Here is a 72,089-nt window from a genome sequence, read left to right on the forward strand (position 1 = left end):
TCAGTTTTGTCTTTATCAAGTGAAATGCATGCTCAATCGGATTCAGGTCAGGGGATTGACTTGGCCATTGCATAACATTCCACTTTTTAGCCTTAAAAAACTTTTTGGTTGCTTTTGCAGTATGCTTCGGGTCATTGTCATGTGCACTGTGAAGCGCCGTCCAATGAGTTCTGAAGCATTTGACTGAATATGAGCATATAATATTGACCGAAACACTTCAGAATTCATTCTGCTGCTTTTGTCAGCAGTCACATAATCAATAAATACAAGGGAACCAGTTCCATTGGCAGCCATACATGCCCACGCCATGACACTACCACCACCATGCTTCACTGATGAGGTGGTATGTTTTGGATCATGAGCAGTTCCTTTCCTTCTCCATACTCTTCTCTTTCCATCACTCTGGTAGAAGTTGATCTTTGTCTCATCTGTCCATAGGATGTTGTTCCAGAACTGTAATGGCCTTTTTAGATGTTGTTTGGCAAACTCTAATCTGGTCTTCCTGTTTTTGAGGCTCACCAATGGTTTACATCTTGTGGTGAACCCTCTATATTCACTCTTGTGAAGTCTTCTTTTGATTGTTGACTTTGACACATATACACCTACCTCCTGGAGAGTGTTCTTGATTTGGCCAACTGTTGTGAAGGAGTTTTTCTTCACCAGGGAAATAATTCTTCTGTCATCCACCACAGTTGTTTTCCGTGATCTTCCGGGTCTTCTGGTGTTGCTGAGCTCTCCGATGCGTTCTTTCTTTTTAAGAATGTTATAAAGAGTTGATTTGGCCACACCTAATGTTTTTGCTATCTCTCTGATGGGTTTGTTTTGATTTTTCAGCCTAATGATGGCTTGCTTCACTGATAGTGACAGCTCTTTGGATCTCATATTGAGAGTCGACAGCAACTGATTCCAAATGCAAATGTCACACCTAGAATCAACTCCAGACCTTTTACCTGCTTAATTGATAATGAAATAACGAAGGAATAGCCCACACCTGTCCATGAAATAGCTTTTGAGTTGATAGTCCCATTACTTTTGGCTCCTTAAAAAGTGGGAGGCACATATAGAAACCATTGTAATTCCTACACCGTTCACCTGATATGGATGTAATTACCCTCAAATTAAATCTGAAAGTCTGCAGTTAAATCACATCTTGTTTGTTTCATTTCACAGCCATTGTGGTGGTGAATAGAGGCCAAAATATTCTGTCAATGTCCCAATATTTATGCACCTAACTGCACATTGGCCTCCGCAGGAATAAACACATACATTGGCACCAGAAAAATAAAACACACAAACATTGGCCTCCGCAGGAATAAAACACACATACATTGGCCCCCGCAGGCATAAAACACATACATTGGCACCAGAAAAATAAAATGCACATACATTGGCCCCCACAGAAACAAAAAACAAAACAAAACAAAACACATTGCTCCCCACTAACACATAAAACATGGCTGGTCCCCACTAAGAAAAAAAATATATGGCTGGTCCCCATTAAGAAAAGAAAACATGACTGGCCCCCACAGACAGAAACAAAAAAACACATTGCTCCCTACCTTGTCACTCACACACTGCAGCAGGCGAGCGAGCGCGCGGGCTTCCAGGCAGGCGGCCGGGCAGGAGGTAAGAGAAAGAGAGAACGCGGACTGGCTGATTGGCGCAGCGCGCTGGCTGGATGAGCGTGCAGGAAGGCAGCAGCCAACGCAGCGCTCGTGACCTGTGATGTCACGCCGCCGCGTCTTTTGCAGGTCACTGCCCGGGCGCGACTGAGTCTCCCAGAGGAGCTCAGCGGCCCGGGCTGCTGCAGTACTGTAAAATGTGCCCGGCGGCTCTGACCGCTGAGGCACACATCACAACCGGCCGTGGCACAGCGGTTGAAAACTGCTGTTCTAGAAGGTGCTAGATAAAGTTTAAGTTTAATCTGATTGGTTGCTATGGGCAACATCTCAACTTCTAAAAACCTGCACCTTAGTAAATATACCCCGTCCACCCAAGGAAGCTGCCATTTTGTTATTCATGTGCATCTATTTTATATTTATAATCTAATTATATTATTTATTGCACTGTGGGCCTGATTCAGACCCGGATGCTCTGAACGAGCGCCCGCTCTGAATCAGGGCGTTTTTTTTTTTTGCGGCCTCTTGGACGCTCGCATAGCTGTGGGTTACCACCCACAGCTTATGCGAGCGTCCATGATGATGGTCTTGAGCCTGCGACGAGACCTTTGCGGTAGGGTCTCGTGGCCGCAATCCCTGGAGTTCTTTTGGCTCTATCAGAGCCAAAAGCACTCCCACTGACATCACTAGCGATGTCAGTGGGGCCGGCCCCAGACGGTAGGCGTTCCCATGGGAACGCCTCCGTCTGGGCAGCCACGCCCCCGGCACACCCACCAAAGGGGGCGTGCTGTCACTCACCATCGACAGCACGCCCCCTTTGGTGCGAGACCAATAACAACGGCTTGGCCGTCGTTATTCGGGTCTCGCGCATGCGCACTTGGGCAACATCGACCCGCTTGCGAGCGCTCAGTGCTCGCGAGCGGGTCTGAATTAGGCCCTCAATTCCAACTCTGCAAAAACGGAACCCGGGGAATTCGAAACCAGCGAAGAGTACTGTCAGATTTGGGGAACTTAGCCTGACACCCCCCAAAAGATGCACCGCCATTGGGGATCACTATAGATACCCCCGAATAGTCCTGCTGAAGGTATTTGGGGTACTTAAATGCTCTCAATAGCTGCTAATTAGCGTCTTTGCATAAGTGGTGAAGAATAACATTTAGCAGGATTTTTTTTGCAGAAAATAACTAGTCCCAGCAAATTTGGGGTACATGAAAATGGGGGGTAGCATATTTGAAGTTGCTAAAGTGAAGTTTTTTTTAAATTACAAAAATCCACCTGCCGCAAGCATCTGCAATCTTAAAAACACCTGGGGCACACTTGGGGACCCCCCTGGAGTCTATTTCACTAGTTTTTAAGTTTGTCACCCAACTTTGTTTTTGTTTTTTTGCCCCCAAAATGAAAGTACTTTTTTGGGGTGTCCTAAAGTATTTTTTTTACCTTTTTTTGACACAGTTTACCTTTGGGGGCCTCCCCAAGTGTGCAGGGTGGTTCCCGCAAGTTTGCACCCCAAAACCCCAATTCTGCACTTTTTTTCCACAGCTTTCACAGGCGAAATCTTTTTCGCTGATTCCAATCCATTAACTTTCTGCACCGGCGAACAGTCTTTGGAATTGAATACGAGGATAAGTTTTCACCTGGCGAATGACGTCACCGGTGAAAACTTTTCGCCAAAAACGGCTTATCGCGGCTAATTGATTATGCCCTTTAATGTTATAATTGTAAGAAGGGAAAATGCTGCTAAGCAATTTCTAATGGAACACTATTTCTTCAAAGTGTGATACATGTATGTTAAATGTGTTGCGTGTAGATGATATGTGAGTATGCCTCATCATAATACAATGGGCCTGATTTAGACCCACTCGCGAGCGGCTGTCCGCTCGCAAGTGGATTGATGGTCTGCACTGAGCATGCGCACGACGGAGGGAGCTCCGTCGTGCGCATGCCCCAGACGCAACGAGCGAAGGACTTTCCTTCGCTCGTTGTGTCTGATCAAAGGGGGTGTGCTGTCGATGTTGATTGACAGCACGCCCCCTTTGGTGGGCGTGCCGGGGGCGTGCCTCCCTGACGGGGGCATTCCCAAGGGAACGCCTACCGTCAGAAGCCGGCCCACTGACATCACTAGTGATGTCAGTGGGAGTGATTTTGGCTCTGATAGAGCCAAAATCACTCCGGGCCTTGCGGTTGAAAACCTCAACCGCAGGCTCCGGCTCGCAGTGGCGATGGTCGCGATGGTCACGACCATCGCGGCCATCAAACTGCACGCTCGTATAGGCTGTGGGTGGTGACCCACAGCTATACGAGCGTCCAGGAGGACGCTCCATAATTATGGAGGGCGGCCCTCATTCAGAGCGTGCGCTCTGCTCAGAGCGTACGGCTCTGAATGAGGGCCTATGTCTCCCCCCTCGCATGATCTCTCCTTTTAGTTTCTTTTCACCTCTTCTGCCTAATTATACCTGTCACTATTGGATATATTATGAAAATGTAGATTTTGTACAAACGCTTGAAGCCGTTTTACTACTTGACCTGTTTCACTTTGTGGCTATAAACCATTATCCTATAATAAAAGCAGCAAAATGTCATATACAGAAGGGAGGGGCCAAACTATGGTATTACTGATTATCACATTTTCCGTGTTACATGTAATAATACACGCACGAATCGCCCCCATCGTCTGTTATTTACCCCTTTAAAGAATCAAATGGGTCTTTGGGCCTGATTCAGACCCAGTCGCAAGCGCTGAGTGCTCGCAACCGGGTCGATGGTGGCCCAGAGCGCATGTGCACGATGGAGCCGGGTCCGTTGTGTGCATGCGCGAGACCCGGATAGCGACGGGCAAACCGTCGCTCCGGGTCTCGTACCAAAGGGGGCGTGCTGTCGATGTTGAGTCACAGCACGCCCCCTTTGGTGGGCGGGCCGGGGGAGTGGCTGCCCAAACGGAGGCGTTCCCATGTGAACGCTTCCGTTTGGGGGGGGCCCCACTGACATCACGAGTGATGTCAGTGGAAGAGATTTCGGCTCTGTTAGAGCCGAAATCTCTCTGGGGCTTGCGGCCACGAGACCCTACCACAAGGGTCTTGTCGCAAGCCCGATGGTCAAGACCATCGCGACCATCTTCCTGGACGCTCGCTATAGCTGTCGGTGGTCACCCACAGCTATGCGAGCGGCCAGGAGGCCATTCTAAAAGGAAAAAAAAAGACCGGCCCTGATTCAGAGCGAGCGCTCTGTCAGAGCATCCGGCTCTGAATCAGGGCCTTTATTCCTGTAGAAGTCATAATGGAAATAACGATTATCGTCCTGATGTATGCCAATGCCATCGCAGCTATGATTCCGCACGGACCGCAACTGCGCAAATATGCTAATGTCTCCAAAAGCTTAACCGAGCATAGAGACGCCTGCTGCTGCCTTCTGATATCCATCCGATGTTACGCACCAGCATAAACATCGCTAACATCGACGCAGATCGGGATGCCATGCAACGTATGTGGTAAGTCTGACCAGCTGCCTCCACTGCGTCTCTCCTGACACGCGGAGAGCTCTCGTGATGCGAAGGATACCGCAGAGGCTAATTTATGCACGCCCATGAAACTGTGTTTTAACGGTCAGACACGCCTGCGTATGCCTAGAGATTCATTTGCGAACTATGGTGATTAAAATAATTAAAAGGAAAGAGTATCCCTGTGTAAGTCTCATTGATAAGGGTCATTTCCAGAGAATCTCACGCACAGCAAGAGCGCCTGGCACCAGCAGGCCGCACACAGCAAGAGCGCCTGGCACCAGCAGGCCGCTCACAGCAGGAGCGCCTGGCACCAGCAGGCCGCTCACAGCAGGAGCGCCTGGCACCAGCAGGCCGCACACAGCAAGAGCGCCTGGCACCAGCAGGCCGCTCACAGCAGGAGCGCCTGGCACCAGCAGGCCGCTCACAGCAGGAGCGCCTGGCACCAGCAGGCCGCACACAGCAAGAGCGCCTGGCACCAGCAGGCCGCACACAGCAAGAGCGCCTGGCACCAGCAGGCCGCACACAGCAAGAGCGCCTGGCACCAGCAGGCCGCTCACAGCAGGAGCGCCTGGCACCAGCAGGCCGCACACAGCAGGAGCGCCTGGCACCAGCAGGCCTCACACAGCAAGAGCGCCTGGCACCAGCAGGCCGCACACAGCAAGAGCGCCTGGCACCAGCAGGCCGCTCACAGCAGGAGCGCCTGGCACCAGCAGGCCGCACACAGCAAGAGCGCCTGGCACCAGCAGGCCGCTCACAGCAGGAGCGCCTGGCACCAGCAGGCCGCTCACAGCAGGAGCGCCTGGCACCAGCAGGCCGCACACAGCAAGAGCGCCTGGCACCAGCAGGCCGCACACAGCAAGAGCGCCTGGCACCAGCAGGCCGCACACAGCAAGAGCGCCTGGCACCAGCAGGCCGCTCACAGCAGGAGCGCCTGGCACCAGCAGGCCGCACACAGCAGGAGCGCCTGGCACCAGCAGGCCTCACACAGCAAGAGCGCCTGGCACCAGCAGGCCGCACACAGCAAGAGCGCCTGGCACCAGCAGGCCGCTCACAGCAGGAGCGCCTGGCACCAGCAGGCCGCACACAGCAAGAGCGCCTGGCACCAGCAGGCCGCTCACAGCAGGAGCGCCTGGCACCAGCAGGCCGCACACAGCAAGAGCGCCTGGCACCAGCAGGCCACACACAGCAGAAGCACATGGAAAAAGCAGACTGCACACAGCAGGAGCACCTGGCACCAGCAAGCCACACACAGCAGAAGTGCCTGGCACCAGCAGGCTGCACACAACAGGAGCGCCTGGCACCAGCAGGCCACACACAGCAGAAGCACATGGAAAAAGCAGGCTGCACACAGCAGAAGCACCTAGCACAGGCATGCTGCACATAGCAGAAGCACCTGGCACCAGCAGGCCGCACACAGCAGGAGTGCCTGGCACCAGCAGGTCGCACACAGCAGGAGCACCTTGCACCAACTGGCCAAACACCACTGTAGTAAAATGCACCAGCAGGCCGCACACAGCAGGAGTACTTGGCAGACGATGGGAGTACCTGGGATAACAGGACAGCACATTATTTTATGTCACCTAATAATGTGATGAAAGAGGAACCATTGCCTCTAAATCAGGGGTAAGCAAGTCCGGCACAGCTGAGGAACTACACATCTCAGCATGCCCTGTCATAGTTTTAGCAATCTCTAACAGCAAACTGTGGCAGTGCATGCTGGGATGTGTTAGTCCGCAACAGCTGGAGTGTCGCGCGTTGTCTACCCTTGCTCTAAATTAAATAAGTGTGGAGTTTGTATGTTCTCCCAGTGCCTGCGTGGATTCCCTCCCACACTCCAAAAATGTTATATGATTTGGCCTCTGACAAATAAAAATAAAATAACCCTTATACAGTGGTTCCCAAACCGGGTGCTGTGTGGCACTGGCAGGAGTGCCACGGGTTGCTGGCACTGCCCATGTGCAGCGATCGCATTGCGATTACGGACGCACAGAGGAATCCATGGCAAAGTGAGTGACAGGTTGTCAGCGTTTGGGGGTGGTCAGAAAGACGCAGGTGTCTGTACATTGGAACGCCGTTTCATGGGCGTGCATAAATTAGCCACTGCCATTGTATTAGCGTCCATCTCTGAATAAGGCCCTATGAATGTGCACTCACAATAATAATAATAATAATTTGCAGTTAGATAAGTGTGAAAGCAATGTATGGTCTCAGTAGTGGTGATATAGGACTGGCTAACAGAATATATCCTTGCTCTGCCCCTGACAATAGGGGGGAAATTATAAAATGCCCCTGCAGCAGGGGCTACACGTGCCTGCCAGATGTGTCCCCTCCCCTGTGTGCCCCTTCACAGGACAGACCATTGCTGAAGGAGAACTACACTTCCCGGCGTGCCCCGTGGCTCAGAGACTAGTTGACTTCCGCTTCCTCCCCGCTGGCCGCTCACAGACTACACCTCCCGGCGTGCCCCGCGGCGGGCAGCGCGCCGCCATCTTACTTGTAGTCCCGCGCACTTCCGCCTCCCGCGGTAACAGGCGGCATCGCGCCGCGCTGTGGACTACACGTCCCGGCGGCCTTCGCGGCCCCAGGGGCGGCCGCTCTCGCCTTTCCCACAGGTCGGCCATGTTGAGTGTGGTATTGTTATGTGTGTGAGTGTGGATGTGAGGGGAAGGAAGCCAGGCACAGGGGGCAGCTGATCTGGGGACCGACTCTGGAGCCCCGGGGCCAGCCACAGGCTCGCTACATGCCGTGTGTGAGAGAGGGGAGCCCGCAGGAGCCCAGGCACCCCGGGAGCCCGGGCTCAGAGGCCAGGCGGCCGCAGGAGTGTTCAGGGAGATGAGGGAGCAGGTGGGGGAGCCATAGAGGAAGCGGCTCCTGAGCCCCCCTGCCCATCTCAGGGGGCTGTGCCCTGCTTATAGCTCTGCATTGGGGCTCACACCCTCCCTGGGGGCAGGTCAGGGGAGGGGGGGTGGGTCACCATTCTGGGGGGGGTCCTAGGACTGGCTACCACAGAGGATACCCAACTACTGACCATGGTATCTCAGAGCCCCCGCCAGATCCGGCCATCAGCGGAGAGCAGGTCAGTACCCGCTGGGGGGTGGGGAGGTGGGGGTACATGAAATAATGGGGTACCGGGAGGTATGCCAGGACCCCGCTGCCCTCTCGCCTCCTTCTTGTCTCACCTCTCTGTCCCCATTTTCCCAGGAGCGGGCACAGCTGAGGCATTGCTCGGCCCAGTGGGAGATGTCGGGAAAGGGCCTGGGGGCTGCGCGGCGCAGGAGGACCCGCTGTCGGAGGTGTGAGGCCTGTGTGCGCAGTGAGTGCGGAGAGTGCCACTTCTGCAAGGACATGAAGAAGTTCGGGGGCCCGGGGCGCATGAAGCAGTCCTGTCTGAAGAGGCAGTGTACGGCGGTAAGCACGGTGCTGGATCGTACAGCGCAGCAGCGGGAAAGGGCGGGTAACGCAACTATGAAAGCAGCATTCCCATGATAGACCAGCTGTGTACAATTAACAATCACTGTGGCCGGCTGTAAGCAGGAGCTAGGTGATGGCCATCTCTCCTTGGTTTGTTTCTTGAGGCTGCTACTAATTTATAATTCTGTGTTGTACCATTATGCCTCATGGCAACCACAGTTGCATGACACGTGTGCAGAGATGCCTTGAAATGCCCTTCTGAGCTCATTGTCATCCCACCATCACGCTGCAAGCGTATTGCTGTCATATTTTGTAACCTTCAGAGAGATTTGGCCAAGGAAGATCATTGATATTGTAGGAGGCTGAAAAAATAATATTTTTAATTGGTACAGTAAAACAAAATAAACTTGTGTGGGGCTGCTACTTTCCATGGGGGTAAATGGAGGTGTGTAAGGGATCAGTGGGATAATGTGGCATACAATGTCATTGGGGGGGGGAACGTTCACGTGCAGAGACAAATTATGGTAACGGGAAGCCGGATAGAGATAGTGATAACGAGAGCGTTTGTCGTCTGTTACATGTGTAATGAAGTCTCTCTCTTCCGCAGCCGGTTCTTCCGCATACAGCTGTCTGCCTCCTCTGTGGAGACGCAGGGAAGGAGGACACCGCTCAGAATGAGGACCAGAAGTTTAACCTGTCTCTCATGGAATGTACGATTTGCAATGAGATTGTGCATCCTGGCTGCATCAAGGTACGTACCCGCCTGCCTACATCCAGCTGCACAAGCCGTAGTTACTTTGCCACCTTCCGCTGGCACCCTGTGTGAGATTATAAATACCCCCCCTCAAAAAACAACATATTTTTTAGTTTGTCTATTGAATGATATAGTAATACAGTGTGTAGTTTATTATGACCTTTCACAGTAAAACGCTCCAGCAATAAAATAAAACCATGATAACTTATGCACAATATTTTGCCCACCCAATCGCTTTCTAAGCACGTGTAAATTGTCGTGTTTTAAACCAGGGTTGGCAGAAATAAGGTAGGATGTAGAGGCTGGACGGAGCTTATAGGAACCCAGGGAAGTTATATGTTATTGAGATTCAGGTGAGCACACTCAGTACCACTAAAAAGGGATTAGCAATGGGAATCACGGGACCAGATCCCTGCCCAGGGACTGCCCCCTGACGTTACAGGATCGCCAGGACCCTAACACTGATGGAAACGAGCCCACAGGGGCAGTAGAGGTCCAGAGATTGGCACTGCAAATGCACTCATCAGGTTTTGGAGAACACGATGAAGGATGGTCCCCTGACCAGTTTACCTTCCTCAGTAGTCCATTGCCTGTGATGTTTGTACTACTGTACATTGCCATGAGTGCTGCTTACCCTGATAGTATGATTCTGGTGCCTGCAGCCATTTGTTGGGGATTTTTCCTGCGGAGCTCCAGACCTCTCTCGCCTGAGACATCGGTACCTGTGAGACATCATGGCGCTGTGCTATCACTGAACCTTATTTTCAAATGCTCTACAGCACTCTTACTAGGCCGCGGCGGGGGTCACCTCTTGTATAGGCAACTAGGACAGTCCAGCATTTCCATACAGGGTCCTGAGCCTGCTGGGATATCGCATGCTTAATTATCACACCGGTATTTTTGCCCGTGCTCCTGTATGCTGGCTGTCCCTCATTGACCCAGGTGTTTTCACGTCTTTCCTCTGCTCCTCATAGACTTATATAATATAGAGGCTGGCCCAAACTAATCGGCGGCTGGTTTCTATGGGGATAACGTTACTTTTATGACTTTTACGCCATTATTGAAGTGGACCAGTGACATTTTTGCTTTTTAAAGAGTATAGGGGGGGTATCCACTACAAGATCTGAAAACTACATGATTACGACATTGTAATCGTTCAGTCGTTTGTCAGTTGTGTGATGAGCCTGCACTGAGCGAGCAGACGTTCAGTGCAGGGTCATCCATCATCTGGAAACATGCTGAACCTGACGATATAGTCAGGGTGACCAGCATGTAGATGTCTAAACTACCAGCAGGCACGTGCATCGCTGGTCGTTTTAGACACGCAAACGATTTACAAACGATCGTTCAACTTAATCGTCTAGTGGATACCCCCCATAAGCGTTTAGTCTGTACAGGTATTAATGTCCCGGTGGAGGGAATATTCTAAAGGTACATTACATAATACAGATCTGTTAGTGAAAGGCCCCTTACCTCTCTGTTTGTTACTACCCTGGCTCGTTTTATACTGCGTTCCCAATTGTACAGTGCAACAGAACATGCTGGCGCTATATAAATGAATGTCAATATATGTTTTGCTTGTGTGCATGTATATAAGTCTGTATTTATATACCGTCTCAGTGTACAGAGGTGTATATGGGAGTGCATGTATATATTTATGTATAATCCTTTTTACCATCTGAATAAGTGCCTGTTTATATGTAATATTTCTGTTTTTGTCACTTCCCTCTTCCCCCGTCACATCCCTGCTTTCCTCCTTCCTGTCACTGATTCTGTGACCACACCCTGTGTCTCTGCAGATGGGCAAGGCTGACGCTGTTATTAACATTGAGATTTCCAATTGCTGGGAGTGCCCGAGGTGTAGACGTGAAGGTCGGACCTGTAAGGTAACAGTGATTCCCTCTTACAAGCTGCAGTGTTCAGGGGAGGACAGAGGGGGGCGGCAGAGAGCTGTGTTCTACAGTAAACTTTTAGTCTAGAGATAAACTGGTCACTGAGCTGCTTTATGAGAATGTCGGACCCCCCACCCCCCCCCCCCTGTGTCTGTTATGTACTACTGCATATCTGTACTGTAACACCATTATGAGAACGAGATGCACACAGTATTATGGCACATACAGCGTCTGGATCATGTGTTGACAAATGGTCGCTGCACATTTATTATAGTAAATAAAATGCACTTTCACGTGTTCTCGAGACGTCGAATGGTTACAAAGCTTTTCTGTAACCTTTAGGGCAGGAGCTGCTGTGGAAGTATACATTTCAGCATACCCTGCCACCGTTTTGGTATGCCTTCATTGTAAACTGTGGCAGTGCTTGCTGGGATGTGTAGTTCCTCAGCTGCCGGTGGGGCCGCACATTGAGTACATGTTTTAGTCCAATCAGTGTCAGGCGTTGATCACCCACCAGCGTGTTGAGTAATCAGACTGCAGGGTGTGTGTCTCTTGGGTTCCGTAGAACTGATAATCGGTGTGAAGGCCGTGCAGTGATATTATGTATGGTGTCATTGGCTGGTTACTCCTAGGATTCCCTAGACGGGTCAGGGAAGCGGCGATTGGACAATGGAGATGACGCTTTGCGGTGGAAACTGACGGATGATCCAGCACCGGGCAAGAAGAAAACATCGGATGAGAATCAGGGACACAAGCGGAAGAAGGATAAGGAGCCAGTACAGGAATCGGGAGGGAAGAAAAAGGTAATAACTGCAGGTGGATGCCATCGTGGCAGCCTGGTAACACTGGGGCACAGGGGTGATGGAGGAGTCGAGGCCTCTGGCGCTCCCCATTGGTTCATTTCACGTCATTTCTTTACACGTTTTTTTTTTCAGTTTAATGTGGTTTATCTGTTTTATAGAGCAGCTGTCGCGTGTTGCCGCGTATGTGATTACATTACACGCAGGTGTATTCTGCCAGAGTCTCCCTGCTCTGATTTGTAATTTCCTACATGAGGAAAGCCGTTCCATTAGAGATGAGCTTTAGGCTCTATTACGTTCGGATATGAAAACGGTATCTTATTGGCTATCCGGCTGTCACCTGTTCTGGATAACCAATAAGTCCCTTCCAGATTTGTAATAAATTGGCAAAAACAACAAAACCAAAACGCCCATCTCTATTTAAAGTGGGGATTAGTGTCGAAAAACATGCACAATATTCATATTGAATGTGGGCAGAATAGGGATCGCTGTACAGAGGTATACCAGGTGTTTCATATTGAATGTGGGCAGAATAGGGATCGCTGTACAGAGGTATACCAGGTGTTTCATATTGAATGTGAGCAGAATAGGGATCGCTGTACAGAGGTATACCAGGTGTTTCATATTGAATGTGGGCAGAATAGGGATCGCTGTACAGAGGTATACCAGGTGTTTCATATTGAATGTGGGCAGAATAGGGATCGCTATACAGAGGTATACCAGGTGTTTCATATTGAATGTGAGCAGAATAGGGATCGCTGTACAGAGGTATACCAGGTGTTTCATATTGAATGTGGGCAGAATAGGGATCGCTGTATAGAGTTATACCTGGTGTTTCATATTGAATGTTGGCAGAATAGGGATCGCTGTATAGAGGTATACCGGGTGTTTCACATTGAATGTGGGCAGAATAGGGATCGTTGTACAGAGGTACACCAGGTGTTTCATATTGAATGTGGGAAGAATAGGGATCGCTGTACAGAGGTATACCGGGTGTTTCACATTGAATGTGGGCAGAATAGGGATCGTTGTACAGAGGTACACCAGGTGTTTCATATTGAATGTGGGAAGAATAGGGATCGCTGTACAGAGGTGTACCGGGTGTTTCATATTGAATGTGGGCAGAATAAGGATCGCTGTACAGAGGTATACACAGTGATGGCTGGGTGGTGCAGGAGGGATCAGTGTGTGCACAGTGATGGCTGGGTGGTGCAGGAGGGATCAGTGTAGGCACAGTGATGGCTGGGTGGTGCAGGAGGGATCGGTGTGTGCACAGTGATGGCTGGGTGGTGCAGGAGGGATCGGTGTATGCACAGTGACGGCTGGGTGGTGCAGTAGGGATCGGTGTATGCACAGTGACGGCTGGGTGGTGCAGGAGGGATCAGTGTATGCACAGTGACGGCTGGGTGGTGCAGGAGGGATCAGTGTATGCACAGTGACGGCTGGGTTGTGCAGGAGGGATCAGTGTATGCACAGTGACGGCTGGGTGGTGCAGGAGGGATCAGTGTATGCACAGTGACGGCTGGGTTGTGCAGGAGGGATCAGTGTATGCACAGTGACGGCTGGGTTGTGCAGGAGGGATCAGTGTATGCACAGTGATGGCTGGGTGGTGCAGGAGGGATCAGTGTAGGCACAGTGATGGCTGGGTGGTGCAGGAGGGATCAGTGTAGGCACAGTGATGGCTGGGTGGTGCAGGAGGGATCAGTGTGTGCACAGTGATGGCTGGGTGGTGCAGTAGGGATCAGTGTAGGCACAGTGACGGCTGGGTGGTGCAGGAGGGATCAGTGTATGCACAGTGACGGCTGGGTGGTGCAGGAGGGATCAGTGTATGCACAGTGACGGCTGGGTGGTGCAGGAGGGATCAGTGTATGCACAGTGACGGCTGGGTTGTGCAGGAGGGATCAGTGTATGCACAGTGACGGCTGGGTGGTGCAGGAGGGATCAGTGTATGCACAGTGACGGCTGGGTTGTGCAGGAGGGATCAGTGTATGCACAGTGATGGCTCGGTGGTGCAGGAGGGATTAGTGTAGGCACAGTGATGGCTGGGTGGTGCAGGAGGGATCAGTGTAGGCACAGTGATGGCTGGGTGGTGCAGGAGGGATCAGTGTAGGCACAGTGATGGCTGGGTGGTGCAGGAGGGATCAGTGTAGGCACAGTGACGGCTGGGTGGTGCAGGAGGGATCAGTGTAGGCACAGTGACGGCTGGGTGGTGCAGGAGGGATCAGTGTATGCTCAGTGATGGCTGGGTGGTGCAGTAGGGATCGGTGTATGCACAGTGACGGCTGGGTGGTGCAGGAGGGATCAGTGTATGCACAGTGACGGCTGGGTGGTGCAGGAGGGATCAGTGTATGCAGTGATGGCTGGGTGCAGGAGGGATCAGTGTATGCACAGTGATGGCTGGGTGGTGCAGTAGGGATCAGTGTATGCACAGTGATGGCTGGGTGGTGCAGTAGGGATCAGTGTATGCACAGTGCTCAGTGATGGTTGGTGCAGTAGGGATCAGTGTATGCACAGTGATGGCTGGGTGGTGCAGGAGGGATCAGTGTATGCACAGTGATGGCTGGGTGGTGCAGGAGGGATCAGTGTATGCACGGTGCAGTAGGGATCAGTGATTATACAGGCCCTCACTCTCTGATGACATTCTCTATTACTTCTCCTTGCAGATAAAAGCTGAGAAAGACAAGAAAGTGAAAAAGGTGAGTGATGCCCGGAGGCCTGGCACTGTTGCCCTATTCTCACCCCTAGTCCTGCGCTGGGAACGTCATACTGGAGCGGGTGATGTCCTATGTGCAGCCCATAGGAATGTGCTTATATTGTATACTCTTTCCGCCCTGGCAGGAACCGCAGGAGCTATCTGACCCTGTCCCCATATCCGACCGTTCCCACCAGCGAGAGAAGATCGAGCGATTCAGGCAGATGTGCCAGATGTTGGAGCGAGCACGCAGCAGCACGTCCAGTTCCAGCTCCGATTCTGACTCCGATTCAGACTCTAAGGACTCTCAGGGGAACAGCAGTGACACTGGCGGAGGGGGGGAGGGCCGGGAATCACGGATTAGCTTCAGCACCAGCTCGGAGGAAGATGATGACGACGAGGAGGAGGAGGAGGAGGGAGGGGGCTCGGTGGCAGACGGACAAAATGGCACCAGGAATGGCAAACAGAAACCAGCCAGAGGAAACGGCCGGGAGAAGGAGAACAGGAGAGGTGGAGGGGCTGGAGCTAGGAAAGGAGCCTGTGGCAGGAACGCAGCGCAGGCCTTGTCCAGGAGTCATATTTTAAAAAGGCCGCTGGTGCCCTCCCCACCCAAGCCTCCTCCCCTCCAACTGGAGAGACACGTGGTACGACCCCCTCCCCACAGCCCTGAACCAGACTCCTTGCCCTTGGACAGTGGGATGGACCACGTAATGCAGAGGGGAGTGTGGCTGTCTATTTTCAGGCATTTGGGTCAAAAAGAGCTGTGCGTCTGTATGCGGGTGTGCCGGACCTGGAACCGGTGGTAAGAGAGGGATAATGGCTGTACAAATGCTGGACCTGGTTTTACCCTTCTCTGTATGTAGTTATCTCATCTGCCTGTCTCTGTCACACTGCTCAGTCCTACCTCCCATTTCAGAGGTCCCCAGCTCACGTCACCCCCCCGATGTCTCCTTTACCCCGCTCGCTCCTGCTCCTTGGCCCCGCGCCTCGCTCGCTCCTGTTCCTTGGCCCCGCTCGCTCCTGCTCCTTTGGCCCCGCGCCCCGCTCGCTCCTGCTTCTTTGGCCCCGCTCGCTCCTGCTCCTTTGGCCCCGCGCCCCGCTCGCTCCTGCTCCTTTGGCCCCGCGCCCCGCTCCTTGGCTCCGCTCGCTCCTGCGCCCCGGCCCCACGCCCCGCTCGCTCCTTGGCCCCGCTCGCGCTCTCGCTTTCTTATCTTCCTCTTTTTAAAGTGCATACCATACCATATGCTGTACTTCTACACTGACCTATTGCACCATTTGCTGCCCTATGGCACTATATAGATTTCAACAGCTGCAGCTGTCGTTACCGCACTGGTTTTGACACAGCCAGGGTTTGTGCATATATATATATATATATATATATATATATATATATATATATATATATATATATATAAATTTATTTCTACATCAGGGTCCATAGGGTATCCACAGGATACCTTGGGGGTATAGGTGATGACGTCAGGCATCGGGCACCATAGAGTTAAGTTTTCAGCCTCCCAGGATGCACTAGGGTCCCCCTCCTATACCCCGCCCCCGAGACAAGGCATCTCAGTTTCATTGGTGCCCAGCTCTGAGTTGGAGCACCTGTTTAGAGGGGGGCTAAGGATAGCCCCTGAAGTTTTCTTCGCGGCAGCTGTGGCTGCACATCTGGAAGTACAGCATGGACCGTCACTACTGACGTCCATGCTGTCTCCCCTACACCCTGCCTGTACTGATCTGGGGATGCTGGTAAGCATCTGGGGTCACAGCTAGCGGTGACCTCAGATGTTTTGGACCATGGCCGGATTCAAGGGGGCAGCAGCAAGGGCACGGCTAGTTAATAAACTGGCAAAAGTCCACCCTGATCCCATCTCAGAGGATTCTGCACCTCGGAGCCTTATTGGACTCCAGACAGCAGAGGATCTTTGTGACGGGGGAAAAGATCTCTGCCTTACAGTTGAGGGTGCGCAGTTGTCTGCAGAGTCGCCGTGTGTCCCTGCACTCTGCGATGAGGTTACTGGGCTCCATGGTGTCAGTATTCGACATGGTGGAATATGCCCAGTTTCACTCCAGACCTCTACAGCAATTGATCCTGTCCAAATGGAATGGACTTCCTCAGAGTCTAAAATCCCAGACGGTGGTGCTCACTCCGGAGGTTCGCCTGTCCCTAGCCTGGTGGTTGCAGACAACCCATCTCAACAAGGGTCGTCCATTATGGGTGGCGAACTGGGTCCTGTTGACAACGGACGCCAGCCTTCGGGGCTGGGAAGCGGTCACGGGTCCACACTTGTTCCAGGGCAGATTGACTCAGGCGGAAAAGGAGCTTCCAATAAACATCTTGGAACTCTGCGCGGTTTTCAATGCTCTCCAGCAGGCACATCGGGTTCTCCAAGGTCACCCCGTGCAGGTCCAGTCGGACAACGCCACCACCGTGGCCTACTTAAATCGGCAAGGAGGAACCCGAAGTCGGGCGGCACTCGTAGAGGTGTCCCACATCCTGGACTGGGCAGAGCGCAATCTCCCGGCCATATCAGCCATATTCATCCCGGGAGTCCTCAACTGGGAGGCGGACTTTCTCAGTCGCCAGGACGTTTATCTGGGGGAATGGTCTCTGCACCAGGACGTTTTTGCAACTTATGGTGGACAGGTGGGGGCTTCCAGAGAGAGACCTCATGGCGTCACGGCACAACAACAAGTTGCCGTGTACGGGTCTCGAGCAAGAGACGAAAAGGTGTCTCTAGTGGATGCTCTGTCCGTCCAGTGGACGTTCCGGTTTGCTTATCTCTTTCCTCCGTTTTCCCTTCTTCCACGGGTAATCCAGAAATTCAAACAGGAAGGAGGGACGCTCCTGTTGATAGCTCCCGCGTGGCCCATGCGGCACTGGTTCTCTTCAGAGTCTGTCCGTGGACATTCCTCTGCGGTTGCCGCTGCGACCGGACCTACTGTCACAGGGTCCTTGTCTTCACCCGGACCTGACTTGGCTGTCTTTGACGGCGTGGCTGTTGAGACGGCCATGTTAAGGTCCAGGGGGCTTTCCAGCTCTGTAGTACGAACTATGCTAAGAGCTCGGAAACCATCTTCTGCAAGGATATACCATCGTGTGTGGCATACGTTCTTCCAGTGGTGTCGACCGAGAGATTATGCCACTCGGGAGTTCCGTCTGTCTAAAGTGTTAGCTTTCCTACAGGCGGGACTAGACCATGGACTTCGCCTTGCTTCTCTGAAGGTGCAGGTGTCTGCCCTGTCCGTCTGGTTCCATCGTAGGATTGCTACAATCCCTGATGTGCGCACCTTTATGCAAAGTGTTCTTCGAATTCAGCCGCCCTTTGTTCCATCGGTGGCTCCTTGGGATTTAGCTGTGGTCCTGAGGTCTCTCCAGGGACCGCCGTTTGAACCACTGGCCTCAGTGGACCTTAAATGGCTGACATCTAAAACAATTTTCCTTCTGGCCATCGCTTCGGCCAGACGTGTTTCTGACTTAGGGGCTCTCTCCTGTAGACCCCCTTTCATGATTTTTCATGGGAACAGGGCAGTGCTGCGTACTCGTCCTGACTTTCTTCCCCAAAGTTGTTTCACGTTTCCATATCAACAAGGAAATCGTTGTGCCGGCTTTTAACTCACCTGATCTTTCAGTGGGTGAGGCCACTTTGGACGTTGTGCGGGCCTTAAGGATTTATGTTGACCGCACTTCTTTTAGGAAGTCGGACGCCTTGTTTGTCCTCTATGGCTTCCGTAGAAAGGGTTGACCTGCTTCAAAGCAAACTTTGGCAGGTTGGATTCGTATGGCAATTTCAAAAGCTTATCTTCATGAGGTCCTTCCGGTTCCATCCTCTGTGAGGGCTCATTTCACTAGGTCTGTGGGTCCTTCGTAGGCAGCTCGATATGGTGCCTCTGCAGTAGATCTGCAAGGCTGCCACGTGGTCCTCTGTCCATACCTTTGTGAAGTATTATGCGTGTGACACCTTTGCCTCTCAGGATGCTTCCTTCGGGCGGCGGATTCTCCTTTCAGCACAGGAGCATCCCCACCCTTGAAGGATACTGCTTTGGGACATCCCCAAGGTATCCTGTGGATACCCTATGGACCCTGATGTAGAAAATATGAGATATGGTAAGAACTTACCTTTGTTATCTCTATTTCTACGAAGTCCATAGGGTTCCACAGGACTCCCGCCCTGTCGCACCTGTTCTGCAGATGGGATTTACTTTGGTCACCGGTTTTTCCGTCTCCCTCTGGTGAGAATGTGATTCTTGTGTGTGTCCAGAACTTTCTTCTCTATCTTCCTTCTCCTCCTCCGGCCTATGGCTTGGTACGTAACTGAGATGCCTTGGCTCGGGGTATAGGAGGGGGACCCTAGTGCATCCTAGGAGGCTGAAAACGTAACTCTATGGTGCCCGATGCCTGACGTCATCACCTATACCCCCAAGGTATCCTGTGTAACCATATGGACTTCGTTGAAATAGAGATAACAAAGGTAAGTTTCTCTCTCTCTCTCTCTCTCTCTTTCTTTCTTTCTTTCTTTCTTTCTTTCTTTCTTTCTTTCTTTCTTTCTTTCTTTCTTTCTTTCTTTCTTTCTTTCTTTCTTTCTTTCTTTCTTTCTTTCTTTCTTTCTTTCTTTATAAAAAATATTTTTTATAACTAATCCCCGGGTGCTGCTGTGATAAAATGACCGGCACGTGTACAGAAAGAATGCCAGCACCGGTCACACAGCCAGCGAGGGAGAGTGGAATTCGCCAGACATGTGAATTGGCATCTCTATGGTACATGCGGGCGGTGTCTGGGCCTGCTTTGCCTCGATAATGGATGAAGCAGGTCCAGACTTTACCACCTGATAGCCTCCCCCTTCATACATATCCCCCATACGCTGCACTGTACCCTGACCGATGGCACCATTGTGTGCTGACCTCTGGCACCATACGCTGCACTGTACCCTGACCCCTGGCACCATACGCTGCACTGACCCCTGGCACCATACGCTGCACTGTACCCTGACCCCTGGCACCATACGCTGCACTGTACCCTGACCCCTGGCACCATACGCTGCACTGTACCCTGACCCCTGGCACCATACGCTGCACTGTACCCTGACCCCTGGCACCATACGCTGCACTGTACCCTGACCCCTGGCACCATACGCTGCACTGTACCCTGACCCCTGGCACCATACGCTGCACTGTACCCTGACCCCTGGCACCATACGCTGCACTGTACCCTGACCCCTGGCACCATACGCTGCACTGTACCCTGACCCCTGGCACCATACGCTGCACTGACCCCTGGCACCATACGCTGCACTGACCCCTGGCACCATACGCTGCACTGTACCCTGACCCCTGGCACCATACGCTGCACTGTACCCTGACCCCTGGCACCATACGCTGCACTGTACCCTGACCCCTGGCACCATACGCTGCACTGTACCCTGACCCCTGGCACCATACGCTGCACTGTACCCTGACCCCTGGCACTATATACTGCTCCGTATGCTGACCTGTGGCGCCATACACCATATGCTGCTCCGTATGCTGACCTGTGGCGCCATACACCATATGCTGCTCCGTATGCTGACCTGTGGCGCCATACACCAAATGCTGCACCGTATGCTGACCTGTGGCGCCATACACCATATGCTGCACCGTATGCCGACCTGTGGCACCGTATGCTGACCTGTGACCCCACATGCTGCACCGTATGCCTAAGAGGACGATCTGTGATTGATTAGCCATGTGTTATTAGATTGATTAGCCGTGTCTTATTGTGTGCCACCCTCTGTGGCCTGGAAGCTCCTTGCCAGGTACAAAAGACAGATGCATGGCACTTATTGCCAGCAGTGCCCGATCTCCTTCATACCGCTGTGTGTCTCCTGTTGTGGCAGGTGCTGTGATCGCCAGCTGTGGACATCCATTGACTTGAGCCGAAGGAAATCAATTACCCCCCCTATGCTGAGTGGAATAGTCCGGCGGCAGCCAGTCAGACTAGACCTAAGCTGGACCAACATATCAGAGAAACAGCTGACCTGGCTGATCCACCGGCTGCAGGGTGAGTGGGGGGGCAGGGAGCTGCCAGCTGTGAGCAGGAGCAGAGGGAACATTGATTATATCCCCTGATATTCTCCCCAGGACTGAAGGAGCTTCTGGTGGCCGGCTGCACGTGGAGCTCCGTCTCCTCTCTCTGCACCACCTCCTTCCCCTGCATGTGCTTGCTGGACCTGAGCTGTGTGCAGGGGATGAAAACCTCACACCTCCGAGAGCTGCTTTCACCCCCGTCCTCAGACTGCAAGACAGGTGAGAAGTGTCCGGAGCACGGGCACTAATGAGGAACCTATAATCTTATTTATCATAGAGTGTAACGGGCTCTCTGCCTGCTCCCATACCTTCCCCTGCCACATGGGTGCGCTGTTTTTAAAAAACGGCAAAATGTGCCCTGAGCTTATGGTAGCGTCCTGCGGAAACGGCCGTTCCCACCCACGGGCCGCAGGGTGCCATGGGTGGGAAACGTTGCGGTGCAGCGCTCGCCGTTGGTGAATATTGCATGCGCAGGGCATATTTTGCAGTGGGGAGCTCGGGAGACAGAGTTAGGTCTGAATGAAAGTTCGCTGAAGGCCTCTGGCGTCACAGCCATGTGACTTGCGACAACGGGGAGGAGCAAGTTGAGAACATGGGACCCCCAACGTGTACCCTCACATGCTCGCTGCGCTCACCATTGTGGATAGTAAAACTGCTAGCTCACCCACCTTGCCCCTCCCGTCGCGGGTCACATGGTTATGATGTCAGAGGTCTTTTAGTCCACTTGGTTTCTAGCATCAACCTTGTGGGCAGCCCATCATGTCCGTAAGTGCTGGACACCCCCCTAAGATTGATAAAATGGGGTCTTGTCTTAAAGACGCCCCCTTTTCTAGTGGCCACACCCCTTTTGAGGCCCCGCGCTGGACCTAAAATGATCTCTGTGGGTGTATCCTCATCCTCCCAGGAGGGCCTAATAACCAATAAGCAGGAGAAAAAGAAAAGAACGTCCTCTTTGTTGGCGCACTATTAGATATGAATAAAATATAACTATTAATATTGGTATTAAAATCACACAGAAAAAAAACATCTTCAAGTGAAATATAAAGAAAATACTGAGAATGAGTTAAAAAATAAATTAAATAAAGATGACTTGTGCCTCTGTAATTGTCTTGATATTTAATACAGATTTTATATATATATATATATATATATATATATATATATATATATATATATATATATATATATATAAAATCTATAGATAGATATATAGATTTGTCATGCAACACCCGTTCAAAAAAAGGACATTAAATGAGTCCTGCGTAGCTACAGTACGTTCTTAACTAAATTAATGTGTGTAACACTGTTATCTGATAACAATATTTAAGGCTACAAATGTATCTATTTAATAGTAGCTCTGTCTGCAAAGGAACAATGTAGCAGATGAATTCATAGCAAACTAACTACATGTATTATGGTGCATACACACGGTCAGATTTTTCCTTCAGATATAAACGATAACGATTTAAAAATCGTTCAGTCGTTCATATCTGAAGGAAAATCGTTCATATCTGACATGCCTGAACGATGGACGATCAACGATGCGCGTTCCCGTTTGTCAGATAACGATATCTGACATCTGATGTGTTTGCAGTCAGACTTGGACGATTCCATTCATTTTAATGCAGTCAAAAATCGTTAAATCGTTCAAATCGTTCAAAACTTTGGTAAAATCGTTCAAATCGTTCAGTCGTTCATCTGACAAGTCTGACAAATCTGACCGTGTGTACGCTCCATAATACGTACTCCGCTAGATGTCACTACAGTCAAGGTATATGCTGGTAATTTCAGCTCACACACAGTTGGGGTACAGATATTTATATAATTGTATGTGTAAACCTCTTGATATTTAATACCCCAACTGGGTAATTACCAACATATACAAGCAGAATCCATTTATCATAAGGATTCTGAGAATGATTGGAAAGAGAACTCTTAAGATTAACAATAAAAAATTTGAGAATTTGACTATAGCTGAAAAATTAGCTTTAAAAACTCCACGTAGTAATACATCTTTGGTGATACGTAATGCCGACAAAGGGGGCGCAATAGTTCTTCAGGACTTTGCGTCTTATGATCATGAAATAAGGAGACAACTGTCTGATACTTCGACCTACCAAAGGGTAGAATATGACCCAATGGTGAGGATTAAGAAAGAAGTAGATGATTTAATTAACATCGCTTGTATGAATGGGTGGATTGATGAGGAGGTTGCGGCTTTCTTGACAGTCGAAAATCCTATTTGTCCAATTATATATACCCTACCAAAAATCCATAAGTCATTTGTGGATCCGCCCGGAAGACCCATAATTTCTGCTAGGGGTTCAATATTACAACCGGTAGCTCAATTTTTGGATTTTTATTTACAACCGATTGTGAAGAATGCCGCAACCTACCTCCGTGATACTGGTCATCTACTAACTGATTTGAGAACATTGTCCGATCTACCCCCTGAGTTTTTGTTGGCAACATTGGACGTATGCTCTTTATATACTGTAATCCCACATACACAGGGGATAGAGGCGGTTGAGAAAGCATTGTGTGAGGGGCCATATTGTGGATCCCCCCAATACAGCTCATGTTGGAACTATTACAAAAAGTGTTGGAATGTAATCATCTCCTGTATCAAGGGGAATATTATATTCAAGTGGCCGGTACGGCGATGGGGTCGAATTTGGCTCCGGCCTATTCAAATATCTTTATGTACCAATATGAAGGGGAATATATTTTGAACAAATATGCTGAAAGTATCTTTTATCATAAAAGATTTATTGACGATATTCTTTTAATTTGGTTGGGGGATGAAGAGTCTTTCAACGCCATGGTTTTGAGTCTGAACAGTTTATTAAGTCCTATTCGCCTCACTTCTACTGTAAGTGGTCAACCAATCAACTTCCTTGACGTAACGATCTTTAAAAGCATAACTGGATTGGAATATACTTTTTCGGAAACCAACTGATAGAAATACCCTTTTATGGGCAAGTGGTCGTCATCCAAACCCATTGGAATCTAACCTTCCAATTTCACAATTTCTACGTATATTAAGAAATAATTCTGATCACTCTCTGGCTGAAAAACAGATTGTGGAATCCTGTGAGAGATTTAAAGAACCTGGTTACAAGGATTCTGTAATCAAAAACTGCCTTACCAAAGCGAACAAACGTTTCCTTGCTAAGCAGTATGTGCGTAGAAAGGAGTCTGATATGGAGATACCCTCTACAATAAATACCAACCTGACGGTTGTTCAGAAATCCATAAGGAAGAATTGGTCTATACCAACTACAGACCAGTCTTTTAAGAAATTAGGGAGAGCACCACCACTGCTGAGTGTTACTAGAGGTCCAAATTTGAAGGATCTTTTACTTCGGCCAAATATGCATCCAGGGGAGAAACCTGATGATAATTGGCTGACCCAGGGGAATGGATGTTATAAATGTCTGGCTGCACCACTTGTAGATCTGTGCTGACGGGAAAAAATTTTTGTCACCCTCATAATGGAGGAAAGATCTATCTTCGTAAACACCTGACCTGCCAGTTGGACCACGTGGTCTATTTTCTTATGTGTCCATGTGGACTAATGTATGTGGGCAAAACGATCAGATCATATCGGGAAGGGATGAATCCGCACCGTTCATCAATCCGTTTGGCGTATGCCACTGGATCTTCAGACAAACCAGTGGCAGTACACTTCCTAAAAAATGGGCATCAGATTTCTACATTAAGGTGCATGATAATTGACTGGATTCCTCCACCAGCGAGGGGTGGTGATCGCGGGTTGACCCTTCTGAAGAGTGAGGCTAAGGGGGATACATTTTTTTGGATACTATAGCTCCTAAAGGACTTAATGAACTTAATTCTTTGTCTATGTTCATCTAAATTTAATATACCTCCTAAGGGCTCCTATGGTGTGTAGACTCGGCACATAAAAAGCGAGGAGGATTTATATTCGCTGAATAAGCTTATGATATGTTGATACCAACCTGTATTCTAATAGAATCCAATATTTATTGTGTTTTATGTATTGTTAATATTATTGTTGTCTGTCTATTGTGCAATATTGTTAAGAGTGTGCATAGCCACAGTATCACTATGGTTAATAATGGAGGTAACTGGTTAACAAGAGGGCTGAGTGTGCTCTATTGGGGATCAGTGTGTCCTGATTAGAATGGACGCGTTACACGGAGTAGTTTGTTATTGTTGATACTTCCGGGTATGTGTTGCTAAGCATGTTCTGACGCAATGTACCATGTACACCATGTACGCTGGCGGAATTTGAGTGGATGAGACTGCTCGCATTAATCTAAGGTGGGTACAGCTGTATTCTAACTAGTGCTCTGGATATTTCCGGAGTCAGTGTATATTGCTAATTAGTGGCTAATTATCTATGGTACATAGATGCTCTGGTTATGCACACACTTTTAGCTGCTGTTTGTTCAGTGTTGGTGGATTTCTGATTCATGTCTTGACAAAGGCTTATTGTGAGCCGAAACGTCGACTAACTTTACATGGATTAAAGACTTTTTACCGTTTGCATGAAAATGCTAAGTAGTCTGGTGAGTGCTCTCCAAACATACCAGGGATATATTTGGGTGTTCCTGTGTGATGGACTTCCCTGAGATGTGGCACCCCAGCAGCTGGTGAAATTGGAGGTCTGTGAGTGCGGTTTCCCTGCTGAATATATATATATAATTTAATACATCTATCAAGACAATTACAGAGACACAAGTCATCTTTATTTAACTTATTTTTAACTCATTCTCAATATTTTCTTTATATTTCACTTGAAGATGTTTTTTTTCTGTGTGATTTTAATACCAATATTAATAGTTATATTTTATTCAAATCTAATAGTGCGCCAACAAAGAGGACGTTCTTTTCTTTTTCTCCTGCTTATTAGTAATCTACTATTGTCCCTGGCAGCACCCCCTGTTATCGCACCATTAAATACAATTGGTGAATTATTTAATCTTGGGGTTTCATTAACATTATACTTAATTAACTGGTGCAGAAGTTAAGTTCTCTCCCATGTTCCTTTTCCCTACAATGATAGGGCCAGAAGGGGACACTAGTTATTAGGCCCCTGCTCTCAGGGTGGCACCCGCTATTTCATAACATGAACGTACCAGCATTTCCAGGTGCCAGCGTCAGGAGTCTTCGTTCTCTGTTAGAGGGGATGACAGCGGGAGGGAATACTTTACACTCTGATACACTGGAACATCCGGGTAACACCGAGCAGCATATTGTACTGTCTGGTTTTTTAGCTGAATTCTTACATTTTGTTTTTTTTTTTAAAAAGTTGATCAGTCCCCTAAACACTGAGCGTGTGTCCATTATATTTCCTTTATGCCTAAACCAGAGCACATAACATAGGGTGGCATAGCAGGAAGCAGCAGGCCAGACAGTGTATCATAATGTTATATATTGTCATGTACATAGCCGTAATTCATATATAATAACCAGTGCACATATAACGTAGGGTGATATAGCAGGAAGCAGCAGGCCAGACAGCGTATCCTAATGTTATGTATTGTTATGTACATAGCCGTAATTCATATATAATAACCAGTGCACATATAACATAGGGTGGCATAGCAGGAAGCCGCAGGCCAGACAGTGTATCGTAATGTTATGTATTATCATGTACATAGCCGTAATTCATATATAATAACCAGTGCACATATAACGTAGGGTGATATAGCAGGAAGCAGCAGGCCAGACAGCGTATCCTAATGTTATATATTGTCATGTACATAGCCGTAATTCATATATAATAACCAGTGCACATAACATAGGGTGACATAGCAGGAAGCCGCAGGCCAGACAGCGTATCGTAATGTTATGTATTATCATGTACATAGCCGTAATTCATATATAATAACCAGTGCACATATAACATAGGGTGGCATAGCAGGAAGCCGCAGGCCAGACAGTGTATCATAATGTTATGTATTATCATGTACATAGCCGTAATTCATATATAATAACCAGTGCATATAACATAGGGTGGCATAGCAGGAAGCCGCAGGCCAGACAGCGTATCATAATGTTATGTATTGTCATGTACATAGCCGTAATTCATATATAATAACCAGTGCACATATAACATAGGGTGGCATAGCAGGAAGCCGCAGGCCAGACAGTGTATCATAATGTTATGTATTATCATGTACATAGCCGTAATTCATATATAATAACCAGTGCACATATAACATAGGGTGGCATAGCAGGAAGCCGCAGGCCAGACAGTGTATCGTAATGTTATGTATTATCATGTACATAGCCGTAATTCATATATAATAACCAGTGCACATATAACGTAGGGTGATATAGCAGGAAGCAGCAGGCCAGACAGCGTATCCTAATGTTATGTATTGTTATGTACATAGCCGTAATTCATATATAATAACCAGTGCACATAACATAGGGTGGCATAGCAGGAAGCCGCAGGCCAGACAGTGTATCATAATGTTATGTATTATCATGTACATAGCCGTAATTCATATATAATAACCAGTGCATATAACATAGGGTGGCATAGCAGGAAGCCGCAGGCCAGACAGCGTATCATAATGTTATGTATTGTCATGTACATAGCCGTAATTCATATATAATAACCAGTGCACATATAACATAGGGTGGCATAGCAGGAAGCCGCAGGCCAGACAGTGTATCATAATGTTATGTATTATCATGTACATAGCCGTAATTCATATATAATAACCAGTGCACATATAACATAGGGTGGCATAGCAGGAAGCCGCAGGCCAGACAGTGTATCGTAATGTTATGTATTATCATGTACATAGCCGTAATTCATATATAATAACCAGTGCACATATAACGTAGGGTGATATAGCAGGAAGCAGCAGGCCAGACAGCGTATCCTAATGTTATGTATTGTTATGTACATAGCCGTAATTCATATATAATAACCAGTGCACATAACATAGGGTGGTATAGCAGGAAGCAGCAGACCAGACAGTGTATCATAATGTTATGTATTGTCATGTACATAGCCGTAATTCATATATAATAACCAGTGCATATAACATAGGGTGGCATAGCAGGAAGCAGCAGGCCAGACAGTGTATCATAATGTTATGTATTATCATGTACATAGCCGTAATTCATATATAATAACCAGTGCACATATAACATAGGGTGGCATAGCAGGAAGCCGCAGGCCAGACAGTGTATCGTAATGTTATGTATTATCATGTACATAGCCGTAATTCATATATAATAACCAGTGCACATATAACGTAGGGTGATATAGCAGGAAGCAGCAGGCCAGACAGCGTATCCTAATGTTATGTATTGTTATGTACATAGCCGTAATTCATATATAATAACCAGTGCACATAACATAGGGTGGCATAGCAGGAAGCCGCAGGCCAGACAGTGTATCATAATGTTATGTATTATCATGTACATAGCCGTAATTCATATATAATAACCAGTGCATATAACATAGGGTGGCATAGCAGGAAGCAGCAGGCCAGACAGCGTATCCTAATGTTATGTATTGTTATGTACATAGCCGTAATTCATATATAATAACCAGTGCACATATAACATAGGGTGGCATAGCAGGAAGCCGCAGGCCAGACAGTGTATCGTAATGTTATGTATTATCATGTACATAGCCGTAATTCATATATAATAACCAGTGCACATATAACGTAGGGTGATATAGCAGGAAGCAGCAGGCCAGACAGCGTATCCTAATGTTATGTATTGTTATGTACATAGCCGTAATTCATATATAATAACCAGTGCACATAACATAGGGTGGCATAGCAGGAAGCCGCAGGCCAGACAGTGTATCATAATGTTATGTATTATCATGTACATAGCCGTAATTCATATATAATAACCAGTGCATATAACATAGGGTGGCATAGCAGGAAGCCGCAGGCCAGACAGCGTATCATAATGTTATGTATTGTCATGTACATAGCCGTAATTCATATATAATAACCAGTGCACATATTACATAGGGTGGCATAGCAGGAAGCCGCAGGCCAGACAGTGTATCATAATGTTATGTATTATCATGTACATAGCCGTAATTCATATATAATAACCAGTGCACATATAACATAGGGTGGCATAGCAGGAAGCCGCAGGCCAGACAGTGTATCGTAATGTTATGTATTATCATGTACATAGCCGTAATTCATATATAATAACCAGTGCACATAACATAGGGTGGTATAGCAGGAAGCAGCAGACCAGACAGTGTATCATAATGTTATGTATTGTCATGTACATAGCCGTAATTCATATATAATAACCAGTGCATATAACATAGGGTGGCATAGCAGGAAGCAGCAGGCCAGACAGTGTATCATAATGTTATGTATTATCATGTACATAGCCGTAATTCATATATAATAACCAGTGCACATATAACATAGGGTGGCATAGCAGGAAGCCGCAGGCCAGACAGTGTATCATAATGTTATGTATTATCATGTACATAGCCGTAATTCATATATAATAACCAGTGCATATAACATAGGGTGGCATAGCAGGAAGCCGCAGGCCAGACAGTGTATCATAATGTTATGTATTATCATGTACATAGCCGTAATTCATATATAATAACCAGTGCACATATAACATAGGGTGGCATAGCAGGAAGCCGCAGGCCAGACAGTGTATCGTAATGTTATGTATTATCATGTACATAGCCGTAATTCATATATAATAACCAGTGCACATATAACGTAGGGTGATATAGCAGGAAGCAGCAGGCCAGACAGCGTATCCTAATGTTATGTATTGTTATGTACATAGCCGTAATTCATGTATAATAACCAGTGCACATATAACATAGGGTGATATAGCAGGAAGCTGCAGGCCAGACAGCGTATCATAATGTTATGTATTGTTATGTACATAGCCGTAATTCATATATAATAACCAGTGCACATAACATAGGGTGGTATAGCAGGAAGCAGCAGACCAGACAGTGTATCATAATGTTATGTATTGTCATGTACATAGCCGTAATTCATATATAATAACAAGTGCATATAACATAGGGTGGCATAGCAGGAAGCAGCAGGCCAGACAGTGTATCATAATGTTATGTATTATCATGTACATAGCCGTAATTCATATATAATAACCAGTGCACATATAACATAGGGTGGCATAGCAGGAAGCCGCAGGCCAGACAGTGTATCATAATGTTATGTATTATCATGTACATAGCCGTAATTCATATATAATAACCAGTGCATATAACATAGGGTGGCATAGCAGGAAGCCGCAGGCCAGACAGTGTATCATAATGTTATGTATTATCATGTACATAGCCGTAATTCATATATAATAACCAGTGCACATATAACATAGGGTGGCATAGCAGGAAGCCGCAGGCCAGACAGTGTATCGTAATGTTATGTATTATCATGTACATAGCCGTAATTCATATATAATAACCAGTGCACATATAACGTAGGGTGATATAGCAGGAAGCAGCAGGCCAGACAGTGTATCCTAATGTTATGTATTGTTATGTACATAGCCGTAATTCATATATAATAACCAGTGCACATATAACATAGGGTGGCATAGCAGGAAGCAGCAGGCCAGACAGCGTATCCTAATGTTATGTATTGTCATGTACATAGCCGTAATTCATATATAATAACCAGAGCACATAACATAGGGTGGCATAGCAGGAAGCTGCAGGCCAGACAGCGTATCGTAATGTTATGTTTCTACTTCAGGGTCCATAGGGGGTCCACAGGGTTGACCTTGGGGTTATAGCTGGAACAGGATCCATGGGCACCACACAGTTAAGCTTTTAGCTCCCAGGATGCACTTGGGTCCTCCTCTATACCCCGCCCCCGAGCCACAGGCACCTCAGTGTAAGCTGGTGCCCGGCCGGAGTCGGTCACCGCGCAGGGGGGCTGCAGGAGCAGCCCCCAGAAGCTTTTTATTTTAAGTTAAATTTTATTTTTAATTTATTTTTACTACAGACGGCAGCGAAGGGCTGTCTGTACAGACGCCCACGCTGCCGCTCTGATCCCCGACTGGCGCCGCGACGCCAGTACTGATCTGGGGATCGCGGCGGGAGGACAGAGTCCGTACTAGCCGGACTCTGTCTACCTCCCAGGACTGCTGCCGGAGTCGCCGGGGATTCAGGTAAGCCGTGCGTCGCTGGCTAGCGGCGGCGCGCGGAATGCCTTAAATGCAGTCCTTTAGCCTCCGGTCCTGGGGACAGACCGGAGGCTGCTGGCAGTGGCGGCGGGCCCCCCCATAACCCGTGGGACCACTAGACCACCAGGGATAACCGGCAAGCGGGAAGCCAGCATCCCTGGGGTTAATGGCCAGCCAGGGGAGGAAGCCTTCCCTGTCAGCGGCTCCTCCCCTCAGCTCAGCGCGCCTTTCAGCACGCAGTCTGGCGTCGCTGAGCTGCAGATTCCTCGGCCACTCCTCCTCTGAGGTCTCCAGCGGCCATTTTCCCACAGTGGCAGCGCAGATCTCAGGGAGCACGCGGACCGGTCCCCCTGTGTACCTCTCCCCTGATTAAGGACAGCATACACAGCACTATAGCCCTCCCAGACACTGAATCTGGGCAGGTTGATTGTAGTGTAAAGGTGCAGTGAGTATATCTTCCTGCATGGTATGTGACTTTTTGCTAGTGCTGCCTGTCTGTGCTTATTTTCCGCTTACTGTCAGCTTATACCTATCCCTTTACTTCTCCTACAAGCCCTGCAGGTGTGTGGGGGAGGGGCGTTTCTACTGACCTCACTTATATAGATCACCTATTTGTGAGGTCCGTCACATACAGTTGTGTGCTACTCAGTGCCATATTGTGGGCTGTTGTTCAGCACACCGGTGAGTGCGTTTCACTTCTACCCTGGTGCCAGTTATATAATATATTCTGTCATGTCAGACGAGGAGGTTGAGCGCTCAGTGGCTCCGGTGTTGGCCTCCTGCGGACGCTGTTCTGCAGGAGTAGATAGGGAGGATTTGTCACAGGATGGCCTGTGTAGTCGATGCCAGGTGGCTCCTGGCCCATCCAGACCTTCTCTGGCGCAGGAACCACCGTGGGCGATGTTTTCTCAAGTGCTGGTGTCTATTGCGGACCGTCTGTCGGTCCCGACTGTTCTCCCTACTAGGGCGGTGCCCCAGCCGACCATCCCCCATTCCCCGGGTGTCCCGCAGTTATTGCGGAGTCCTCCTGGGTCTCAATCAGTTGGTCCCTATGCGGGCTTGCCTATGTATATACAGGCTTCCCCTGTGCCGCAGCAGCCTGTGGTACCTTTTCAGGCCCCTATGGCGACGCCTCCACCATGGGTGGATGTGCTCTCCAACTCCGTGCAAAATTTGGCGGCCGCTTCCTCGGCTTTTCAGTCAATGTTGCAGACTGACATGCCTTCTAGGATTTCTAAACGCTCACTCATGACACGGGCTGCTCAGGTATCGGACTCAGAGGGTTCCTCAGATGATGGGGAGGTCCCTGATGACACTGACTCGGACGCCTCGGTCCAGGAAATGGATACCAAGTCGTCCATTAATGTGCGAGCACTAGTTAGGGCGGTGCGAGCTATTCTTCTTATAGAGGATGAGGCACCGGTTCCTAGGTCGAAGTTTCCTAGTTTCAAAAAAACTAAGGTGGCTTCTGCGGTGTTTCCCCTGTCGGATCAGTTGACGGATCATATGGCGGTAGCTTGGCAGGCGCCCAGTAAGAGATTCCTTCCTCAGAAGCGGTTGGCTTCTAATTACCCCTTCCCTGAGGCACATTGTAAAAAATGGGAAACTCCACCGGCGGTGGATTCCCATGTCACCCGTTTAACTCGGGGCGCCACCTTACCATTACCGTCGATATCCTCACTGAAGGATCCCACGGACAGGAAAGTTGAGACTTGCTTAAAGTCTATTTACTCCCTCTCCGGGGCGGTGGCCCGACCGTCCATGGCCATTTCCTGGGTGGCCAAGGCCATTGAGGGGTGGGCCAATGCATTGGAAGATACCTTCCCGGACGACGCTCCGGATGTCCAGCGGGCGTTGTTGGGACAAATGAGGGACGCCGCTTCTTACATTGGAGAAGCTTCTTTAGATGCTAGTCTGCTGACCTCGCGGGTATCGGCTGCAGCGGTGTCTGCCCGCCGATCCTTATGGTTGCGGTCCTGGAGAGCGGACTCTGATTCAAAGAAAGGTCTGGAGGCCTTACCTTTCAATGGGGAATTACTATTTGGTCCGGACTTGGACAAAATAGTGGACACCCTGGCTAAATCCAAGTCGGCCTTCCTCCCTTCGGCGGCACTGCCTGCTAAGGTTCGGAGTTCGGCTTTTCGTTCCTTTCGGGTTCAGGGTAAGGCGAAAGGTCAGTCCTTCCCGAGACAGTCTGCGAGTAAGACGGCCTCTAAACCCAAGAAGCAAGCCTGGAGTGCTCGGCGCCCTTCTTCCAAGCAGGAAGATAAACCTGCGGCCTGATGGGACGGGCCTCCCTCTGGGGGACCTCAGAGTGGGAGGCCGACTTCTTCTATTTGCCCAGTGCTGGCACAATACCACCACGGATGCCTGGGTTCGAGAAGTGGTCTCCCAGGGGTACGCCCTGTCTTTTCGGCACAGACCACCCCACCAGTTTTTCTGCACAAGTCCTTCTCAGAACAAGACCAAGGCGTTACAGGTTCAGGAGGCTATAGAGTCCTTGCTGAAAGCAGGGGTCATTGTTCCCGTTCCTCTATCACAACGAGGGACGGGGTATTATTCGTCTCTGTTTCTGGTGCAGAAACCCAATGGTTCTCATCGCCCTATCCTCAACTTGAAGTCTCTGAACAAATTCCTCAGAGTTCCCAAGTTCAGGATGGAAACGTTACGTTCCATCATTCTGGCGATGGAACCGGGGGATTACATGGTGTCCCTGGACATCCAGGACGCCTACCTCCATGTTCCGATAGCATCTTCACACCAGCGGTATCTGAGGTTCGCTATCCTTCAACACCACTATCAGTTCCGGGCGCTACCCTTTGGTCTCTCCACGGCACCGAGGGTGTTCACGAAGATTATGGCGGTCATGGCCGCACATCTTCGGAACCAGAATGTACGGCTGCTGCCGTATCTGGACGACCTCCTGTTGCTGGCGAGTTCCCCGGAGGTACTGCTTCAACATCTCCACCTGACGATCGCTTGCCTGCAAGCACACGGGTGGTTGATAAATTGGAAAAAGTCCTCCCTGATTCCGTCTCAGCGGATGGTTCATTTGGGAGCCCTGCTGGATTCGCGTCAGCAAAGGATCTTCCTGACTCCGGAGAAGGTCGCCTCCCTACAGCTGCGGATACAAAGTTGCCTGAGCCGTTGCCGCCTGTCGGTCCATTCAGCTATGAGAGTTCTGGGGTCCATGGTGTCGACATTCGACATGGTGGAATTTGCCCAGTTCCATTCCCGGCCCCTGCAGGGGCTGATTCTATCAGAATGGAACGGGTTACCTCACCGGATCCGCTCTCAGGTGCTGGTGTTGTCTCTGGACGTTCGGCAATCTTTGGCTTGGTGGCTTCAGACAGCTCATCTGGTCGAGGGGCGCCCATTTTGGATCCCGGACTGGGTCCTGCTCACGACGGATGCCAGTCTCCGGGGTTGGGGGGCAGTGACCGGCTCTTTGTCGCTTCAGGGTCGTTGGTCAGCGGAAGAAGCACTTCTCCCCATCAACATCCTGGAACTGCGGGCAGTATACAGGGCCCTGCAGTCGTCCGGCCCCGCTCTTCACGGAAGGGCGGTACAGGTGCAGTCCGACAACGCCACCACGGTGGCGTATATCAACCACCAAGGCGGAACTCGCAGTCAGGCAGTGATGTCGGAGGTGTCTCGTATCCTGACTTGGGCGGAGGGTCACATTCCGGCGATCTCGGCGGTCTTCATCCCCGGAGTCCTCAATTGGGAGGCGGACTTCCTCAGCCGTCACGACGTGCATCCCGGGGAATGGTCGCTTCACCCAGAGGTGTTTCAGCTACTCGTGGACAGGTGGGGACTGCCGGAGCTGGACTTGATGGCCTCCCGTCACAATCACAAGTTGCCCGTTTACGGGTCAAGGACAAGAGACGCAGGCGCAAGTCTGGTGGACGCGCTGTCGGTGAAATGGACGTTTCACCTGGCGTATCTGTTTCCTCCGCTATCCCTGCTTCCTCGAGTTCTGCGGAAATTCAAGCAGGACGGCGGCATGCTCGTGCTGGTAGCTCCGGCGTGGCCCAGACGTCCTTGGTACTCCGATCTCAGGAGCCTCTCCATCGACGCTCCGTACCTTCTTCCTCAGCGTCGGGACCTGTTGTCTCAGGGGCCCTGCCTTTACCCGGATCTGGGTCGGCTGTCTTTGACGGCGTGGCTCTTGAGACAGCCGTCTTGAGGTCTCGGGGCTTCTCCAGTTCGGTTATTGGTACCATGCTCCGGGCACGCAAGCCTGCTTCAGCACGGATTTATCACAGAGTGTGTTACACTTACTTTCAGTGGTGTGAGTCCAGACATTATGATCCTCAGGTGTTCCGAGTTTCTAGGATCTTGGAATTTCTTCAGTCAGGATTGGATCTCGGCTTACGCCTTGCATCTCTGAAGGTTCATGTGTCCGCCTTGTCCGTGTGGTTTCAACGGCGGATTGCAATACTACCAGACGTTCACACCTTTTTCCAGGGTGTTCTCAGGATCCAGCCTCCCTTTGTGCCTCCCCTGGCTCCTTGGGACTTGGCGGTGGTGCTACGGGTCCTGCAGGGTCCTCCGTTTGAGCCTCTTGAGGCGGTGGAGCTCAAGTGGCTGACATTTAAGAAGGTTTTTCTCCTGGCAATTGCTTCGGCCAGGAGGGTGTCTGAATTGGGGGCGCTTTCCTGTCGCCCTCCTTTCCTGATTTTTCACCAGGACAGAGCGGTGCTCCGCACTCGTCCTGAGTTTTTGCCCAAAGTGGTCTCGAAGTTCCACATTAATCAGGAACTTGTTGTGCCAGCTTTTCAGTCCCCTGATCTTTCAGCTGGTGAGACTTCCTTAGATGTGGTCCGGGCGCTTAGAATTTATGTAGACCGGACGGCTTCGGTTAGGAAGTCTGATTCCTTGTTTATCCTCTTTGGTTTTCACAAGAGGGGTTGGCCTGCCAACAAACAAACGTTAGCCCGTTGGCTTCGTTCCGTTATTTGTGAGGCTTATGCACAAGAGGGTTTACCTGTGCCAGCCTCTGTTAAGGCTCATTCCACTCGTTCTGTGGGTCCCTCTTGGGCTGCTAGACGTGGCGCTTCTGCTGTTCAGCTGTGTAAGGCGGCCACTTGGTCTTCTATTCAAACGTTTTTGAGGTTCTATGCGTTTGACACCTTCGCCTCTCAGGATGCTTCCTTTGGGCGCCGGGTGCTCCTTTCAGCACAGGAGCGTCCCCGCCCTTAGTTGAACTGCTTTGGGACATCCCCAAGGTCAACCCTGTGGACCCCCTATGGACCCTGAAGTAGAAAACAAGAGATATGGTAAGAACTTACCTTTGTTATCTCTGTTTCTACGAAGTCCATAGGGTCCACAGGGCGCCCGCCCTGACGCACCTGGCTTCAAATGGGCTGTGTGGCTGGTCACCGGTTTTCCGTCTCCTATTGCTGTGAGTATGGTTTCTTGTGTGTTCCAGTCTTCCTTCTCTCTGTTCCATATTCTCCTCCGGCCTAGGCTGCTTACCAACTGACGTGCCTGTGGCTCGGGGGCGGGGTATAGAGGAGGACCCAAGTGCATCCTGGGAGCTAAAAGCTTAACTGTGTGGTGCCCATGGATCCTGTTCCAGCTATAACCCCAAGGTCAACCCTGTGGACCCTATGGACTTCGTAGAAACAGAGATAACAAAGGTAAGTTCTTACCATATCTCTTGTTATTATGTACATAGCCGTAATTCATATATAATAACCAGTGCACATATAACATAGGGTGGCATAGCAGGAAGCCGCAGACCAGACAGCGTATCCTAATGTTATGTATTGTTATGTACATAGCCGTAATTCATATATAATAACCAGTGCACATAACATAGGGTGGCATAGCAGGAAGCAGCAGGCCAGACAGTGTATCATAATGTTATATATTGTCATGTACATAGCCGTAATTCAAATATAATAACCAGTGCACATAACATAGGGTGGCATAGCAGGAAGCAGCAGACCAGACAGCGTATCGTAATGTTATGTATTGTCATGTACATATCCGTAATTCATATATAATAACCAGTGCACATATAACATAGGGTGGCATAGCAGGAAGCCGCAGACCAGACAGCGTATCATAATGTTATGTATTATGTACATAGCCGTAATTCATATATAATAACCAGTGCACATAACATAGGGTGGCATAGCAGGAAGCAGCAGGCCAGACAGTGTATCATAATGTTATATATTGTCATGTACATAGCCGTAATTCATATATAATAACCAGTGCACATATAACGTAGGGTGATATAGCAGGAAGCAGCAGGCCAGACAGCGTATCCTAATGTTATGTATTGTTATGTACATAGCCGTAATTCATATATAATAACCAGTGCACATAACATAGGGTGGCATAGCAGGAAGCCGCAGGCCAGACAGTGTATCATAATGTTATGTATTATCATGTACATAGCCGTAATTCATATATAATAACCAGTGCACATATAACATAGGGTGGCATAGCAGGAAGCAGCAGGCCAGACAGCGTATCCTAATGTTATGTATTGTTATGTACATAGCCGTAATTCATATATAATAACCAGTGCATATAACATAGGGTGATATAGCAGGAAGCCGCAGGTCAGACAGCGTATCGTAATGTTATGTATTGTTATGTACATAGCTGTAATTCATATATAATAACCAGTGCATATAACATAGGGTGATATAGCAGGAAGCCGCAGGTCAGACAGCGTATCGTAATGTTATGTATTGTTATGTACATAGCCGTAATTCATATATAATAACCAGAGCACATAACATAGGGTGGCATAGCAGGAAGCTGCAGGCCAGACAGCGTATCGTAATGTTATGTATTATGTACATAGCCGTAATTCATATATAATAACCAGTGCACATAACATAGGGTGGCATAGCAGGAAGCAGCAGACCAGACAGCGTATCGTAATGTTATGTATTGTCATGTACATAGCCGTAATTCATATATAATAACCAGTGCACATAACATAGGGTGGCATAGCAGGAAGCAGCAGGCCAGACAGTGTATCATAATGTTATATATTGTCATGTACATAGCCGTAATTCATATATAATAACCAGTGCATATAACATAGGGTGGCATAGCAGGAAGCAGCAGACCAGACAGTGTATCATAATGTTATGTATTGTCATGTACATAGCCGTAATTCATATATAATAACCAGTGCACATATAACATAGGGTGGCATAGCAGGAAACCGCAGGCCAGACAGTGTATCATAATGTTATGTATTGTCATGTACATAGCCGTAATTCATATATAATAACCAGTGCACATATAACGTAGGGTGATATAGCAGGAAGCAGCAGGCCAGACAGCGTATCCTAATGTTATGTATTGTTATGTACATAGCCGTAATTCATATATAATAACCAGTGCATATAACATAGGGTGGCATAGCAGGAAGCCGCAGGCCAGACAGTGTATCATAATGTTATGTATTATCATGTACATAGCCGTAATTCATATATAATAACCAGTGCACATATAACGTAGGGTGATATAGCAGGAAGCAGCAGGCCAGACAGCGTATCCTAATGTTATGTATTGTTATGTACATAGCCGTAATTCATATATAATAACCAGTGCACATAACATATGGTGGCATAGCAGGAAGCAGCAGGCCAGACAGCGTATCATAATGTTATGTATTGTCATGTACATAGCCGTAATTCATATATAATAACCAGTGCACATATAACATAGGGTGGCATAGCAGGAAGCAGCAGGCCAGACAGCGTATCCTAATGTTATGTATTGTTATGTACATAGCCGTAATTCATATATAATAACCAGTGCACATATAACGTAGGGTGATATAGCAGGAAGCTGCAGACCAGACAGCGTATCATAATGTTATGTATTGTTATGTACATAGCCGTAATTCATATATAATAACCAGTGCATATAACATAGGGTGATATAGCAGGAAGCCGCAGGTCAGACAGCGTATCGTAATGTTATGTATTGTTATGTACATAGCCGTAATTCATATATAATAACCAGAGCACATAACATAGGGTGGCATAGCAGGAAGCTGCAGGCCAGACAGGGTATCGTAATGTTATGTATTATGTACATAGCCGTAATTCATATATAATAACCAGTGCACATAACATAGGGTGGCATAGCAGGAAGCCGCAGGTCAGACAGCGTATCGTAATGTTATGTATTGTTATGTACATAGCCGTAATTCAAATATAATAACCAGTGCACATAACATAGGGTGGCATAGCAGGAAGCAGCAGGCCAGACAGTGTATCATAATGTTATGTATTGTTATGTACATAGCCGTAATTCAAATATAATAACCAGTGCACATAACATAGGGTGGCATAGCAGGAAGCAGCAGACCAGACAGCGTATCGTAATGTTATGTATTGTCATGTACATAGCCGTAATTCATATATAATAACCAGTGCACATATAACATAGGGTGGCATAGCAGGAAGCCGCAGACCAGACAGCGTATCATAATGTTATGTATTATGTACATAGCCGTAATTCATATATAATAACCAGTGCACATAACATAGGGTGGCATAGCAGGAAGCAGCAGGCCAGACAGTGTATCATAATGTTATGTATTGCCATGTACATAGCCGTAATTCATATATAATAACCAGTGCACATAACATAGGGTGGGATAGCAGGAAGCAGCAGGCCAGACAGCGTATTGTAATGTTATATATTGTCATGTACATAGCTGTAATTCATATATAATAACCAGTGCACATAACATAGGGTGGCATAGCAGGAAGCAGCAGGCCAGACAGCGTATTGTAATGTTATATATTGTCATGTACATAGCCGTAATTCATATATAATAACCAGTGCACATATAACGTAGGGTGGCATAGCAGGAAGCAGCAGGCCACACAGCGTATCCTAATGTTATGTATTGTTATGTACATAGCCGTAATTCATATATAATAACCAGTGCACATAACATAGGGTGGCATAGCAGGAAGCAGCAGGCCAGACAGTGTATCGTAATGTTATATATTGTTATGTACATAGCCGTAATTCATATATAATAACCAGTGCACATAACATAGGGTGGCATAGCAGGAAGCAGCAGACCAGACAGTGTATTATAATGTTATGTATTGTCATGTACATAGCCGTAATTCATATATAATAACCAGTGCATATAACATAGGGTGGCATAGCAGGAGGCAGCAGGCCAGACAGTGTATCATAATGTTATGTATTGTCATGTACATAGCCGTAATTCATATATAATAACCAGTGCACATAACATAGGGTGGCATAGCAGGAAGCAGCAGGCCAGACAGCGTATCCTAATGTTATATATTGTCATGTACATAGCCGTAATTCATATATAATAACCAGTGCACATAACATAGGGTGGCATAGCAGGAAGCCGCAGGCCAGACAGCGTATCATAATGTTATGTATTATCATGTACATAGCCGTAATTCATATATAATAACCAGTGCACCTATAACATAGGGTGATATAGCAGGAAGCAGCAGGCCAGACAGTGTATCCTAATGTTATATATTGTCATGTACATAGCCGTAATTCATATATAATAACCAGTGCAAATAACATAGGGTGGCATAGCAGGAAGCCGCAGGCCAGACAGCGTATCATAATGTTATGTATTATCATGTACATAGCCGTAATTCATATATAATAACCAGTGCACCTATAACATAGGGTGATATAGCAGGAAGCAGCAGGCCAGACAGTGTATCCTAATGTTATATATTGTCATGTACATAGCCGTAATTCATATATAATAACCAGTGCACATAACATAGGGTGGCATAGCAGGAAGCCGCAGGCCAGACAGTGTATCATAATGTTATGTATTGTCATGTACATAGCTGTAATTCATATATAATAACCAGTGCACATAACATAGGGTGGCATAGCAGGAAGCAGCAGGCCAGACAGCGTATCATAATGTTATATATTGTCATGTACATAGCCGTAATTCATATATAATAACCAGTGCACATATAACATAGGGTGGCATAGCAGGAAGCAGCAGGCCAGACAGTGTATCATAATGTTATGTATTGTCATGTACATAGCCGTAATTCATATATAATAACCAGTGCACATATAACATAGGGTGGCATAGCAGGAAGCCGCAGGCCAGACAGCGTATCCTAATGTTATGTATTGTCATGTACATAGCCGTAATTCATATATAATAACCAGTGCACATATAACATAGGGTGATATATCAGGAAGCAGCAGGCCAGACAGCGTATCATAATGTTATGTATTGTCATGTACATAGCCGTAATTCATATATAATAACCAGTGCGCATAACATAGGGTGATATAGCAGGAAGCAGCAGGCCAGACAGCGTATCATAATGTTATGTATTGTCATGTACATAGCCGTAATTCATATATAATAACCAGTGCACATAACATAGGGTGGCATAGCAGGAAGCAGCAGGCCAGACAGTGTATCATAATGTTATGTATTGTCATGTACATAGCCGTAATTCATATATAATAACCAGTGCACATAACATATGGTGACATAGCAGGAAGCCGCAGGCCAGACAGTGTATCATAATGTTATATATTGTCATGTACATAGCCGTAATTCATATATAATAACCAGTGCACATAACATATGGTGACATAGCAGGAAGCCGCAGGCCAGACAGTGTATCATAATGTTATATATTGTCATGTACATAGCCGTAATTCATATATAATAACCAGTGCACATAACATATGGTGACATAGCAGGAAGCCGCAGGCCAGACAGCGTATCATAATGTTATGTATTGTTATGTACATAGCCGTAATTCATATATAATAACCAGTGCACATAACATAGGGTGGCATAGCAGGAAGCAGCAAGCCAGACAGCGTATCATAATGTTATATATTGTCATGTACATAGCCGTAATTCATATATAATAACCAGTGCACATAACAGGGTGACATAGCAGGAAGCAGCAAGCCAGACAGTGTATCGTAATGTTATATATTGTCATGTACATAGCCGTAATTCATATATAATAACCAGTGCACATATAACATAGGGTGGGATAGCAGGAAGCAGCAGGCCAGACAGCGTATCATAATGTTATATATTGTCATGTACATAGCCGTAATTCATATATAATAACCAGTGCACATAATATAGGGTGACATAGCAGGAAGCAGCAGGCCAGACAGCGTATCATAATGTTATGTATTATCATGTACATAGCCGTAATTCATATATAATAACCAGTGCACATATAACATAGGGTGATATATCAGGAAGCAGCAGGCCAGACAGCGTATCCTAATGTTATGTATTGTTATGTACATAGCCGTAATTCATATATAATAACCAGTGCACATAACATAGGGTGGCATAGCAGGAAGCAGCAGGCCAGACAGTGTATCATAATGTTATATATTGTCATGTACATAGCCGTAATTCATATATAATAACCAGTGCATATAACATAGGGTGGCATAGCAGGAAGCAGCAGGCCAGACAGCGTATCATAATGTTATATATTATCATGTACATAGCCGTAATTCATATATAATAACCAGTACATATAACATAGGGTGGCATAGCAGGAAGCAGCAGGCCAGACAGCGTATCGTAATGTTATGTATTGTCATGTACATAGCCGTAATTCATATATAATAACCAGTGCACATATAACATAGGGTGGCATAGCAGGAAGCAGCAGGCCAGACAGTGTATCCTAATGTTATATATTGTCATGTACATAGCTGTAATTCATATATAATAACCAGTGCACATATAACATAGGGTGGCATAGCAGGAAGCAGCAGGCCAGACAGCGTATCCTAATGTTATATATTGTCATGTACATAGCCGTAATTCATATATAATAACCAGTGCACATAACATATGGTGGCATAGCAGGAAGCCGCAGAACAGACAGCGTATCCTAATGTTATGTATTGTCATGTACATAGCCGTAATTCATATATAATAACCAGTGCACATATAACGTAGGGTGGCATAGCAGGAAGCCGCAGACCAGACAGCGTATCATAATGTTATGTATTATCATGTACATAGCCGTAATTCATATATAATAACCAGTGCACATATAACGTAGGGTGATATAGCAGGAAGCAGCAGGCCAGACAGCGTATCCTAATGTTATGTATTGTTATGTACATAGCCGTAATTCATATATAATAACCAGTGCACATATAACGTAGGGTGATATAGCAGGAAGCCGCAGAACAGACAGCGTATCCTAATGTTATGTATTGTCATGTACATAGCCGTAATTCATATATAATAACCAGTGCACATATAACGTAGGGTGATATATCAGGAAGCAGCCGGCCAGACAGCGTATCATAATGTTATGTATTGTCATGTACATAGCCGTAATTCATATATAATAACCAGTGCACATATAACATAGGGTGGCATAGCAGGAAGCCGCAGACCAGACAGCGTATCATAATGTTATATATTGTCATGTACATAGCCATAATTCATATATAATAACCAGTGCACATATAACGTAGGGTGATATATCAGGAAGCAGCAGGCTAGACAGCGTATCATAATGTTATATATTGTCATGTACATAGCCGTAATTCATATATAATAACCAGTGCACATAACATAGGGTGACATAGCAGGAAGCAGCAGACCAGACAGTGTATCCTAATGTTATGTATTGTCATGTACATAGCCGTAATTCATATATAATAACCAGTGCACATAACATAGGGTGACATAGCAGGAAGCAGCAGACCAGACAGTGTATCCTAATGTTATGTATTGTCATGTACATAGCCGTAATTCATATATAATAACCAGTGCACATATAACATAGGGTGGCATAGCAGGAAGCCGCAGGCCAGACAGCGTATCATAATGTTATGTATTGTCATGTACATAGCCGTAATTCATATATAATAACCAGTGCACATATAACGTAGGGTGATATATCAGGAAGCAGCAGACCAGACAGCGTATCATAATGTTATGTATTGTTATGTACATAGCCGTAATTCATATATAATAACCAGTGCACATAACATAGGGTGGCATAGCAGGAAGCAGCAGGCCAGACAGTGTATCATAATGTTATATATTGTCATGTACATAGCCGTAATTCATATATAATAACCAGTGCACATAACATAGGGTGGCATAGCAGGAAGCAGCAGGCCAGACAGCGTATCATAATGTTATTTATTGTCATGTACATAGCCGTAATTCATATATAATAACCAGTGCACATATAACATAGGGTGGCATAGCAGGAAGCAGCAGGCCAGACAGCGTATCCTAATGTTATGTATTGTCATGTACATAGCCGTAATTCATATATAATAACCAGTGCACATAACATTTGGTGGCATAGCAGGAAGCCGCAGAACAGACAGCGTATCATAATGTTATGTATTATCATGTACATAGCCGTAATTCATATATAATAACCAGTGCACATATAACATAGGGTGATATATCAGGAAGCAGCAGGCCAGACAGCGTATCCTAATGTTATATATTGTCATGTACATAGCCGTAATTCATATATAATAACCAGTGCACATAACATAGGGTGATATATCAGGAAGCAGCAGGCCAGACAGCGTATCATAATGTTATATATTGTCATGTACATAGCCGTAATTCATATATAATAACCAGTGCACATAACATAGGGTGACATAGCAGGAAGCAGCAGGCCAGACAGCGTATCGTAATGTTATGTATTATCATGTACATAGCCGTAATTCATATATAATAACCAGTGCACATAACATAGGGTGGCATAGCAGGAAGCAGCAGGCCAGACAGCGTATCATAATGTTATATATTGTCATGTACATAGCCGTAATTCATATATAATAACCAGTGCACATAACATAGGGTGACATAGCAGGAAGCAGCAGGCCAGACAGCGTATCATAATGTTATGTATTATCATGTACATAGCCGTAATTCATATATAATAACCAGTGCACATATAACATAGGGTGATATATCAGGAAGCAGCAGGCCAGACAGCGTATCCTAATGTTATGTATTGTTATGAACATAGCCGTAATTCATATATAATAACCAGTGCACATATAACATAGGGTGGCATAGCAGGAAGCAGCAGGCCAGACAGTGTATCATAATGTTATATATTGTCATGTACATAGCCGTAATTCATATATAATAACCAGTGCACATAACATAGGGTGGCATAGCAGGAAGCAGCAGGCCAGACAGTGTATCATAATGTTATATATTGTCATGTACATAGCCGTAATTCATATATAATAACCAGTGCACATAACATAGGGTGGCATAGCAGGAAGCAGCAGGCCAGACAGCGTATCGTAATGTTATGTATTATCATGTACATAGCCGTAATTCATATATAATAACCAGTGCACATATAACATAGGGTGATATATCAGGAAGCAGCAGGCCAGACAGCGTATCCTAATGTTATGTATTGTTATGTACATAGCCGTAATTCTTATATAATAACCAGTGCACATAACATAGGGTGGCATAGCAGGAAGCAGCAGGCCAGACAGCGTATCCTAATGTTATATATTGTCATGTACATAGCCGTAATTCATATATAATAACCAGTGCACATAACATAGGGTGACATAGCAGGAAGCCGCAGGCCAGACAGCGTATCGTAATGTTATGTATTATCATGTACATAGCCGTAATTCATATATAATAACCAGTGCACATATAACATAGGGTGGCATAGCAGGAAGCAGCAGGCCAGACAGTGTATCATAATGTTATATATTGTCATGTACATAGCCGTAATTCATATATAATAACCAGAGCACATATAACATAGGGTGGGATAGCAGGAAGCCGCTGGCCAGACAGCGTATCATAATGTTATGTATTGTCATGTACATAGCCGTAATTCATATATAATAACCAGTGCACATAACATAGGGTGGCATAGCAGGAAGCAGCAGGCCAGACAGCGTATTGTAATGTTATATATTGTCATGTACATAGCCGTAATTCATATATAATAACCAGTGCACATAACATAGGGTGACATAGCAGGAAGCAGCAGGCCAGACAGCGTATCGTAATGTTATGTATTATCATGTACATAGCCGTAATTCATATATAATAACCAGTGCACATATAACATAGGGTGATATATCAGGAAGCAGCAGGCCAGACAGCGTATCATAATGTTATGTATTATCATGTACATAGCCGTAATTCATATATAATAACCAGTGCACATATAACATAGGGTGATATATCAGGAAGCAGCAGGCCAGACAGTGTATCATAATGTTATATATTGTCATGTACATAGCCGTAATTCATATATAATAACCAGTGCACATAACATAGGGTGACATAGCAGGAAGCCGCAGGCCAGACAGCGTATCGTAATGTTATGTATTATCATGTACATAGCCGTAATTCATATATAATAACCAGTGCACATATAACATAGGGTGGCATAGCAGGAAGCAGCAGGCCAGACAGTGTATCATAATGTTATATATTGTCATGTACATAGCCGTAATTCATATATAATAACCAGTGCACATAACATAGGGTGGCATAGCAGGAAGCAGCAGGCCAGACAGTGTATCATAATGTTATATATTATCATGTACATAGCCGTAATTCATATATAATAACCAGTGCATATAACATAGGGTGGCATAGCAGGAAGCAGCAGGCCAGACAGCGTATCCTAATGTTATGTATTGTTATGTACATAGCCGTAATTCATATATAATAACCAGTGCACATAACATAGGGTGACATAGCAGGAAGCAGCAGGCCAGACAGCGTATCGTAATGTTATGTATTATCATGTACATAGCCGTAATTCATATATAATAACCAGTGCACATATAACATAGGGTGGCATAGCAGGAAGCAGCAGGCCAGACAGCGTATCATAATGTTATATATTGTCATGTACATAGCCGTAATTCATATATAATAACCAGTGCACATAACATAGGGTGACATAGCAGGAAGCAGCAGGCCAGACAGCGTATCATAATGTTATGTATTATCATGTACATAGCCGTAATTCATATATAATAACCAGTGCACATATAACATAGGGTGATATATCAGGAAGCAGCAGGCCAGACAGCGTATCCTAATGTTATGTATTGTTATGTACATAGCCGTAATTCATATATAATAACCATTGCACATAACATAGGGTGGCATAGCAGGAAGCAGCAGGCCAGACAGTGTATCATAATGTTATATATTGTCATGTACATAGCCGTAATTCATATATAATAACCAGTGCACATATAACATAGGGTGGCATAGCAGGAAGCAGCAGGCCAGACAGTGTATCATAATGTTATGTATTATCATGTACATAGCCGTAATTCATATATAATAACCCTAAATATCCCTCATCATTAATCTTCGTCACACAGCAATGGCTGCCTATAACAATAGGTGATGTTACTGTGCTTATTAGTTAATAGACTGAATAGCGTCTATGTTTAGGTAGTGGAGTCTGTACGTTGTATAAGGATTACAGTCTGTGGATGTATATGTATAGAGGTAGTGTGTGTGTTAGGTGAATTTGGTGCATGATACATCTGTATTGTGTTAGTCTATACATAAAGGTGACGGTTACTATATGGTACGGGCTAGTTACGGGCTTAGTTTTGATGGTGATCTGCACAAAGCTATAGCGTAGGAGCTGGTGTTTTCCCTCACTACGTTACACAATGGAGTCCTGGAGCTTAAGAAGAGGTGATTTTATATGTGCACTTAGGGCCTCATTCAGAGCCGCTCGTTCGTTCTGACCGATGTTCGCACATCTGCGCATGCGTACGGATTGTAATACGCATGCGCCAACCAGTCAGTGCGGCCGAAAATCGTTTGTTTGCTATATAGCGAGGGCCTGCTATTTTGAGTGACAGGATGAGGCGTATGTGGGTGGTAACGGGGGAAGGTGCTTAAAAACGGGGAGTGGAGATCCGAACGCAGGCGTGCTTAAAGGTCAAAACGGGCGTTTTATGGGTGTGCATAATTAAAACAGCAGCGTCATTGACCACGTCACTGGGTTATTTTATAGTCAGAAATGCTCGCAAAATAGCGGTTGAAAAAACCAACCACAAGAATAGCGAGCAGTTCATACGCTGTACGATGTACTCGATTAATCTAATAAATAGCGGACATGACGTATGGTGCGAGCGGCCAGGGGGCGTTTTTTTCAAAATTACGACCGCAAGTTTTGTTCGCTTGTTCAGACCTAGAGGCGTGAACAGACCGCAAAAAGCGAACGGTTCATTTGAATAGCCACCCCCTTTTTCCAGAATGAACGACCGCAAATAGCGTCCGGCTCTGAATGAGGGCCTTAGCGTATACATCTGCCAGGGGTTAAATACAAGGTTGTATATTGAGTACACAGCCTGCAGGGCATAGTTGTTGTATAGGCTGGGATACTGTGATCACTGTGAATATTCTAGTACTGTACAGATATGGTTTGTTAGATACCTGCGGGTTATGGAGACTAAATCTGGCCACACACTAAACGACTCGCAAACGATGCCATGTCGTTAGCCATTTCCCGTGAACCCTCCCCGGCACACCAGGACACGATATGGTGTTTAGTGTCCAGTCTGACCAATGACCTATCGTGCGTCCGTCATGATTTCCAGTGCGTCTTGTATGAGATTGGCAGCTCTCGCCTGCTGTAGGTAAGATCTGAAGATACGACCCGCGGGTACGAGCATCGCTATCGTCAGTGGGCACTTAGGATTTGCACATATTATGCACGATTTGTCGTTCCCATGCCTCAAAATCGGGCAGAGAATCGTCGTGTGTGTGTGTGTGTGTGTGTGTGTGTGTGTGTGTGGGGTCAGCTTCAGGATTTGTATATGGACGGTGGGTGCTTGCAGTGAATATATAATTATATTTGTAGATTTGGTTTAAGAGTTGGAGACTTTGTAATACAAGATGGTGGTAACCGTGACTATTTCCCTGTGCGATCGTCAGGCTCTCCCGCTACACGTAGGTGCTGGGACGCCTCCGCACACAACATATACTAGTGTCTGCGCTAGGCTGTTCTAGCAGGGCCGCTGCGTGACTAGATGCATCTATACACATTAAGGGAGAGCTTGGGGGAAGCCCAGCACCTCTGTCTGTGCTGAGCACGCTCCCATTAGTGACGGCGTCGGCTGGGCACGCCCCCAATATTGACGTCGGCGGGGCCGCACTGCCCCCCCCAACAGTGACGCCAGAAGGGCCATGCTCCATTCACAGACCGGTGACATAAACACTAATGTGCATGTTCGTTATTTCGGATTTAATGGGATAACATTGTCAATATACCTTTTTGTGAAGTTCCTGAAAGATAATAAAACATTTTAAATGGTCATTAGTACATTTGCTGCACTAGTGTAAGTCCCCAATCTTGTCCATTCATTATCAACCAGTCTGGCAGCGTCTCCCTTAATGTCACTGGGTCCTAGTAAATTGCTCAGTGCTGGTTCCACACAGTAAATGGAAGTTTCCACAGTGTCGTTGACTAGTGCACTATAAGGTGATGTCTTTTAAAGGAAACGAACCACATATATCAGGGGCATTCAACCTGTGGCCCCTCCAGCTGCTGTGGGACTACAGATTCCAGCATGACACTGTGGGGGGATATTTTTGATGTGGGGTGGGACGTTCAATTACAATGGGGGCCTATAGACGGGGGGTTGGGGGATCCAAACATCCTCTAGGTATATATATATTTTTTTTAAATAAAATATTTAAGTTTTAAAAAGTACTTTTTAAACTTAAATAAATAAAATCCCCGATAATATCTGTGCGGTTTTGTGAATGAGTCAGTTAAATGGTTAATGGGTGTAACATGCAGGGACGTGGCAGATTGTCGCTCAGTGTTACCTCTCTGTACAGACTGAAGGTTATGGAGGGTGATTAGGTGGGTACCTGTCAGCACTGGGAGTAACTCTGTTCATTGTCCACCATTGGAGAGATTAGTGTGTTCCCCTATGCACCCCAGCTGTATTGTATGTGTAACACACACTTTGTTAATTTAGTTGCCTCGGAACCCAGATGTCGGCTGCCCTCCCTGTCGGAACTCCGCCTGTGCGGTTTGGAACTGGGGGACGCCACCCTACGCCTGCTGCTTCGCCACACTCCTCGCCTCCATCGGCTGGACCTGAGTCACTGCGTCCAGCTGAGCGACCACGGGATCCACATACTGACCGCAGCCACCTCTCCGCTGAGGGACAGCCTCACTCACCTCAACCTCACAGGTTATACCTCACCCCTCTATATTTCCAGGTCATTCGTATTTCTGACAGTGACAGAACGTTCCAGGAACATGTCGGAGTTCTATGTGGTGATGGGGCTTATAACTGACCTGTCTGACCGTGATAGAACGTTCCAGGAACATGTCGGAGTTCTATGTGGTGGAGGGGCTTATAACTGACCTGTCTGACCGTGATAGAACGTTCCAGGAACATGTCGGAGTTCTATGTGGTGGAGGGGCTTATAACTGACCTGTCTGACAGTGATAGAACGTTCCAGGAACATGTTGGAGTTCTATGTGGTGGAGGGGCTTATAACTGTCCTGTCTGACCGTGACAGAACGTTCCAGGAACATGTCGGAGTTCTATGTGGTGGAGGGGCTTATAACTGACCTGTCTGACCGTGATAGAACGTTCCAGGAACATGTCGGAGTTCTATGTGGTGGAGGGGCTTATAACTGACCTGTCTGACAGTGACAGAACGTTCCAGGAACATGTCGGAGTTCTATGTAGTGATGGGGCTTATAACTGACGTGTCTGACCATGATAGAACGTTCCAGGAACATGTCGGAGTTCTATGTGGTGATGGGGCTTATAACTGACCTGTCTGACCGTGATAGAACGTTCCAGGAATATCTCGGAGTTCTATGTGGTGGAGGGGCTTATAACTGACCTGTCTGACCGTGACAGAACGTTCCAGGAACATGTCGGAGTTCTATGTGGTGGAGGGGCTTATAATTGACCTGTCTGAAGGACACTGCAGGGCTGGAGGGAGCATAGTATTCAAGGGGGTTACACCTTTTACAGTATTTTACCCTATTGTCCTCTAAGGTTTTTGGGAATTATCTCCTTTTTATATTGCTTCACTTTTTTTCTTTCTTTTTCTTTTTTTCTCTTCCTCCCCCAGATCCATCCCTTGTTTAATGGTTTTTGTTTTCCCCACAGGGTGTCACCGCCTGACGGACCAATCGCTCACCTTCTTCAAGCGCTGTCCCCACCTGCGGCACGTCGACCTCCGCTCCTGCCGTCTCCTTACCAGCGAGGGTTTCCAGCGGCTGCTCCAAGACCCGCCTTCCGAGCCCGACGGGAAACCCTTTCAGTGCGCAGAGGACCAGGTGCTGAGCCGGGAGAGCTAGCGGCGGACATGGGGGAGGGGGGAGGGAGGGAGGGGGACTCCCCAGCAAAGCACTACTGCCTCAGGCGGGGACTATTCTACTGTATCTACCTCCTCCACCTGCCCCAGGTGCTACGCCCGGGTGTCGGAAAGGGAGGTCGCACTGAACTCTCCAAGTTTTAACTGTTGAGATGCCAGTACGTGGGAGCTACAGCCATCTCTGGTATTGACGTCGTTAATTGAGGGGAGGGAAAGGAACTTCCTACTAGCTCAGCCTGAGAATTGGGGTGTGAACACCCCTCATGTTTATTAAGGTTATAGACAGGTGTAATACAGTAAAAAACCTCTCGACAGGCTTTTGTTAACCCATAGTCACCCTGTTCTCTCCTCTCCACCCGCTACGCCCTCCTCACGTGTCGCAGGGAAGGTGGCGGCCCACTCCAGGGGGAGAGAGGGTCAGTGGTCTTCAGCTTGGTTGTGGGCTTCTTTTATAAACGGTTGGGTGGGTGAAGCTCTGCAGGGCGAGAGCTGAGGCTTAGACTTCATACCCTGCGGGAGATAACCAACACTGTCAGGCTGCTGGGCTTCAGGGCGCGGGTAATTATCTCACTATTCCCGGCCCCGCTCCGGGGGGCCGATGATGCTTCTCTGGCGTTTTTCTCAGGGTAAAGGGTGGTTGTTCCTGAATTAGCTCATATCGCTGGGAACGGCGACACCGAGCATCTTCTGATCTTCACTGGTGTCATTACAAGAAGAAACGGTGGTTTACTATAGAAATCGGCATGTTCATCCTCAGCGAGGGGGATCGTTGTATTTGGAGGCCTCTGGCCGTGTTACTGGGGAAAGCTTTGAAGGGTGACGCTGTGCAGCTATATATGGGGGGGGAGTGTGGACGGAGAGAATCTGGCAGACTGAATTCCGCGGGTCGCACGCTACAGGCACATATCCCGTTCCTCTCTCCACCCCCCTCCTCATTTCTTCTCACCGCTGGTTAATTGCGGTTTCTACAATTCCGCTCTTGTCATTTTTTTTTTTTGTTTTGTTCTTTTTTTATTTTATATAAAGTGGTTTTTGTATATTTCCCGTCTCTGGCGTGTGTTTTTCCCTGCACGATGGTAAAGACACAAGGGTTTATCACTTGCTCATCTTTATACAGTATCTTCAGCCCGCCGATGCAGTGACCCCCCCCCCCCTAATGGACTTTCCTATGAATAGCGAGACCGGTTTGGGGTGCTGGACGTTTTATAAGAGGGTCTGGTACACGAGATGGGGGGTGACTGAAGGAACGGGCAGATGGATACAAACCTGTCGTCCGTATACTCCTGTGTCTGCCGGCATGTCATAGCTGAACCCAGTAGAGCAGTGGTCGGGGAACGGGTAAATTACCCCACATGGGGTAAAAATGAAATTCCTGGGGGTAATGGACGGACAGCCGGGCATGCATATGAATCATATAGTAGAATATAGAATGATTCATATGCATGCCCGGCTGTGCCGCAGGGAGACTCTAAAGCCGGACGCCCGCTGAGATGTTATTACCAGCGGGCGCCCGGCTCCTTCCCTGCAGCGCAGTGTTAGCCGGAGGCTGGATATGTCTTCTGAACTCCAGCTTCCGGCTCTCTCCATGCGCACTATGGGAAAGACGTCATGACATCTCTCCCATAGTTCCGAGGAGCAGCCGGGCGGACAGGATGGCGGTGGATGCAGGAGCGGGGATTAAGGTAAGGGTTTTTTTTTTTTTGTACAAGCGGCACTACAGGGACATTATATGGGGGCACTCAAAAGGGGCATTATATGGGGGCACTACTATATAATTTCCTTCCTTTCAAATCAAGGGGGTAACGTCAGCGTATCTAAATATATTTTGGGGTAAAAGGTAAAAAAGTTCCCTGACCCCTGCATTAGAGGTTCTGACTGTACAAATAACACATTGAAATGGCTGTAGTCCAACACATGGGGGGTCAGTTTCAATTAGGGGTGATGTCCGCAATTTGTGGTGCTCCTATGCACATACAGTAGCCCCTAAACTGCGTAGTTGAAGATGTTCCTCTATGGGGCTGCACCAGTCACAAGTCGCCCCTGACTGAATTAACCACATTACGTTTTATATTAAAAATAAGTTAGAAACCAGGAGTTGTGAAGACCAGAAATCAGCGTGGAAGTGTCTTTATGAGATAAACGTATTAGTATGCGCGATGCCGGCATTGGCGTGTTTCCGGGAAGTATGTCCGATGTTTTAAAGGGGCAATCATTTAAAAGGCAAAACCAACCTGTGTTTTCCTTTAAAATGATTGCCCCTTTAAATCTTGGGGCAGACTTGCTGAGAACTCGCCGATGCCTGGGAGCTGCAGGCTGTCTCGTACCTGTCCCCCTTTCTGTCTGTTTCTTGGTTTATGCTGCGTCAGGTAATTAGTGCTCTCTATATAAACCATCGTCAGCCTAATACTGAGCATAGATAATAGGAGGCGCTTTCTAAGAACACAGGGACCAGATTCAGATTTAGGCGCAACGGCGATATTTATGCGGATTGAGCGATTGTTAGCCATTGCACATGCGCAGTAAGTGTATTGCGAATGCGCTCATACAAGGGATTTATTTGCATAGTGAGTGATAGGTAGTCAGCGTTTGGGGGAGGTAACGGGGGTTGGATAGAAGAACGCAGGCGTGACGGTAGCACTTACACTGTTTTCTGGAGGTGCATAAATTAGCGCTATGTGTGTGTGTCTGGTGGCCCGCTGTGTCTGTACTGCGGGAGCAGACCGAGATCTGCGATGCGTGCAGATTGAGGTTACGATTTTTGCATTCACCCCTAAATTTCATATTTTCTACAGTATTTCATAATATTTTATTTTTAGAGGGGTATTCAATATGAAACGTTAACTTCGCTGTCGAAGTTAATGTTTCATATCTGAGTTTTTTTCTGCGTTAAGTCTGGTGCGCGCTCCCGCTTATCCCCGTATTCAATATAAAAGTAACGAAAACGGGAAACTCCGAAGTTGGATTTGCGTAAAGTTACAAATTTTTCCTTAAAATAATTGTAAGACCCCCCCTAAAGTTGTAAAAACATGGGGGATCACTATGGGTACCCCCGTTTTAGCCTGTAAATGAAAGTCGGGGATTTAAATAGCCGCAGCAGGTGTTTTTTTCCCGACATTGAACAAGTGATGCAGAAGAGCACTTAGGTTATTTTTTTCGTTTTTTTAAGTGGTCCCATCAAATTTGGGGTACATGAAAATGGGTACTAGCATATTTTTATGTCCCTAAAGTCAGTTTTTAAAAATTCTGCATTTGTGCACCTGCTGCTATAATTCTATTCTAGAATACACCTGCCGCTAATAGCCTATTCTAGAAAACACCTGCCGCTAATAATCTATTCTAGAAAACACCTGCCGCTAATAATCTATTCTAGAATACACCTGCCGCTAATAATCTATTCTAGAAAACACCTGCCGCTAATAATCTATTCTAGAATACACCTGCCGCTAATAATCTATTCTAGAATACACCTGCCGCTAATAATCTATTCTAGAATACACCTGCCGCTAATAATCTATTCTAGAATACACCTGCCGCTAATAATCTATTCTAGAATACACCTGCCGCTAATAATCTATTCTAGAATACACCTGCCGCTAATAATCTATTCTAGAATACACCTGCTGCTAATAATCTATTCTAGAATACACCTGCCGCTAATAATCTATTCTAGAAAACACCTGCCGCTAATAATCTATTCTAGAATACACCTGCCGCTAATAGCCTATTCTAGAATACACCTGCCGCTATAAATCTATTCTAGAATACACCTGCCGCTAATAGCCTATTCTAGAAAACACCTGCCGCATCCTTGCACAATAGCCCTGAACCTATTTCCCTATTGTTTAACAATTTTTTCCCATTTTTTTTTTTTTTTTTTGCACCCCAATTTTTAAGTTCATTTTTTGGGGTGTCCCTATTTTTTTTTAAAAAAACTTTTTTTGACACAGTTCTTTATTAAATGTCATTCCCAGGGGTGCAGGCTATTTTTTTTAAGCCTGCCCCCTAAACCCCAATTCTGCACTTTTTTTCGACACCTATTCAATGGTGAAAACTTATCCCCGTTTTTTTATCAAAGACTTTTCAAAACTGCGATAAGTCTTTGAAATTGAATAGGGTGTAAAAGTAAAACCTGCGATAATGACGTCATAATTGCGATATTAACGCAAAAACGATGTTATCGCTCCCATATTGAATACCCCTGTTAGTATTTATTTTATTATTTTTTTTGTCCTTCTTTTAATACTTTTATGTTAATTGCAATTATTTTATGCCGTAAGGTTGAAGTCTCCTTTTACCTTTTTTCAAATTAGTATTTTTTTTTTTAAATTGGGAGGACCATCCCTAACGGGCATATTCAATTCTAGGCGAGATTACAAAAAAAATCCCGCACCTACGGGGGGTTTTCCTGCAGGTGCTGGATTTATTTTTTTTTATTTTTTTGAGTGCCACCAGAGCTCGACCAATTTTTCCTAAAATCCATAATTTTAGAAAAATGGTTGAGAAATGCTCTGGGACCCCGGCGGCACCCCTCCTAATGACCAAATTAAGAAATTGGAAGTTTCCAATTAGCTTTATTAGTTAGTAACACTTCGAAGAGCTGTCCTCTCTCTCCAGCGTCGGGGCCCGGTCTCCTCCAGCAGCGGTGTGTGTCTAAGTAGGTTGTGTAAGTGTGACCCCCGTTTTTTGGCTGAGAAACTCCCCCCGGAGGCAGTTGCAGGGAGAACTACATCTCCCAGCAGCCTCCCTGAATCCTAGCAGCCCCCTCCACAGTGCAGACATGGGGGGGAGATGACCGGGAGCTGGGGAGACCAGCCGACCAGTAAGTAGGTTTTTTTTTTTTTCTCGCACCGCAGGATTTTCAGTTCCGGAAAACCAGTGTGCATTATTTTTCACGTTTGACTACGGGGAACTGGCGGTCGCGATGCCGGCAGTCTGAATACCGACAGCTGCATCCTGACAGTCAGGATCCCAACCTTTATTAGTTAAGTGTCCTAACCCACCTTTCCTGCAGCCTACCCCCCCCTCCTCCCCTAGTGCCTAACGCTAACCCTCCCCCTAGTGCCTAAACCGAACGCTAATACTTGCCGTCAGGATTCCTGCGCCGGGATGGATAACTACATCCCTATATAAGTCCTTATACCTCTCTGTAATGAGATAACGGGACTTTATTCCACCACCATTAAACCGACGGATATCGGGATTATAAATAGGAGGATTTATTTAGACCGATTCTACGGCGCCAGTTGATACTGTTTGTTTCTGAGGGGTTGGGTATGGGAATCCCGATATATGCATCCCAAAAGGATTAGGTACATATCTTAAACCTAGCCCACCTTTCCCATAGCCTAACCCACCCCTAAACCCTAATCCTAATACCTTTTGGGATGTCAACGGTCGGGATTCTGGAGCTGTGATTCTGACTGCTGTCGGGTACCCAGTGCCAGTATTCTGAACGCCTGCATCCTGACTGCCTAGATCCCTTTCTGGGGTATCCTGAGGAACATCTACCAGAAGGTTTGAGAGCCACCGGTGCAATATTACCAAAGGCTCGATTACATTCACAAATCGGTGTGCATATACAGTGGATCTGGAAAGTATTCACAACGCTTCACTTTTTCCACATTTTGTTACGTTACAGCCTTATTCCAAAAAGGAATATTAATTTTTGCCATCAAAATTCTACACACAATACCCCATAATGACAACTTGTAAAAAAAATTTTTTTGAGATTTTTTGCAAATTTAATAAAAAAAAAAAAAAAAATCACATGTACATAAGTATTCACAGCCTTTGCTCAATACTTTGTTGATGCACCTTTGGCAGCAATTACAGCATCAAGTCTTTTTGATGCCACAAGCTTGGCACACCTATCTTTGGACAGTTTCGCCCATTCCTCTTTGTAGCACCTCTCAAGCTCCATCAAGTTAGATGGGAAGAGTCGGTACACAGCCATTTTCAGATCTCTCCAGAGATGTTCAATTGGATGCAAGTCTGGGCTCTGGCTGGGCCACTCAAGGACATTCACAGAGTTGTCCTGAAGCCACTCCTTTGATATCTTGTCTGTGTGCTTAGGGTCGTTGTCCTGCTGAAAGATGAACCGTCGCCCCAGTCTGAGGTGAAGAGCGCTCTGGAGCAGGTTTTCATCCAGGATGTCTCTGTACATTGCTGCATTCATCTTTCCCTCTATCCTGACTAGTCTCCCAGTTCCTGCCGCTGAAAAACATCCCCACAGCATGATGCTGCCACCACCATGCTTCACTGTAGGGATGGTATTGGCCCGGTGATGAGCGGTGCCTGGTTTCTTCCAAACATAACGCCTGGCATTGATGGTAAAGAGTTAAATCTTTTGTTTCTCATGGTCTGAGAGACCTTCAGGTGCATTTTGGCAAACTCCAGGCAAGCTGTCACGTGCTTTTTACTAAGGAGTGGCTTCCGTCTGGCCACTCTACCATACAGGCCTGATTGGTGGATTGCTGCAGAGATGGTTGTCCTTCTGGAAGGTTCTCTTTCCACAGAGGAATGCTGTAGCTCTGACAGAGCGACTATCTGGTTCTTGGTCACCTCCCTGACTAGGGTCCTTCTCCCACGATCGCTCAGTTTAGACGGCCGGCCAACTCTAGGAAGAGTCCTGGTGGTTCCGAACTTCTTCCATTTACGGATGATGGAGGCCACTGTGCTCATTGGGATCTTCAAAGCAGCAGACATTTTCTGTACCCTTCCCCAGATTTGTACCTCGAGACAATCATGTCTCGGAGGTCTACAGACAATTCTTTGGACTTCATGCTTGGTTTGTGCTCTGACATGCACTGTCAAGTGTGGGACCTTATATAGACAGGTGTATGCCTTTCAAAATCATATCCAAACAACTGAATTTACCACAGGTAGACTCCAATTAATCTGTAGGAACATCTCAAGGATGATCAGTGGAAACAGGATGCACCTGAGCTCAAGTTTGAGCTACATGGCAAAGGCTGTGAATACTTATGTACATGTGATTTCTTAGTTTTTTTTTTAGTTTTTTTTTTTTATTAAATTTGCAAAAATCTCAGTGGTATTGTGTGTAGAATTTTGAGGAATATATTACATTTTGGAATAAGGCTGTAACATAACAAAATGTGGAAAAAGTGAAGCGGTGTGAATACTTTCCGGATGCACTGTATCACACTGAGCCCCATTTTCAATTTGAGGCGAAATGTCCGAGGTCGGACTTTTTGCCATCATCGCCGTTTTTGCAAGGGATAAAGTATCTGGCGCGTGCCCGTTTATCCCCGTATTCAATTAGGAATCGGCAAAAAGAGGACCCGGCAGAAAGGTAAGTGTCAAAGTCCTGTCACCCCCCAAAAGATGGTCTGACATGGGGGATCACTATGGGTACCCCCGATTTGGCCTGCTGAAGGTAATTGGGATCTACAAATAGCCGCGGCAGGCAGGTGCATTAATGCGTCTTTGAAAAAGTGGTGAAGAATAGCACTTAGCTTCAATTTTTTAAAAAAATAACTTCGACGGTTTTTCCCCTGTCTGACCAGTTAACGGATCATATGGCAGGGGCCTGGCAGTTGCCCAGCAAGAGATTCCAACCGCAGAAACGGTTGGCTTCAAACTATCCGTTTCCTGAGGCTCATTGCAGGAAGTGGGAAACTCCGCCTGCGGTGGATTTCCACGTTACCCGCTTAATTAAAAGCGCTACGCTGCCTTTGCCGTCTATCTCCTCCCTGAAAGATCCCACGGACAGGAAAGTGGAGACTTGTTTAAAGTCCGTCTACTCTCTCTCGGGGGCGGTGGCCCGTCCGTCCATGGCCATCTCTTGGGCCATCGAGAGCTGGGCCAACGCTTTGGAGGATACCTTTCCGGAAGATGCTCCGGAGATCCAGAGAGCGTTGATAGGACAAATGAGGGATGCGGCTTCCTACATTGGGGAAGCTTCGTTAGATGCGAGCCTGCTGACCTCTCGGGTGTCGGCTGCAGCTGTGTCGGCGCGTCGGTCCTTGTGGCTGAGGTCTTGGAGAGCTGACGCGGACTCCAAAAAGGGCCTGGAGGCCTTACCTTTTAATGGGGAGTTGCTTTTTGGTCCAGACTTGGACAAAATTGTGGATACGCTGGCTAAGTCTAAGTCAGCCTTCCTCCCTTCGGCTTCTGCACCTACCAAGGTACGGAGCTCTGCCTTTCGGTCCTTTCGGGTTCAGGGCAAGGCAAAAGGTCAGTCGGCGACCTAGGCCGCTTCTAAGCCCAAGAAGCAGGCCTGGAGTGCCAGGAGCCCTTCTTCCAAGCAGGAGGATAAACCCTCTGCCTGATGGGGCGGGCCTCCCTCTGGGGGACCCCAGAGTGGGAGGCCGACTTCTCCTGTTTGCCCAGTGCTGGCACGATACCACCACGGATGCCTGGGTTTGAGAAGTGGTCTCCCAGGGGTACGCCCTGTCTTTTCGGCACAGGCCGCCCCGCCAGTTTTTCTGCACGAGTCCTCAGGATACGACCAAGACCTTACAGATTCAGGTAGCTATAGAGTCCTTGCTGTAAGCAGAGGTCATTGTTCCCGTTCCTCAATTACGAGGGACAGGGTACTATTCTTCTCTGTTTCTGGTGCAGAAACCCAATGGTTCTCATCGCCCTATCCTCGACTTGAAGTCTCTGAACAAATTCCTCAGAGTTCCCAAGTTCAGGATGGAAACGTTACGTTCCATCATTCTGGTGATGGAACCAGGGGATTACATGGTGTCCCTGGATATCCAGGACGCCTACCTCCATGTTCCGATAGCACCTTCTCACCAGAGGTATCTGAGGTTCGCTATCCTTCAACACCACTATCAGTTCCGGGCGCTACCCTTTGGTCTCTCCACGGCACCGAGGGTGTTCACGAAGATTATGGCGGTCATGGCCGCACATCTTCGGAACCAGAATGTACGGCTGCTGCCGTATCTGGACGACCTCCTGTTGCTGGCGAGCTCCCCGGAGGTACTGCTTCAACATCTCCACCTGACGATCGCTTGCCTGCAAGCGCACGGGTGGCTGATAAATTGGAAAAAGTCCTCCCTAATTCCATCTCAGCGGATGGTTCATTTGGGAGCCCTGCTGGATTCTCGTCAGCAAAGGATCTTCCTGACCCCGGAGAAGGTCTCCTCCCTGCGGATACACAGTTGCCTGAGCAGTTGCCGCCTGTTGGTCCATTCAGCTATGAGAGTTCTGGGCTCCATGGTGTCGACATTCGACATGGTGGAATTTGCCCAGTTCCATTCCCGGCCCCTGCAGGGGCTGATTCTTTCGGAATGGAACGGGTTACCTCCCCGGATCCGTTCTCAGTTGCTGGTGTTGTCCCAGGAGGTTCGGCAGTCTTTGGCTTGGTGGCTTCAGACAGCTCATCTGGTCGAGGGGCACCCCTTTTGGATCCCGGACTGGGTCCTGCTCACGACGGATGCCAGTCTTCGGGGTTGGGGGGCAGTGACCGGCTCGTTGTCACTTCAGGGTCCTTGGTCTGCGGAAGAAGCTCTTCTTCCCATCAACATTCTGGAACTGCGGGCAGTATACAGGGCCCTGCAGTCGTCCGGTCCCGTTCTTTACGGAAGGGCGGTTCAGGTGCAGTCCGACCACGGTGGCATATATCAACCACCAAGGAGGAACTCGCAGTCGGGCAGCGATGTTGGAGGTGTCTCGCATCCTTGCTTGGGCGGAGTGTCACATTCCAGCAATCTCGGCAGTCTTCATTCCCGGAGTCCTCAATTGGGAGGCGGACTTCCTCAGCCGTCACGACGTGCATCCCGGGGAATGGTCGCTTCACCCAGAGGTGTTTCAGCTACTCGTGGACAGGTGGGGGCTGCCGGAGCTGGATTTGATGGCCTCCCGTCACAATCACAAGTTGCCCGTTTAGGGGTCAAGGACAAGAGACGCAGGCGCCAGTCTGGTAGACACGCTGTCGATGAAATGGACGTTTCACCTGGCGTATCTGTTTCCTCCAATATCCCTACTTCCTCGGGTTCTGCGGAAATTCAAACAGGACGGCGGCACGCTCGTGCTGGTAGCTCCGGCGTGGCCCAGACGTCCTTGGTACTCCGATCTGAGCTGACTCTCCATCGACGCTTCGTACCTTCTCCCACAGCGTTGGGACCTGTTGTCTCAGGGGCCCTGCCTTTACCCGGATCTGGGTCGGCTGTCTTTGACGGCGTGGCTCTTGAGACGGCCGTCTTGAGGTCTAGGGGTTTCTCCAGTTCGGTCATTGGTACCATGCTTAGGGCACGCAAGCCTGCTTCCGCACGGATTTACCACAGGGTGTGGCGCACTTATTTTCAGTGGTGTGAATCCAGAAACTATGACCCTCAGGTGTTCCGGGTTTCCAGAATCTTGGAGTTCCTTCAATCTGGTTTGGACCTCGGCTTACGCCTGGCCTCTCTGAAGGTTCATGTGTCTGCTTTGTCCGTGTGGTTTCAGCGACGGATTGCTACACTACCGGATGTTCACACCTTTTTCCAGGGTGTTCTCAGGATCCAGCCTCCCTTCGTGCCTCCTGTGGTTCCTTGGGACTTGGCAGTGGTGCTACGGGTCTTGCAGGGTCCTCCTTTCGAGCCTCTTGAGTCGGTGGACCTCAAGTGGCTGACGTTCAAGACCGTTTTTCTCCTGGCGATTGCTTCTGCCAGGAGGGTGTCCGAGTTGGGGGCGCTTTCCTGTCGGCCCCCCTTTTCTGATTTTTCACCAGGACAGAGCGGTGCTACGCACTCGTCCTGAATTTTTGCCCAAAGTGGTCTCAAAGTTCCACATTAATCAGGAGCTTGTCGTGCCAGCTTTTCAGTCACCTGATCTTTCAGCTGGTGAGGCTTCCTTAGATGTAGTCCGGGCACTTAGAATCTACGTGGACCGGACTGCTTCGGTTAGGAAGTCGGATTCATTGTTTGTCCTCTTCGGTTTTCACAAGAGGGGTTGGCCTGCCAACAAGCAAACGTTAGCCCGTTGGCTTCGTTCAGTTATTTGTGAGGCTTATGCACAGGAGGGTTTACCTGTGCCAGCCTCTGTTAAGGCTCATTCCACTCGTTCTGTGGGTCCCTCTTGGGCTGCTAGACGTGGCGCCTCCGCTGTTCAGCTGTGTAAGGCGGCCACTTGGTCTTCAATTCAAACTTTTTTGAGGTTCTATGCGTTTGACACCTTCGCCTCTCAGGATGCATCCTTCGGGCGCCGGATGCTCCTTTCAGCACAGGAGCGTCCCCGCCCTTAGTTGAACTGCTTTGGGACATCCCCAAGGTCAACCCTGTGGACCCCCTATGGACCCTGAAGTAGAAAACAGGAGATATGGTAAGAACTTACCTTTGTTATCTCTGTTTCTACGAAGTCCATAGGGTCCACAGGGCGCCCGCCCTGACGCACCTGGCTTCATATGGGCTGTGTGGCTGGTCACCGGTTTTCCGTCTCCCATTTCTGTGAGTATGGTTTCTTGTGTGTTCCAGTCTTCCTTCTCTCTGTTTAGTCTCCTCCGCCGGCCTTGGCTGCTTACCAACTGAGGTGCCTGTGGCTCGGGGGCGGGGTATAGAGGAGGACGGACCCAAGTGCATCCTGGGAGCAGCAAAGCTTTAACTGCATGGTGCCTGTGGATCCAGATTCAGCTATACCCCAAGGTCAACCCTGTGGACCCTATGGACTTCGTAGAAACAGAGATAACAAAGGTAAGTTCTTACCATATCTCCTGTTATTTGACGTAGTCCATGGCAACCATGTGTGTCCCCACCCGTGTTGCCTATGATTGGTACAGACGCTGCGGGTAAAGTGCCACTCTATACCATGTAAATGCCGCTCGGCTTTCCTCTGCCAGCTTTTGCGCAACCCTCCGTTTAATGCCACCGTATCACTTGCAGCAGATGCCCACGGTCCTCTCCAGATAATCCACCAAGTTCACAGCTGTGCACAAACGCCGCCCACACCTGACTCTCCCTCGGCTGCCCAACGTACGGCGCTATCATGGCATTATATTGGATATAAGTGCGCTGTTTGTTTCATGACTAATTTTGAGGTGTTACTGGCTTAGTCACGCAGGTTCTAGAGTAACCTCAGCCCCTGGCTCACCTCCAACCTCCCTCTACTGCATCCTGTCCTCAGGGAATAGCTCTCTACACAACAAATACACAAATCACACACACACACACAAATCACACACACACACAGACAAAAACTAAACAAAAAAAACCCCTCAGTGATCAGAAACAGAACTTTTAACTAATGAGACATAATAAAGGCACAAGCATACTTTGGCTAATGAATATCAGAGTCACAGCAGCCACGATCTCTCCTCTCCTGCACCCCCATCGCCCCTGAGCCCCCGATGAGAGCGCGCAGGCAGCCTTGTACAGTGCATGCAAGGTCCAACTTGCACACATTTTCTGTGTTTTATTTTTGTTTGGGGGGTAAGAATACCTTACAATGGTACATTTAAGGCTCCTATTGCACATGTTGCTCAAACTGTGGCTCTATCACCCCCAGGGGCCCGCATTCAGGTGGTGCTGACCATTACTAATTGTATGTGGGATTTACATTCGCTGTGCCTCTGAACTACACAGACTCTACCACTAGAGGGGGACGCTCTCCTTTTCCCTGACGTCTTTAGGACAGCTCTGAGCAGTCATTAGGTACCCATTCATTTCAATGGGAATGACCAACTCTATAAGCCTGAGGGGCCAGTTGGGCAGCTTCTTGCCTTGCCAGGACTGTCACAGTGCATTTGTGCAAGGAATTAATGGGTAAAAGGGGACTTTGTATAAACTTCATTCAGTGTGTGTAATATACTTATTATATTTTCTTAAGGGTTTACAGCAGGTCCCAGCGGGCCATGGAAGCCAGGACCTGTACACCCTTGTGGGTCTCCAGGTGCCAGTATGCCCCGGCAGCTATTCAAATTGTGCATGTCGGGGCTTGCTGGGACCTGTAGTGTGCCAGTAAAATAAAATATTACACTATTTATTATGAATATAACCCCCACACCCACGGAGCAGGGGTTTTGGGGTGAGCCCTAGTGCTATCAGCATGGGGTCAGGTTGTTATTATAGGGAGGGTGCACTTTTTTTTTTTTGCAGGCCCTAGCCTCCTAGGTCAGAGGTTCTCAAACTCTGTCCTCAAGACCCCCACACAGTGCATGTTTTCCAGGTCACCCAGCAGGAGCACAGGTGTATTCATTACTCACTGACACATTTTAAAAGATCCCCAGGTGGCACTAATTATTATTTCACTTGTGATTCTGTGAGGAGACCTGGAAAACATGCACTGTTGGGGGTCCTGAGGGACTGAGTTTGAGAACCTGTGCCTCGGTAAAACGGGCCCGTGCTGATACACCTAGGTTGTCTCTTAGGCATTGAGAGGAAATAATAATTTGACGGCAACATATAGGATGACGGTGAAAAAGGAAATAATGTAATTTTACAGGATAAGAAGAAAGGTGTCGCCTTGACAACTGTATTCCGTTGTAGATAGACGTCTATCGTCCTGTGTGTCTGAACTTTCCTACTGATAAAGCTTGCAGATTTTGGATAGTTGCTGTAATATCCACTAGACCCAGTGCAGTAGTTCACATGCTTATTGGAATTGATGTCGGAGGAGGAGGAGGCTGGTCTTGGCGTTATATACAGAGCACATATATTGGGCCGTCTTGCATCCTTATATGAATCATCAGTACCACATACTGGCATGTACCATCTCTGCTCAGGGCTAGCTATGGGTAATGAATACCTGCTATAACCTCTGACCTACATCTATGACCTCACTCCCCAGTGCTCCTGTGTTGATCCACACTTGTCCTACTACCCCGCAGCCCTGATCCCAAGTACGCAGTCCGAGGGCGCCCTCCGTGAGTGTGTGGTGGACGAGTAACACCAGGACGGGCCAGTAGCCGTCAGTTACTGATGTTGAGGGAAACCCCAATATGAATTTGTCTTCATCTAGTTGGGGGCTAACCGTAGGCCGCTTCCTCGCTACAGCCGCTTCCTCGCCTCCCTGACGTCATATTTGAATAGAGTAGCACAAATATGCATTGTTCTACAGCTCCTAGACAAGGACTAATCATGACTGAATAGGGTTAAAAAAGCGATATTTCTACTTCAGGGTCCATAGGGTATCCACTGGATACCTTGGGGTATAGGCGATGGCGACAGACATCCAGGCACCACAGAGTTAAATTTTCAGCCTCCCAGGATGCACTGGGGTCCCTCTCCTATACCCCGCCCCCGAGCCTCAGGCCACTCAGTTTTCGTAGGTGCCTGGCCGGACCAGTCGCACCGTACAGAGGGGGGTCTTTTTTAAGGCCCCTGAATATTTCTTCGCAGCTGTGGCTGCACAACTAGAGTGCTCCAGCATAGGACAGTCAGTATTGACGTCCATGCTGTCACTCCTACACCCCGCCGGTACCAGAACGCCGGTACCGATCCGGGGATGCTGGTAGGTAGCTGGGGTCACAGCTAGCGGTGATCCCCGGCTACCTGGACTGTGGCCGGATGCACGGGGAACAAGGTAAGCGGCGGAGTCCCGTGGTGGGCACCCGCCGGTAACACAGTCCTGTTTGGTCCCCAGGCAGGGGGCTCCCTGGGGACCGGCTGCGCGTGGGGCCAGGTACTGATCCTGCGCCTTCCACTAGACCACCAGGGACAGCGGGCCGCAGCATGTGCGGTACAGCGCGGCGTCCCAGGGGCTGATAGCACGCCAGGGGAGAACGCCTTCCCTGTCTCACAGCCGGCGTCTCCCCCGCTGCACAGTGCCATTCCACAGCGGTCTGAGCGGGCTGTGTCAGCACTCCTCCCCCGGGCCCTGCCTTCTCTCTGCTCCTCGGTGGCCATTTTCTCACTACATGTGCTGGGGATGGCAAACGCTGCTGGAAGCTGATACAGATGCCATTGCGGTCCGGGTCCCCCGCATACCTCTCCTTCAATTAAGGTCAGTGTATGCAGCACTGTTTCCTACCAGGCTCTGGTATGTGTAGTTGATCGCAGTGCCTGTAATGCAGGATGTTATCTGTGCATTGTATGTGACTTAAATGCTAGCGCTGTTTGCCTGTACTTTCATTTCTGACTGTCAGCCTTTTCCTATCCCTGTTCTTCTGCTACAGCCCTTGCGGTGCGGTGTCGCAGGGTGTTTATTACCTCACAGTAAACGTGGTTTTTCTGTGTGGGAAGTCACATACGCTCCGTTCACACTCCTCATGTCGGAAAGTGAACGAGGATATCCTCTTCCAGCTATAATGTACTGATATCATGTGCAGTTAGCGGAGGGATATGTAGACCCTGAGGGTTTATGGAGGGCATGTTGTATTATATATCACGCCCCATTTCTGTCACTGTGCCTACACAAAAAAGGGGACTGCCCTCGGCTGGCTAAAATGCTTACAGCCTTTGTGGGCAACGCCCCCTGCGTTTCCCCAAGGGGTTATCGCAGCCTGTGGTGGTCTCATCACATGCAGGGGTCCCTGGACAGTTGATGGTACCCCAGTGTATCCTGTTTTTCGCCCCCCCCAGGTCTCGCAGGAGCCTGTGTGGGTGAATTTATTGTCCAAATGGTATAGCACCTGATGGACGTTTTACAGGGGGAGTCACCATTTTGGCCTTCTAAACGGCCTTTCGGGTCTCAGACGGGTAAAGACATGACGTCTGATGACTGTGACATTATTGACTTTTTCAGACACAAGCCCCTTAGTGCAAAGGAGGTGTAGTCTGGGTCTAAAGTCTATATACCTGGCCTTCTACGGGCAGTCCGTGCGGCTTTGGTTATTACATATCCCCCGTGGCTAAATCCAAATATGCCTTCTTTAAAGATAAGGGTGTTGCCACTGTAATTCCTCTATTTGGTCAGGTGGATCATTTAGAGGAGGCGTGGAAAATCCGGGTAAGCGGTTCCAGCCTCAAAAACGGTTGACCTTTTGCATACCCCTTTTGCGGATAATTACATTTCCGAATGGGAGTTACCTTTACGGGTAGATTCTCATGTTACACGCCTAGTGAGGAGTGCTACGTTGCCCATGCCCTCCAGGTCCTCTTTGAAGGAGGTTCCAGATTGCAAGGTGCAAATATATCTAAAATCCAATATTCCCTTGCTGGAGGGGCTTCCAGGCCGGCTATGGCCGTGTGCTGGGGGGCCAGAGCCATGGAACACTGAGTAGGTAACTGGATCTCTGCACACTGACTCTCCAGCAGAGCAGGTGGATAGTGGCAAATTCTCAGAGACTTTGCCACGTTCATAATGAGACGGTCTTACATATAGCCTACTCCTTTCCAGAATCTCCTCGGCAGCAGTAGCGGCTTGCCGCTCCCTGTGGTTGCGCTCTTGGAAAGCGGACGCAGATTCCATTTGGAATGCTTTGCCTTTTACGGGACAAGTCCTGTTTGGCCCTCGTCTGGACGCAATTGTGGCCCTGCAGGCAGCAGCTACGTCTGCGTGTCTGCCATCGGCTACAGTCCCATCAGGGTCTGGGACTTTTGTCTTTTCGGCCCTGTGAGGCCAGGGTAAGTCTAAAATACAGCTTTCCAAGACAGTCAGTAGCCAGGAAATCTGCTCAGCCATAAGAACAGGCTTGGAGTACAAGACGTCCTACTCCCAAGTTGGACTATAAGCCTTCAGCCTCACGGGACGGGCCTCCTCTCGGGAGCCCCCAGAGTTGGAGGCCGGCTTCTCCAGTTCGCCCAGTGCTGGTGTCTGACCACCACGGACACTGGGGTAAGAGAAGTATTTTCTTGAAGGTATGTCCTTTCCTCCCGGTAAAAGCCTCCCAGAAGGTTTTTCGTTACAGGTCTTCTGTCAATTCAGGACAATGCCCTGTAACTTTTGAGGGTGTTACACTCTATGCTCCAGGCAGGAGTTATAGTACCTATTCCGTTGCCCCAAAGGGGAGCGTGGTATTACTCCATCCTCTTTCTGGTACAGACACCCAATGGGTCTTACCAGGACATTCTCAACCTCGAATCCTTCAACAAATTCTTAAGGGTTCCTCGATTCGGGAGAGGGACCCTGCATTCCATCATTCAATGGAGCCTGGGAATTTTGTGGTGTCGTTGGATATATTCAGGGTGACTACCTGAATATCCCTCTTTTCTTAGCACACCAGTGTTTTCCTCAGGTTTGCAGTGGTCGATAAGCATTTCCAGTTTCTGGCATTGCCCCTTGGTCTGGCCTCCGCGCCTCACTGTTTACCAGGGTCATGGTAGTTATGGCAGCCCACCTGCGGATGCAGGGGGTCCGCTTGTTACCCTATCTGAGTGACCTCCTGTTGTTACCACGGTCTCCAGAGATACTTCAGTGCCATATGCAACGGACAATATCTGTGTTGCTACGTTAGGGCTGACTGATAAACTGGAAATGGTCCTCTCTGATTCTTCACAGAGGATCTTTGTGATTGAGGAAAAGATCTCTGCATTACAGGCAAAGGTACGCATTTGCCTGCAGAGTCGCCAAGTGTCTATTCACTTGGCAATGTGGTTCCTGGGTTCCAGGATGTCGCTGTTCGACATGGTGGAGAGTACCCAGCTTCACTCCAAAGAACTTGATCCTCTCCGGATGGGATGGGTTGCCCCATAGGATAAAGTCAATAGGCTTTCCCCAGAGGTTTGTCTCTCTCTGGCCTGGTGGCTGCAGAAAGCTCACCTAAACAAGGGGCACCCCCTTTGGGATTGCGGACAGGGTCCTTCTGACGACGGACGCCAGTATCCGTGGCTGGGAAGCATGACTGGTCCACACTTGTTCCAGGGCAGGTGGACACCAGTAGTTTTTGCGCTTCCCATAAACATCTGAGAACTCTGAGCAGTATTCAGGGTTCTCCAGCATGCAGGACAGGTCCTCCACGGAAATACCGTGCAGGTACAGTCTGACAACGCCATCATGATGGCTTATGTAAACCACCTAGGAGGTTCCCGAAGTCAGGCGACACTAACAGTGGTGTCCCGAATTCTGGCTTGGGTGGAAGGCTATATCCCTGCCGTCATCGGCAGTGTTCATTCAGGAATCCTCAGATGGAAAGCAGGCTTTCTCAGCCGTCAAGACGTGCATTCAGGGAAATGTCCTCTTTATCAGGAGGTGTTCAATCTTCTGGTGAACAAGTGGAGCCTTTCAGAGATGAGACTCTTCTGATAGACGTAGGTAGGTCCAGTGGACCTTCCAAGTTGTGTACCTCGTCCCTCCGTTATCTCTTCTTCCTCCAGTAATAGCAAGAAGGAGGCACGCTCCTGCTGATAGCTCCAGCGTAGGCCAGATGGCACTATTACTCAGATCTTCGGAGCCTCTCAGTTAACACTCCGAAGCTGTTGCCTCTACGCCCGGACCTGTTGTCTCAGGATCCTGGCTGATACCCAGACCTGGGTTGTCTGTGGTGGAGACTGCCCTCTTAAGGTCTAGGAGTTTTTTCCAGCTCTATAGTTAACAGGGGCTGTGTCCATGCTAAGAGCTCGGAAGTTTTTATCTGCAAGAATTTACCATTAGGTATGGTATACTTTCTTTCAGGTGTCGCCCTAGAGGCTAGGCTCCTCGGGTATTCCGGATATCCAGAGGTTGGCTTTCCTACAGGTGGGCTTAGATAACGGTCTTCGCCTTGCTTACCTCAAGGTGCAGGTTTCTGCCCTGTTAGTATGGTTTCAGTGTAGGATTGCTACTCTTCCTGATGTCCGCACCTTTGTGCAGGGTGTACGTTATATTCAGCATCCCTTTGTTCCACCTGTGGCTCCTTGGGATTTGGCTGTGGTCCTTAGGGCTCTCTGAGGACCGCCATTTGATCCACTGGGCTCAGTGGATTTCAAATGGCTTACGGCTAGGACTGTATTCCTTTCTCGCTCTTAATTTGGCCAGTAGGATCTCAGAATGGGAGGCTCTGTCATGTAGACCTCCCTTTTTCTCATCTTTCCTAGGAACAGGGCAGTGCTTGCCTTTACTTCCCCAGTCCTGTCTGCTGGTGAGGCCTATTTGGCTGTGGTACGGGCGCTAAGAATTTAAGTTGACCGTACCAGTCCATTTAGGAAATCAGACTCTCGGTTTTGTCCTTTCTGGTTTCCATAAAAAGGGTTGGCCTGCCACTACGCTAACTTTGGCAGGATGGATTCACAGGTCTTCCTGTTCCATCCTCTATTAAAGCTCTTCCACTAGGTCTGTGGGTCCTTCGTGGACAGCTCGACGTGGCGCTTCAGCGGTGATTGGCAGCCACATGGTCATCTGTCCATATTTTTGGTAAGGTATTATGCTTTTGATACCTTCGCCTCTCAGGATGCTTCCTTTCGGCGGCGGATTCTCCTTACAGCACAGGAGCGTCCCCGCCCTTAAAGGATACTGCTTTGGGACATCCCCAAGGTATCCTGTGGATACCCTATGGACCCTGAAGTAGAAAATATGAGATATGGTAAGAACTTACCCTTGTTATCTCTATTTCTACGAAGTCCATAGGGTTCCACAGGACTCCCGCCCTGTCGCACCTGTACTGCAGATGGGCTTTGATCTGGTCACCGGTTTCTCCGTCTCCTTCTGGTGAGAATGTGATTCTTGTGTGTTCCAGACTGTCTTCTCTCTCTTTTTTGCTCCTGCTCCGGCCTATGGCTTGTTACGAAACCTGAGTGGCCTGAGGCTCGGGGGCGGGGTATAGGAGAGGGACCCCAGTGCATCCTGGGAGGCTGAAAATTTAACTCTGTGGTGCCTGGATGTCTGCCGCCATCGCCTATACCCCAAGGTATCCTGTGGAACCCTATGGACTTCGTAGAAATAGAGATAACAAGGGTAAGTTCTTACCATATCTCATATTATAGCAAACGTAACATGTCCCTTCAATGGAGAACTAGTTATGCCTCTTATGTAAATTATTAACACATAACGTGTGTTACCTAGAAGACTGCAAGCAAGTTACACAGAGCTCTGTACTACTGGGCAGTGCTCCGCTTCTCTTTCCCTGTTAGCGTTGTCAGGCAGTCCGCTGGTAGCAAAGGAAGGGGACATGCGGGCATGCCAGACGGATCTAGCTCGGGGAAAATAATGTTTCTACTATAAGGAGTGACCATGTTTTTTATGTCATTTACATTTTACTGTAACCTGTGCACTTACTACAAAGGATAACACCACCCACACTGCACGTTATTCATCTGGAGTGTGGTGTGTGTTCCTCGTGATCAGCATAGATGGTACATTCAGGTAGGAGGGGCTTTGACAACCCTACTGACTACCAGGAGCTCAGACAACAACCCTGGACCAGTACAGATACTGGTAGGAGGGGACCTCAGGTAAGTCATCAGTATTATTTTACATAGTACGCTCCAATCAAAACATTTACCTTTAATGTCATTAGAAGGTTAAGAGAGCGCATAATAATTAACACATTTTGAAATCTTAATTATTTCTTAACATTAAAATTAATACATTAAAAAACACATGGTTCATCAACAGACTACTCCTGGATAATATACACCTGAGGGTGCTATTAGCAAAATCAGACACTTCATGAACGACCAGTGACTGGATTTAGTGAAAACTCTTTCTTTAAATTGATGTGGTCCCAGTGATTAATGTGTAAATGTTTTCTTCATGGATCAATAGAAAGTGTCCATGCGATTTGTGGAGTGTCCTGGAATTATACCCTCTCACCAAAAAATCACCCAAGAAAAATGTCCGATTGGCCTCTTATTAATAAATATCAGAATATTTATTCTTGATAAAAGGCATAAACAAATAAAAAGCAATTTTATATTTAAATAGTGTGGTCACATACCAAAGGCACCACAGATGCTTGTGTGCCGTGGATTGAAGCCAATTGTTACCAATGGATTAGATCATGGTCCCGAGGAAATAGTTCATTAGACCTCAGGTAATTATA

The 72,089-nt window shown here is 47.7% G+C and overlaps 1 protein-coding gene across 1 annotated transcript; it reads left to right on the forward strand.

The window, feature by feature from the left end:
- The first annotated feature begins 8,108 nt into the window (after nucleotides 1-8,108).
- Nucleotides 8,109-52,331, forward strand: FBXL19 (F-box and leucine rich repeat protein 19). The gene is made up of 11 exons (XM_088463816.1): nucleotides 8,109-8,191; nucleotides 8,317-8,523; nucleotides 9,134-9,277; nucleotides 11,080-11,166; nucleotides 11,805-11,975; nucleotides 14,636-14,668; nucleotides 14,811-15,466; nucleotides 20,538-20,701; nucleotides 20,782-20,946; nucleotides 49,945-50,163; nucleotides 51,103-52,331. Exons 2-11 carry the CDS (start codon nucleotides 8,356-8,358, stop codon nucleotides 51,291-51,293), a joined length of 1,998 nt encoding a protein of 665 aa, XP_088319942.1. The 5' UTR covers nucleotides 8,109-8,191; nucleotides 8,317-8,355; the 3' UTR covers nucleotides 51,294-52,331.
- The last annotated feature ends 19,758 nt before the right edge of the window (nucleotides 52,332-72,089 follow it).

The sequence above is a fragment of the Taudactylus pleione genome, unplaced genomic scaffold (genome assembly GCF_031769625.1).
Source record: "Taudactylus pleione unplaced genomic scaffold, aTauple2 ptg001463l, whole genome shotgun sequence".
NCBI lineage: Eukaryota > Metazoa > Chordata > Amphibia > Anura > Myobatrachidae > Taudactylus > Taudactylus pleione.

What these genes read in the sequence shown, in the direction of transcription:
- FBXL19 (XM_088463816.1), top strand. Translation starts at nt 8,356, where the DNA reads ATGTCGGGAAAGGGCCTGGGGGCTGCGCGGCGCAGGAGGACCCGCTGT. An exon ending in TGCATCCTGGCTGCATCAAG is followed by an intron (nt 9,278 to 11,079) that starts GTACGTACCCGC and finishes GTGTCTCTGCAG; the next exon opens with ATGGGCAAGGCTGACGCTGT. An exon ending in CACTCACCTCAACCTCACAG is followed by an intron (nt 50,164 to 51,102) that starts GTTATACCTCAC and finishes TTTTCCCCACAG; the next exon opens with GGTGTCACCGCCTGACGGAC.